The following is a 72,089-nucleotide window of genomic DNA, read 5'->3' as shown; positions in this document are numbered from 1 at the left end:
CCTGCTGGTTTATATTGGTCTTTATGTTGGGAGAAGAGGTCGCCAATTAGGTACAGAATAATTGGGTGTTAATTCTATCCCAATTTCTTTAGGGGATTCCAAAATTAGTGGAGGGTATAGGAAAAATGAGATTGATAATTGGAAATTTGACTAAATAATCATCGGACCATTCACAAGATAAGACCGCAAGGTTAGATACTGACAAGTTAATTGACCACACCTGGTCTAAAGTATGATCTTTGTTATGGGTGGCACACGTGCTGTTCATAATTCAAGCTGCTTAGCATGTCTTTAAAGTCTGTGGAATAATGGCCACCAGAGTTCTCATTAGCCCAATAGTTAAAGTCTCCATCAATATAGGAGTGAGATCAGGCGTGTTAGTGCTCACACTCCTGTGAGACTCTTGCAGGTGTCAGTATTCCACAAAAAGAGGGATTTATACAAGGAAATAATCACATAATATTGCAATCGGGTGGCTCTGACAACAGCTTTTGTGTTTATAGCTCAGTAACACATAAAACTTAATGCATTCCTTGATGTTATTAAAGAAGATCCTGTTCCCTTCTGCAGCAAAGTGCACTCTATTTCGCCTATAGACACCTGGCATACCAAACCAGATGTTATTGTGATATATAGAACCTGTGCTACGGTCATGAAGAAATGCAGAAACTGTTTTATTGACCTGATTCTGGGATTCCTCAGTTTAGGACAAAACTTTTTTGACCATTGCCATTTCTGTCTTTGACTTATCATAGAATACACAAAGGAAGTTTGAGGAAAGAGAGACATCAATTGTCACAATGTTTCCTTCATTTGGATGTGAAGTGAAACACCTGTGATTGTGCCTAGTTCATTTCCACCACAATACACTATCATCAGATCTGAGTGCTCACAATACAAAATGCTCTTAACCATTGGAAACAATTGATCCGTCTTCATTGCTCTATGGCCAATCCAAGTGGTTTCCAAATTAGGAAATTGAGGATTCTTGTCAATGACCTCTATGATGAGAGGTCTGTCTTGCATAACAACTATAGAGACTATGGAATGGATACACACTACCTGTCAGATGAGACATCTCCCCAGAGTAACATATGTGCAAAGTAGACTGTAGTTAGAGACTGCTCTCGCTACACATACCTTTCTTCATCGTGGTGAATGTCCATAGTAGAGTATACAATAGAGTATTCTTCTCTGTTGACAACTGTGCCTTGCACAACTTGCCTTCATAGTTGATTGTGGAAACATACTCACCTCACTTTCAGACATCTCCCAGTGGTGACAGTCATACATATTACAGTGTGCACAGCAGGTGATAGGAGTGCATATTAGAGTATAAAGGTGCACTACTCTCTGTACCAACACCTATCTCTTTTATCAGCAGTCCCTATACTTCAGTGTGGGCATGGACTGATCTCTCTACTAACATCTCACTGTTGCATGGCAAGTCACCATATCTGCATTTCAAAAAAATTGGCTTCTCCATTACCCTGTGTCTCTAGAAATAAATATTTGCATATTACCATAGAGATACATATACATTCTCTACCATATTTACAGGCCCTGAAGATAGAACTGACAGTTTTGATGAATATTGCAATAATATAATGACATTTATATTAAGTATTAAGCTAAGAAATTATAAGTAACTTTAAAACTTTTGTATTACAACAAAATCAATTTAACAACAATACACAACTATGACAACTTGTCACAGTGTCCTTTCATCGGGATCTGCACGTTGCTGAACAAAAGGCCCACCTTCCGGCGTCACCAACTCAGAAAGCTATTATAGCACAGAGTTATGATGAAGCCAGTCGGGGGGAAGGGAATTAGGACAGGGAACAGCAGGGAGAGAGATCTGAAAAAAAAGGTTAGAACAAATATGCATTTTCTCATTCATAGAAATATAACTCATCAATAGACTCTTGACTCAAATGCGTCTCCGATATCTGATGGAGACCCCTTTTGAAATGAGGGCAAAGCCCCTTCTTTGAATCATGGAACAAGAATAAACTATGACCTCAGAACCAAGAGATGGCAAGAGATTTAGACTATGATCATCATGGAACCAGAATAAACTACGACCTGAGAATCAAGAGATGACAAGAGCTTTGAACTATGATTATACTCAGAATATCAATCCTGTAACATCTATTCATTCATAACATAAACCTTTGGTCATGACCTAGAAAATCTCAAAGAATTAAATATGCTTTTGACATATTATGCTTTCCAAAAAACAATGAAAACTATGATTTGCTTATCTCCAGAAATACTTTCACATTCACAACCACAAAGACCGAAAAGTGTTTACTCATTGAACTTGAAGCGCCTTACTTAGAACAACAGAAAGCGCTTTTACTTTTCTTGCCCGAAGCACTACACTCGTTATGCTAAGGGGGCGCTTTACTCATGTGGCCTGAATCACTTTGATTGTTGTACCAAGAGCCTTTTGCTCCTGTGGATTGAATCGCTTTGATTGCCGTGCCAAGAGCGCTTTTCATCGGTGAACTGACGCACTTGAATTGCCGTGCCAAGAGCGCTTTACACCTGTGGACTGAAGCGCTTGAATTGCTGTGCCAAGAGCACTTTACATCTGTGGACTGAAGCACTTGAATTGCCGTGCCAAGAGCGCTTTACATCTGTGGACTGAAGCGCTTGAATTGCCGTGCCAAGAGCGCTTTACATCTGTGGACTGAAGCGCCTGAACTGCCGTGCAAAGAGCGCTTTACACCTGTGGACTGAAGCGCTTGAATTGTCGTGCCAAGATCGCTTTACACTTGTGGACTGAAGCACTTGAAACGCCTTTGATCATCGGCCTAGGCCGCTGTAACCTGGAAACTGAAAACGCTTTGCTCGTTGTACTAAGGGGCGCTTTACTTCTGGAAGTAATGACTTCCTCCAAAATTGAAGTCATCAAGGCCTTACCGCTACGAGTACGACCTACTCATTTTTTAATTCACCATGGAAACAAGGATACTTCGATCGGATGCCACTCTGCCATGCAGGAACGAGGTCTGATTGCATCAAAGTCTTCAAAATAGTGAGCAACGTGCTTGGGTGTGGCTGGGCTTTATAGGCCTGCCACACCCCATGATGGCTGCTGCCTTTATTAACATGGGAATTGTAGTCCCTTCATGGAATAACACTGATAAATGCAACTTGTCCACCAATGTCCTGAACTTGCAGCTCTTTGAGCTTTACCACAGGGCAGACGACGCTGATGGCCACCTTTGGAGCAAGAGGGGATGACAAGTGGTGTGCAGAAAGCGCCACAGAGCCGCGCAGCGGAGTTTCGGGCGGGACCTGGACCGCACATGGTCTTATTCCTGACACAACTATATTAACAAACTGTATCAACAACTATTAAACAAACATAAGAAACAACTATATAAATGTTTTTTGTTTTTTTACACTCATCAGCAGGCGCCAACTGGATGTGTTTGCCTACTGGATTTTGATTCAGTTGAGCAGTTCTTTTCCAGTCTTTTAGTCACCATAGCCTGCCAAAGAGTGCTCAATTTCCTTGTATATATTAGCAGACTAGGTGGCTAGAATTTTTCAGAAAAGCATTATGGGGCACATTTATGGAAAGTGGCACTACACCGAATGTAGCAACACTTTCCCTGTGCCCCTTAGCACTCCACTACCGCCACCATTTGTGCGTAGTATTTAAATACGGTGCACTATGGTGCATGGTCGGTGGCAATAGAGTCAGTTTTCATGACGCTCTTGATGTACTCTGCAGGAGTAGCGCCAAAGTATTGGTGCTATTCCTGCAGAGTACAAAGGGCTCCATTCTAAAGAATGGAGGCCCCCTCTTAATGCCTGCTCCTGAGCAGGCGTTAAAAGTGCCGTACAAATGGTGTAAGTAAATCTCATAGATTTCCTTACTCCATTTTTCCAGCTCTTCTAATGGGGGAATGCCCCCTTTGTATGCATTATGCCCAGCGCAGGCATAATGTAGCGCAAAGGGTTGCAGAGTGGCGCAATGCATGCATTGTGTCACCCTGTAAATAGGGTACGAGGATTTCGGCCTCGTTGGGCCACATTAACGTAAAAAATAATGATGTTAATGTGGTGAAAGGTGGCGCTAGGGCATCATAAATATGCCCCTATGTCTATAAGTTACAGTTACAACAGCCTAGCTCGGACAGAGTTCGCTCGTGCTGCTGAACTAACAACTGTCCAGTCATTGCCACATCCTTCCAATCTCAAAACACTGTGCTTTAAGATATAAGTATTCCTCAACAGCTCAATGATCCTGCTTATCTTAACGAGGCTCTTTTTTGCTGCTTGTGTTAGCAGATAATTCTTTCCTCGGACACAAGTTTCCATTTTCCTCCTAAAAACAGGCAAAGCAATAAAAAAGATTAAAATTACATACTGATCAATAATTCATAAAAGTGATAGATGAGTATATTGTCTAAGCTTTACTATATTTTTCACCCACAATCACATATTTATATCTAGTGCACCAGTAACTTATTTGTTTATCCTGAAAAATACCACACCCTCAACCAGTCTATTTTCAGATTTTTTACATTAAATTATAACAGAATCATCTTAACACATCTTTCCTAACACTCACCATAGTATTTCACTCCATACCAACAGTAGGGCTTCATGATTACATTCTTTATTTTATAATTTCAGGAAACAGTACTTCTTTTTCTGACAAGTTTATACAGTTGAAACACTTCACTTTTTAACACAATCTACAAACCTTGCATGCATCTCTCTATATTATCATGGGTACCTCTCAAAAGCTATCTCAACACATCTACACCTCCCCAAACAGCTTTTCACTCTGTAAATATAGCATGGAATAAGTTTACCAACATTGGTATGCTTACTGACACTTCCCAACAAAGTTCATAAAATAAATTTTTAAGTACCTGAACTTGAAGTTCTTTCCTGAATGCAAATGAAGACACAAGTGTCTTTCAGTTCTACATAAATTTGCTTCTGCTGAGCACAACTCAAATAGACTTCCTTTTCCTCCAAAGCATCAGGGACAAACTGAGCTATCTCTGGTTCCGCATTTAGTCACATCACAGCATTTCTTCAAACATGTAATAATAATGGTAACTATTGGTTGAGCTTTGGCCCCTTTCTTTTTATTTCCCCCCATACAATCTTGTGAGATTCTTACGGGATTGTAGTCACTTCGTGGCAGACTCAGTAGTTTTCCTTGCATGTCTTGCAGGTGTCTCACAGCATCGTAGCATACTTTTAAAAATAAGAAATAACCATCTACTTTTCTCTGTACTTATCTCTTACACACTTTCTCTCAGATAGAAGCATCACAATATCTATTCCTACTAGTAGACTATATTGTGAATTCATCTACTCATTTTTACTATTCCCGATCCAGCAAACATCCTGGCAGATTGTAAAGATTAGTTAAAAACAATATACATTTATAATCTTCACAGCAGTTATCCTTTAGACATCTCCTCTCTAAATCTAGGGGAACAGCATGCGATTCTGCTCCCCCCTTCTATAACATGTTTTCTTCATTGCCACAACACCTTCAATTTTTCCACAGTGAACAGCAATGGCAGCCATTTTATTTCTAACATTCCAACAGCCAGCCAATCAGAGCGCCCTCTCTTGTGGGACTCACTGGAGTCTCTCACTCTTGTGAACATTTATGGGAAAAAGGGGCCTCTCAACCAATTACAGGGCTCGTTTTTAAAATTTGTGCCCTCACAGCAGGCTAGTAAGACTCTTGTGAGCCTAACTGCTAAAATATACAACGTCTGACTCTTAATTACTCCAAAACTATTGAACGGATTTACACCAAATCACAAAAAGCACAATCTGCAGACTAAGATCTAGCTCCCTTCCAAATTTAGGCCCATATTTATACTCTGTTTGCTCTGAATTAGCGTCATTATTTTTTACACTAATTCAGCATATACTTAACTCCATATTTATATTCCGACGCTAGACCCTTCTAGCGTCAAAATATTGGAGTTAATGTCATTTGTTGAATGCGTGAAACTTTGCATCAATGAGATGCAAGGTAGGCGTTCCCGTCCAAAAAATGACTCAAAGCCCCTCGTGCCATATTTATCCACCCGGGCAAAAATTACGCACAGGTGGGAGGTGGACTAAAAAAATTACGTTAACTCTGATTTACATCAAATTTGAATGCCTGGGTCAAACCAGGCTACAAAATGAGGAGCGCACACCACTACTTAAAGAAAACACACAGAAGTAACATTACGAACCCACAGGAGAAGATGGAAGTGCTACTGCTCCAGCTTGCGAAATGACACAGAGGACAGCAACAACAACAGCAGCCACCACCACCACAACGAGGCCCACAAAGGAAACGCAGAAGGCAAGAGAGGGTATTCAGAAACAGGACAACCCTCCATGGCCTCAGGGAACAAGACATCATAAGGGCAGACAGACTCAACCGGCAAGACATACTACACCTGCTGCACCACATTGAGCCACACATCACAGCCAGCCTACAGACCCTACACAATATATCACCTGTGACAAGGCTGCTAGCTGCCCTACATATGCTGGCAAGTGGTGCCCTGGTTGTTGGTGTGTCACAGCCGTCATTCTCTGCGTTCTTGCCAAAGATGTTAGATGCAATAATCTTCCTGACACCCTGCCACATCAGCTTCACCAACACCCAGCAAAAGCAGCAGGAGATAAAACAGGGGTTGTACCAATTTCATGGCTTCCCAAGTGTGCTTGGTGCAATTGACTGCACCCATATTCGACTTGTGCCACCTGCAGCAGCAGAGCACTTGTACTGGAATCGCAAGCACACCCATTCCATTAATGTGCAGGCCATAGTGGACCACCGGGGACTATTCACAATCGTTTTGACTAAGTATCCTGGGAGTGTCCATGAGGCCTTCATATTCCGGCACAGCAGGATCAATTATCACTTCCAGGATGGACAATATGGAAATGGCCTACTTGTGGGTAAGTCAACAAACCTAGCGACATACACACAACACACCAATCCTATAGGACACACAAGACATACACCACTATAAAAACACAGGGCCAGGGTAACACAGACATGCAGCTAACAACACGCATGCACCATGCTGCAGTACAGTACAATCAGTGCACACAACAAACACATACACCCACATGTACGTAACACACTTGACAGGCACACCATGTGAAGGACATGTGCAGCTATGTACCCTTTGCCAACAGAAGAACTACATAAACCACTACAAGTGCCTACAGATTGCCTACTACGTACACTTCACACACAGTCCACCAAACAAAGATTAGCACAGCAATGTCAATGGCATACACCATGCTCATGTTACGCAAGACTCACATAGGCACAGATCCCTCAAATCATGCTGTGCAAGTCATTGACAGAACAAACATCAAAAGCCAGACACCTGGTGCCAATACCAACTATATCTCATCAACACAAACCTAACTTACCTGTAGTGTGCATATACATCTGCCTGACGCATTGGGTCACACACGTAGTAATCCACAATTAATGCAAAATTAATTCTCATCACACACCATGTGCCAGATATGTGAGAAGTGGCACCACACCTACTGTGGTGCCACCTCACCTGCACCACTTACTGACCCACAACAACATCATGTCAGTACCATGAACAATAAATTGCCCACCATGGGGCAGAAACACTGTTAGAATTTAAGACATTAAGGACCTTACATGCACTGTGCCAAGGGACACATTTGCTAAGTAGCTGAGCTCCATACCATAGCCTGCACTGTGCACGTGTTGAGAGTATAAATGCTGAATCATGTTTTGAAAGACAGGAGAGACACTTGTAGTAATGTTGATCATCCTGAAACAATGGAATACATACCCTTGGACACCTGACGGCTGGCACAAACATCAGCTACCATGCAGGATCACTAAGGGGCCTATGTAAGAGCCCCCAGTGACATTGTTATGGCCTGCACTGTATGTACAAGTTGTCAGATGACCACTCTTTTGTGACTTGAAGCCGCATTGTAAATCAGCCATCCTCCCACTCAGCACTTAGCATGGAAGAGGCGTGCAATGTGTGTTGCTGCAGGTCTGTTATTACAAGATACATAGCATGATGATGCTGACTCAGATGTGGTTGTCATTAAAACCTGAGGCAGTGCCAACATCAAACACCATCCATGAGGTGCCATGTGCTGGTTGCAATAAGGAAATGGACTGTTATTTGAACACATATGAATGTGCCATCCAATGCATGCTGCATACTGTTGCACACACAGAAAGAGACAATTGGCCATCAAAACAGCATATGTATAGGGAGGTGTCCCTTCCTGCACAGATACATCCACCTCCACAGGGCAGCTAGCCAAGCGTCGTGTTGCAAGGGTAGTAGTGTCGGTGCACAGATGCATATTAGCCACTGGTGCAGGGGACAACAAAGGATTGCCCAGTAACATGTCACACATGGTGCATTCCTGCATTGTCACTTACTCATTTAAATGGGCCTAAGTGTTGCACATCATCTGTAATGACACATGTCAAAATTGCTGGGATGTCCAGGCTCTGTATTGCTACCATGTTGCTACCACATATGACCCCATTGTATTGTGAGGATGTGGTATGTCCCCTCTAGTGATAGCACACTGACACAAAGGTGCACCACACAACGCATGGTACATACATAATTACCATCAGTTAGGATCCCAAATCATATGTCCCAGGTCCTTGAGCCAATACTCAAGATTGTCATGTCCAACAACACAGTACTAAGAAAACTTTGCACAAGGCCAGGAACTCACATTATACCACAAACACATAGGAGTGACAACCAACTCTAAATACCAACTGCCATGCTACATGACAAACCTGTTCCAAGGCTTGACAACAACTTACTCCTTTCATCTTTTGCAGCATATCAGGGTTATGGCATACAGCGCTGGATTATGACCCCATTTGCAACCCCAAGCATAGCAGCAGAGCATACATACAATGAGGGGCATTGTAAGACAGGGAAAATCGTGGAGAGGACATTTGGTATGCTGAAGTCAAGATTCAGGTGCCTGGACCTCACAGGAGGCAGCCTCCTATATGCCCCTTACATTGTCTGCAAAATCATCCTGACGTGCTATCCTGCACAACATGTGTGTGGATGAACATGCCCATGTATGACCAGGTTGATGACCTGTCTGAGGAGGAGGAGGAGAATGGTGGTGAAGAAATGGAGGAGGAGCAGCACAACACAGCTGCTGGGATACACCTCAGACAGCACATAGTTGAGAACTTTTTCACTTAAGAGGCACTTAAATCACCTTGTCAATTTTGTAATTAAACAATTCACTTATACAACCAATCCTGATTTGATCTCTTCAATCTCCACTACATATCCTATAAGATTGTGACTATAACCTCAGGGACCATGTTACAAATACAATTCTGACAAGTACTGTTGCAACATCATATATTATGTGTAAGATTGTACTGCCACCATCACACACATCATTAATTGCCTCATCACGGGCATGTGACAACTGAAGGACACAATCTATAGACCACAAAATATATTGTACAACCACGTTTCCAGCTCGTTCATCAATAGCTCATCACACACAACTACATCACGTCCAAATAGGAAGTATGCAAGGGGCCCACACATGAGGCAGTAGATGACCAAAATTAGAAAGTTAGTCGTGTTGGAACAGAACACTGTCACAACTTAGTGTGAGAGTTGCAATGGCTGCATGGAACATGTGTCACAAGGAGGGGACATAATTGGTAACAATGCTCATCATAATTTGCCCAGGTATTACAAGCAATGGAAGAAGTTGCGCTTGCGCAATACATCCATGGTAATCTGTCCTGCCACTGCCATGGGGCCGAACCCTGACACGGGATTCACATGATCACACACATTGCACGGACACAAGAACATATGCAGATAGGGCTGCAGGTCCACCACACAAAACCAACAACCATTGGTAAATGCAATGAGTTAAATCAAACTTTTGCGGTCACAACATAATCTGGATTGAATGAAGGCAGAGTGTGTCATACACAGTATGTACCAAAGATGTACACATGTCAGACATATATGTAGGCCACACACAAGTCTCCATAAACTCCAAATCTACATATGGAAACAGTTGTCGGGTAAAATTTCCCAGGTAGCATTGGTTCACACATCATCAACAATGCTTGAGCTGTGTATGTAGTTTTAAATATTATGTCCTGTATGAAAACATCACGCATCACATACAAAAACACAACCACAATCACAAACCAGAAATATTTCATTGTACAGACTGCCAAACATATGTGGATACACTGTTGTCACACATGCATACATATGCACGACGTGCAACTATTTGCATGCTGTTGACTCTGTAACACACACATTGGTGGAACAGACCAATCACACCCTCATCACATTGTTGCATGGAATACCACATGTGGCCATACCAAATATACCACACTGCAGCACAGCACAAGTCATATGTATGTTGATTCAGGGTGCATTTAAGGACAATGAAAAAAACCACACAATCAGGAATTTAGTAAAAAAAATTACACAAATGAGTCTAAAACATACGCAAAGAAAATGACACATGAGCCCTTAGCGTGAACTCCACCTTTGCACTCCTCTCAATGCTGATTTTCAGAGAATTCAACGCATAACGGTAATGCATCAATATTAACGACGCACATGCGTTATGCATCTAAAAAACCCATGCAAATGTCAAATGCATCATATAAATACACGCATAACTGAAAACGTGACACACGGGGACAGGAAGTGATGTAATAGGAAATCCTGTCTACAAGCATGGTACAGTAAGTGTAGTTTCACTTTCTCTTTGCAGTCTGTGCCTTTTTTACTGTGTGGTTGTGTTTCTGAGCTAGTTGTTGTGTCTTGGTCACTTATTGTATCTTGTGGTGTCCCTCCTGTCATGTTGTGTTAAATATTGTCTGCTTTTTGTCCCAGTATTTGTGATTTTTTGTGTTTCTTGTGTACATTTGTATTTGTACTGTGGGGTGTCTGTCCGGGGTAGTTAATCATTTGGGATAGTTGGGAATCGTTAGTGGGTTTAAGTTTCTATTCATTTTTATTTTTTCTGTGTAGTTGGAGTCAACCTTCACCATTAACAACTATTTACTGTTCACAGCTCTTGAATGACAGTAGAAGACGAGTTGGAGTGCTACATGCAATGCATGTGGACAGGTTGCATGCAACCAAAATGAAGTGTATCTGTGCCAGTCTAGACATGGAGTTCACATGTCCAACCATGATACCAATGCAGGTCAGATGTCTGGTGAGTCAAGCACAATCATCACAAAGTCACACATTTCAGGGGCCATGGTGACACCTGTATGAGACGCCAAGGCACCGCAAGCCTAATAGTTTTCCATGGATTGTGTCAACAAAGTTGGGCAATGCATGTGTAGCGCAACTTTGTCATCATTTCACACACATGATCCCTGCCATTATGTCAGCAAAGGGAGCTTACCCGTCGTAGGTGGCAATATAAATGGAGCACTTGATACCATCAGACAACCTTGCCACTTTAGTCATGGATTACTCAACGCATGATCATTGCAGACTTATAATTGAGCCACATGTCCATCACAAACTAGCTCTGGGTGCCTTGAAGGACAAGCTTGAATACCTGAGTCAAATGTCTTGCAAAGCACCAGGGTGGTGTCATGTATTTATTGCACAACTCCCCCTTAAACCCATGTAGTTCCATCTTCTATAGATTGCCAACATATGGTGTAGCAGGGTGTAGCACTACACGAGTCTCTGGCCCAGTGTAAGTGTACAGATGTGTGACTCTCACTCATCTAAGTGTCTGTGTCATCTTGTGATCATAGTGGTGTATTTGTTGCACTGTTTTACACTAGGATAACTAGCTCACTCCTCTCAAATAGTACACACTGAAATATGTTGTCCACTAGTAGTGACTGTGATGTGACATTAAGCATGGTTTACCATTCATGTCTTACAGGTGGATCTGCCCCCTACATGATCGGTGAGGTGGCGTGATTTGAGGACCCAGATGTATCCAGTAAGTGTGATAATGTGTGTTCTGTGAATTAATCCTGGGTTTGGTGTGAGTGAGTCATGTGTGTTGCATACAATGCTAAATGTGATAAGCTGTCCAATGATCAGATATCAAAGTAGGCTTGATGGTGATATTGTGTGCCATTTAAAGGATCCCCATGCACCACCAGAGGGTCTCTTCTTGTGAGGCTCATGGTGCTCAATGGCCAGCATCATATAAACAAGGTGATGACAAGCCACATGTAGGGCCATATGTGACTAAGAATGACAGAGTGCAACACTGTGAGAATATTGGCAGTGGGGCACTACATCATTCTCACAACAGAGGGATGCACCATTTTGAACCCAATTTGGTGCATCCCTATATTGTCATGAAGGAGGAGGACTGGACTGGCAATTGTCCCCCAGCATGGTGCTCCGTATTTTGCACAACATGTATGTAGCACTTATGTAGAATGTAATTGTCGTGAATGCAGGTCAAGGCCAAACGTGTGCCGGCATGGATATGGATGTGTAAGGAATTGTATTGGCAGATCAGGTATTAATGGGTGTCTACACATGGACACATGAATGTAGATGTGATAAACCTATGGATACCAGCTCCCTAGCTGTCAGCCCTTCTAACATATGGTCCACTCCCTGACTCCATGTATGAGTGGACATGCCTTGGTGGATGACCAGGACAGTTGTGATGATGAATTGCATGGCCATCCCCCCTTACGCATCAGGGGGAGAGGAATACCAAATGTTTAGGTAGATGTGATGCCCACAGTGTAGGTGACAGTCATAATGATCAGGCTTGCATGTGTATCTATCAGCCTTGACCCCTTATGGTTACCAACATCATCCCATCCTCCCAATAACATGTTCAAGTTACTGGTGATGTATGGTTAAAAATTGACACAGATAATGAGGAAATTTGGGCCTGATCTATGTGAAGTTTGCGCTGCTTTAGCATCATTACATATTACGCAAAAGCGAATGCACACCTCTTTTTTTTTGGTTAATAGTCTTGTTTTGCGTTGCTTTTGTGTCAATTAAATGATGCTAAGGCAGCATTGTTGTTAGATCTATCAGGGCCATTGTCTTTTCTGGAATGTGAGTTGGAGTGCATGTGTAATTAGATTAGAAGTGTATGCTAATAATCTGTACATACACCACACAATGCTGACACTGATGGTTGCCTGTCTCTATTTAACAGCTGCCAACATGACCAGTGAGGAACTGCATGAATTCCAAAAGAGAGCAGTCCGCTATCATGCTGAGAAATCAAAGGGGAATGACAGGCATTCACATAATGGGGCTCAAAACTGGCATAGGCCACCCAGAAGAGACCCAGCTCCACAGCAGTATAGGGGGCACAGCTGCCACCAAGTCAACACCCACAACTGCAACACCATCGACCTCGGTGCAACAGCCCACACCACCTGCTGTCATGGACCCTAAAATTCGGCAGGATCTGCAGAGGGACGTTTCCCTCATGTTGCAACGGTTGGACAGTTGGAGATGGAGGTAGCTGCTAGTACAAAGAGACTGAAATATATTTAAAAAAACCTCAAGAAGGCCAAACCATGAGTGTCTTCGGAATTGTCTTCTCCCATTCGGGTTAGTTTAGTGTTTAGTTAGTGTAGGCATGTAGATTAGGTAGGATAAATGGTTTTGGGGGTAGCTTTTTACTTTTTACATGTTAATTGGTGGGTTTGTGGGTGGGGGTCATGTTGGGGTATATACGTGTGTAAAGAAAAGAAATACAAAAAAAATATATATTTGTTTAGATTTAGTTAGTATATGTGTAGTATAAGTATATTTTGTCCTGCATTTCTCTCGTACCTTAAAACAGGGGTGGGGGGTCAATGTTTAGAGTGTGGTGCTAAATGTGATAGGTAAGTTTAGCATAGGATACTTAGCTTTAGTTGTTGGTTAAGTATAGTTAGAATAGGTTATTTTAGGTTAGGATATGTTTTCCTGATTTTCTTAGCTTAGTTTCATAATGAATAAACATTTTTGGGTACCCATTTACTTTTTGTGTCATATGTTTGTGTCTCAGGGTCTTCCCATGAGTGCACAGTGCAAATTGGGTGTTGGCCTAGGGATTCTGTCCTGCCTCCAAATGCCTCTCTGGACATGTTCTTCACCTGTTTACAACTGAGCTGTCACACTGGAAGCAACCACACATCTATTTGTTTCTGCATCTGCCATCGAGTCTACCCACCACTCAAGGTGACTATGTTTACTTTGCATTGGACAGGTAGGTGTGGTAATTCATCTGTCAGTGTTAGTGGCCTGTGTAGGAATGCTGGCCACTGCGGCACATCTGAAAACAGCCTAAATTTAAAATCTATCCTGCAAAACTGACCAGTGGCAATTACAGATGAGGTTAAATACCTCTGTTTCACACCAATGTGTTCTACTGGTACTCCCAGCTGACAATATTGCCTGATAACTGTTTTACAGCCATTCCTGTCGTATGTAGTGAATGAAGCATACATGTGTTCTACATTTTTGACATACTCAGTGAATTGCTTGTACGGGATACGACCACCATTGTCGTTTATCATGTAGGATCCTTGTGTGTAGATATGGGCCCCCATATTCCTACACTCTTGTACTGACACTCTGTGACTAATGACATAGTTACATACATCACAATTCCCAAGCATAGTAGATGTGTCACAGTACACAAAGACATGCTATTTGTGTAGGAGGTGTTTATTTACAAGTGTCGTAGTGCAATATTTACATTGTCCAGGTCAGTGACCCCATTGGTGAAATCCACACAACTGTGACACAACACAATTCCAGGGTTGAGAGACATGTCATGGGACATGCTTGGGTGAAGTGTTGTTAAGTACGGAAGAACATGATTTGCCAATTTGTAGGTGAGAGACAATGACAGGTCAACAGTGTGTCTTTGAAGAGTGCACATATCCAACTGTGCTAACACTGGCATGATTTCAAGCACAGGACCAAGGAAAACACTGGCCATGTGGCATGGGCTGGTGCTACCGGGAACTCTTAGGGGTAAAGATGATCTGTTCCACATCTTCATCCTCCGATGTGTGTGGTGTCTCCGCTGCCCTTGATGATGGTGGTAGGGAGGTACAGTCGGCCATACATACTTCAGTGATTGGAGATGTGGACTCCCAATTCCTAGCAGCTGCCATCTGTGGAACAACATTTGGCATCACTGCAGCAAGGAGAAACTGCTGATTTTTGAGGATAGCAGCAACATCCCTGTGGTAGGCAGCCATGTCTGCCCTGAGGGAGGCCACTTCCCGGTGCATGGATTCCAGCTTGTTCTCAATCACGCTGTTGCCAGTTTGGGGGGGGGGGGCAGTTGTTGTGGCCTCTCCCTCATGGCAGCAGCTATGTCCCTCAGACACTGCTGGACTCCATGTATTGGAGAGTTTGTGCCTCGTTTTGCTGCAGTCTGTTCATTGGCCGTAACAAGGCACATGTGCATACCCTCTAGGCTGGCTGCCATAGCCTGCATCCCCACCCACACCTCCTTGGCCAGTTTGCGCTGGACTCCTACCACTGTCCTCTCAAAGCTGGTCCCTGGGTCCTCAGAGTCCTCAGCTGTATCGGTGTTGGGTGGGGCATCATGGATGGCTGCTACATTATTACTCCTCCTTGCAACTGGAGGTGGTGTCTGGAAGGATACGAGGAATTCTTGGAGGGTCTTTTGGCTCTTGGTTGTCAGCTGGTCATCCATGTCATCTGGGTACTCCAGGACAGGCAGATAGCAGGAGAGCCATCATCCTCTGCAATAAAATTTAGTAAAATCAGTCTTTCTGTGTTGTGGCAATTGATATGTCACGTCACTGACGTGCTATTGGAGGCTCATTGTCATCTTGGCTCCCAAACATTGCTCGTGTACATCATGGTTGCAGACAGTCAGCCCTTTGCCCCACCTGAGTGTCACATGAGGGGAAGGTCAGGTGGTGCAATTGGCTTTGTCAAATCTGCCAGGTGTGATGTATATCCTTTTTGTGGTGTGACACTATCTTGTCATGTACGCATCCATTTGCATGGTGGAGCCTTGCAATGTGTGCGGCAGTGCTCAAGCCACAGCACCACACACGCCAATAAGCCCCTGTCCCAGTCTTGCATGTTTGACATACACCCATGCAGTACTGAAACCTTGCACCACCCCAGGGATGGCACTGCCAGGACACTACGCTGTTGTTATCTTTGATAGCTCCTCATGCTGATGTATGTGTATGTGTGCTACATTGCACAGCACACATGGACCTAGCAGAGTTCAATCTCATCTTCTGTCTGTGCAGGTAGATGCGCCTTCCTACATACCTATGATCTTCCCCTCAATGCAGCTATCCTTGCAGTATGATACAAGAGATTCAGCATGGTGGCAGTGCAGCTAATTTGACACAGGCACAGGGGTAGACCCAGGGATGGCCAGTATGGGTATTATTTTTTGCTTTGTGCATCATTATGTATGTGACAGTGCCTGGTGGTAGATGAGTTTATGGACATTGCCAGTTAACGGGAGTTGAACCTAGGTCAGGTCCTCAAGCTAGTTTGATGGTGATTCTGCAGGTAGTCATACTGGTCCTATGACCACCTGACTGCAATTGTCTATATGACCACCCCCAACAGCGCAGGTGGAAGTGGCAACTGTTGTCAATGGGGAATGGCCCAAGGGCCAATGGCCTGGCACTGGCAGGTTTCCAGCAGCTTACAGGCTGGAAATGCCACCTGTCTTGTGACACCAGACCAGTATTACATTCAACGCTACACTCCAGGTCTGTTCCCACTTTTCTACCAGCCTTTGCATGGCAGTGAAACCCCCATGCAAAGGTTGTTGGTGATGTGGTGTGGTGTGCCCCCGCGTGCCCCTGCACAGCCCATGCACCTGGCATGGGCAGTGTAGGGGGGTCCCATGCCCTGCCCCTTTACCCTTTCCACTGCCTGATTTGCAGGGCTAAGTGTAGCGTGTCTTGTCACACTCAATGCACCCTCAGACCTGCACTGACTCTATTTGATCCATCAACAATGGGGTGCTAAGTGGCCCACAGAGCTACCATGAGCAGACAGATTTCCACCTGCCATCCCAACGTGTGATCATAATGCCTACCGCAAAGGGTACACTGCACTGGCAGTCTTACCAACACCAGACTTGCCCATGCACCATCCCCCGCCTGTCAATGTGGAATTATACACCATTATGTTCACAATCATACACCATGTGTTGTATTCGTGCATTTAATTCCTATTACAATGTGTCTCACATGGTTGTGCCAGAGTAGTTGTGGGCTCAGCCTGTAATTGTTGTGACCTATAGTTTGCCATCTATTGTACATATTTTCTGTAGTATCACATTTCTGTTCAGCATCAAGATGTGTAGTTCCACACTACACCTGTTTAGTTGGTGTGGGTAGTGGCATGTTTCCATTGATACAGGACCAGTCTGCTATTCCCCCAGCGCCTGCTCAGATTATTTTTCCCTGCACCCAGGGGGCATCCGCACTGCAGGATGGTGTGGTGGCTGCCTTATGTAGCAGTGTTGTCAATGTGGGGGTGGTGGTGCTACCGGGACTTATCTGGGTACTGTTGGGACGGTTACAATGAATTGTGTGCTGTGAGGTACAGCACACACGTGTTTGGGCACTGAGGCAAGGCAGTTGCAAGGTGTTACTGCAAGGGACACCACCATGACGTAACCCCAGGAATGGTACTGACTGTCTACCTAGTCTCTGAAGTCTTGTTGGTAGGGTTAATATGACTATATGCAAGGGATGTTGTGAATCCATGATCAAAGGCACAGTCATTATACATGCCATCCATCCCATGTGCTGCATGTTTACATGTAGGTATTTAGGCACGGTGATTGACATATGTCCAGGGTGTGAATGTTTTGTGGTGCATGGCACTACCAAGGCCTAGGTACATGTGTAGCTTACGTCAGCATGGTGCAACTTGCTTCATGTGCAATGTGTCCCTCTGAGCTCCTTTGACATGCATTGTGTGAGTCCTATGTGCCCACTCCCGTCTTGCACTTGACAATTTAGCATTAATTTCCTCCAAGCAACTTACCCTGCATTTGTGGTGTTTCCTGGTAGTCTACCCTGTCCTGCAATTCCAGTGACCAGTTCCTCCAGGATGACCGCTGCAAACATCTCCTACATCTCGTCCAAGTCCTTTTGTGGTGCTGGACTACCACCTCCAGTTTGCAGTGCTGCCTTCCTGTTCCTTGCCATTTTTTCCTTTGTCCTTTGCTTACAATCATGCCAGCATTTCTTACACTCTGTTACGGTTCTCCTCACCTCTGCCACACTGTTATTCTTCTCTACTATCTGCTGTCAGATTGCCTCTCTCTTGCCAATTTGCAATTTGGAAGTGATGAAGAGTTGATGTTGATGCTCCATCACCTCTCTCAACAGTATTTTGTGCCCCTCCGCACTGATACAACACTTTTTATTTTTCTTCTCCGTCTCCTGGGTCTTGTCTGTGTCCTCCTGGCTGGTTCCTGGTTGATTGGGGTCACCCTGGGGTCTCTCCTGGCTTTCTGGCTTCATTTTGCCTCTCCTTTGCACTGTTTTATCCGTTAGCGTCTGTATTTGACGCTAATGAGGGTAAAAATTGTGTATTTCCATTTTGCGACATGTTTATGTGTCGTAAAGCAGGTTAGAGTCATTTTTCCGGTGTTAACGTCACTTTGCCATAGGACAAGGCTCAATGGTTAACAGAAAAAAATGGCACGTCAGCGCTAAACTTTCTGACGCAAAACTGCATTAGTGCAGTTTTGCGTCAAAAAGTATAAATCTGGGCCTTGTTGTAATTCCATTCAGTAGTTTTTTCTAAAACCTGTCTTAAATAAGTCTATGGAAAATGCATGACAAATCACTTCGAAAGTTTCTAGGAAAGAGCTGGAAACTTTTGTGAAGATTCATCAAACCGGTCCAAACTTATCAGCAAACCCAAAAATGCTCCATCTATGGAAAAGCACACCTAACTATAACTACCTACTAGCAACCACCGGTAGGATACACACATATATGTATATATCTGGGTTTAATCCATCGTTTTTTTGCTGCCCATGCCATTCCAGTTTGGACCCAGCCATATGCAAATTAGTCTTGACCCTGTTCCCCATGGGAACAGTCCAGCCCGAACTGCCAGGCCAGGTCTTCCCTGGACTGGAAACAAGCATCCTGGGACCGGTTTCAGGTTTTCACCCCTCATCAGCCAGGCTAGCTTGAATCCAGTGGCATATATATATATATATATATATATATATATATATATATATACATATACGCAATGTGAAATACATACAAATATAAATTAAAAGTAAATAATACAAAGGAGAATGTCTGCTATTACTGCCTACAGTTTGTAGTTTTAATTTCAGTAATGATTTTAATTGCCATGTACACATTATTAAGCTTTTGTAGTCACCATTACACTGAAACATATGTATTGCCATTATGCATAAGGAAAGTAAAAACAAGCATTGTAACGGAGTACTTTTCATTATGTTATGCTTTGAAATAATTTAACATTTTAGTAAGTCATGATACTAATTTGCATTTTGTAAAAAAAACTCACTAGGGATGTAGTTTGTGGGTTGGATGTATAGATGTGGGTGAAAACAAAAATACTCACTGGTTGCAAAATAGACTAAAGTAGATTTTTTAAAGATGTTGGTGGTGGCTGTTGTGGGGGTCCTCCACCTGTTCCACATGCCTTTGCAAGATGTTTGATATCCTCCTCTTTTGTCCTTGATTGCAAATCATACCACCTTATATGGATTTCAGGGATGGTGCAATATGTCACTCTTACATCATTTCTTTCTTTCAGTATATCCTTCCAGATTTAATTTTTTGTGACTCTGGAACATTGAAAACGCTTTTCTCAAAAAGCTCATCATTAGGAGCCACACATCCCTCCATAAGCACCTCCAGCTCCTTTTCACTAAACTTAAATTTTCTTTTACTACCATCAACATATTTTTATGATTCTTCTCTGGACATTCTGATAGAAATTCAAATTAGTACTTCAAAAAAACCTCACAGTTGGTTTAGGAATCAATCTGTCTCTTACACTGGGCCTCATTACAATTTTGGCAGTCCGTCGACCGCCATGGTGGCGGTCCGACCGCCGTCGGGGTGGCGGTAGGACCACCGTAATATGAGTCATGCTGGCCTATGGAGCAAAGACCCCTGCAGTTCCTCGGGCACTCCCAGGCAGCACACACTGCCACAGTCATGAGGCAACACAGACAGGCAGGGGGAGCCTGGGTTTCCACTGGACACATCACAAGGTTGCACAAGTGGCGTAATGAAACTAGAGAGGGCCCCCTGCAAAGTACCAGGAGGGGGGCCTGCCTCCTGTTCACAGGGTTCTGTGCTGAGGGGGACCTCTGCGTCGCGGGAGGTGCAGGGGCCTTTGTTACGTCACTCGGTTGCACACAACCAAGGTGACCTAGGCGGACCAACCATCAAGTCTCAGGTGGTGGAAATGGACAGTATAAAGGGAGACACTCCCTGCAGGCAGCATTACACATTCAGAGCTGCTAAGGAACACATCACGTACATCCTGCCGCTGTTGGTGATCATCGATGGAGCACAAAATCAATGCCACCGTGGACGTCACCGACCATAAGTGCACACACCTGCCTATGTCATTACAATCAACAATAGATCATTGCGCTGTCATCCACATGAGATGGGGTTCATGCTAAGTAACCAAGTACAATTTTTTTTTGTGTCCTGCATCAGAATCAGATGCAAAGAAGGACATATTTACAATACGACCCCTTGGGGCACATCACTCACAATGCACAGTAACACTACACAAAAAAAAAAGGCAAGCCCGTCTGCGCCCTTCCGCACCTGGACCGCTCACAGCACCACGGATCCCCGTTCCCGCACCACCGGTCGCTACAAAGCAGACATCCTCCATGCACTGAACACAGGATGCTCCACTACCTGTCATCTCGTGGCCGCCAGAGACACCCATGGACCTTTTTCTGGCCTCAACTGCCACCAAACCCTCACACCAAATGCAAGACCCTCCTGCTACAGGATCTTTTGACAACCACCCTGAGAACCTCAACTGCATCATCCTCAAAATGCGCTCCCTCCACAAACACGGCGTAGAAATCTGGGACCTCCTAGACTCCACATAGCAGCACATTGCCTTTCTCACTGAAAGCTGGACAAACCCAGTGCCAGAACCAGATATCATCATTGCCATCTCTAGTGACTACAAACTGCTCCGCAAAGACCTGCCCTGTGGGCCACCCAGTGGACTGGCCATCGCACCCAAGACCACCCTATGCCTGACAACAAACACATTTGGAGCACATCCACTTTTAGGTTCACAGCACCCTGAAGTCCACAGTGCACGATACCCTGATCTACAGGCCATCCAGCCCCTGCCAAGTCTTCAGCACCTCCATGGTCAACATCATAGCCCCCCACATCCTGGCATCCACGAACTACCTTCTCCTCAGCAACCTCAGCTACCATATTGTCAAATACAACAACCACAACACGGATTCAGTGCTCAAGAACCTCATCACAATTGACTCAAGCAGCTGGTCACCTCACTAACACGCATCACTGGAGACACACTCGGCCTCATCTTTTCCAGCAGCAGCAACATCACCATCGGCTCCACCTTCAGGCTACACTGGACCGACCACCACTGTATTCACTTCTCTATCACCACATTTACAGCCCACCTCAACACCACTCCCTTCACAGGAAATGGAACCGGAACACAGAGGAACAGCTCACTAACACCCTCAGCAAATTCCTACCACCTGACCCCCCCAAACGCAAACATCTCAGAACGAAACTTCCACCAATGGATCTCCAAATGCGCCAACACACTAGCTCCACTCTGAATGACCTCAGGTAAACTCAACACCAAAGAAGGCCAGCTGGTTCTCCCCTGCACTCCAGGACTCCAAGTGTACCTGCAGATGGCTAAAAAAACTTTGGAGAATCAGCAAATCCCCGGAGGACCTCACGGCCCTCAAATATGCCATCAACTCCCACCATCACCTCATCGGATCCTCCAAGAAAACTGGCCTGCAGAACTGTATCATTGCCACCACACACAACAAAAAAAAGCTCTTCTCCGTGGTCAAAGAAGTTGCCAAATTCCAAGTAGAAGCTGCGAACATCTCTCCATCTCAGGACCTCTGCTACAGATTAACCGCCTTCTTCTACCCCAAAATCAAGTACATCTATGTATGATAGCTTTGGAACCCAAGACTCTCCAAACCCACCAACAATCCTCCAGCTCGGATCCACAAACCCTCACAGATCCTGCACTTCGGAATCTCCTTCACCACAGACAAGACCTGCTCCATCATGAGCAGCATCCACTCCGTAGCCCTGACCGATCCCTGCCCCCACTACATCTTCTACAAAGGCAGCACCTCAATCGTATAAGAGCTCCTCCATCTTCCCCAAGGACTGGAAGCACGCTGAGATCTGCCCACTCCTGAAGAAAACCACGGCTGACCCCATGGAGCCCAAGAACTACCACCCCTTCTCACTGCTGCCTTTCCTGGCTAAGGATTTCGAAAAAGCCATCAACGCTCACTTCTGTAAACACATTGAGGACAAAACATCCTGGATATCTCCCAATCAGGATTCAGGATCAACCACAGCACAGAAACTGCCCTCCTCGCCACCATAGATGTCATCCACTCGCTCCTTGACCAATAACCAAAGAGCAGCCTTTTTCCTACTGGACCTATCAGCCGCCTTTGACACAGTCTCCCATCACACCTTCTGCTCCAGACTCCACGCAGCAGGCATCTGCGTCAAGGCCCTACAGTCAATACAATCCTTTCTGACCGGCAGAACACAAAAAGTCAGACTTCCCCCATTCCTATCAGAACCTACGGAGATCAGCTGCGGAGTACCTCAGGGCTCCTCCTTGAGCCCGGCACACTTCAACATCGACATGGCCCCACTCACATCCATCGTCAGAAGCCACTGACTGAACATCTTCTCCTAATCCGAATGCACTCAGCTATCATCTCTCTGACCCAAAACCCTACAACAGCCAATAAGAACTTCTACAAAGGGATGAAAACCATCGCCTCCTAGATGAGGGAGAGCTGACTGCAGGTATGGTGGATGTGGTAGATTTCTGTGTGTCTGTAGTTATGGTATTTATGGGTGTAGTGCCTGTGGTGGGTATCTGGGGGTCTGCTGGGGGGATGTCTGTGAGTGTGATGGGTGTGTTGGGTATGTCACTGACTGCTGGCGTGTTACCTGTGGGTATGCTGGATGTTGTGTGTGTGATGCTGGGGGTGGCGGGGGTGTCAAGGGAAGTTGTGACTGTAGCTGTGTTTGTGGGTGGATGTTGTTTGTGTGAGAGTCAGTGTGTTTTTTGCTGCTTGTGTTTGTGTGCGCTCCTGTTGGGTGCTGAGGTGGATGTGTGTGGATCGGTCTGCGTGCTTTGGTTAGGTAGGGGAAAGGGGATTAGGATTGGGAAAAGCTTTTTGGAGGAGGGACAGAAGGTGGGGGTGACTGGCTGCCGTCATTGAGGAGGCCAGGGCCTAAAACGGTCTCTGTAGGCCAGCCATTGTACTATGCATGCCTTCCAGGAATGCTTTGATTTGCTGGAGTTGGGTTGCCAATACCTGGATGACATTCACAATGGCTGACAGACTCACAGAGATATTTCTCAGGATGTCAAAAGCCTCCTCACTGAGAGCAGCAGGGGTAAAAGGGGCTGGGTGGAGGTGCATGTGGAGAAGGAGACGCCAACCCTTTTGGGTGAGCGGGCTTGGCCAACTAGGTGGGGATCAGCAAGGAGGGTGGTGATAGAATGAGGGTTGCAGACAAGGGTGCTACTGGGGGATTCCCTGATGGGTCCGCCACCACTAGGGAGTGTCTACTGAAGGAGGAATCTGATGATGATGATGATGATGATGCTCGGATCTCCCCCGTGGCACTCCCCTCGCCCTCCAGGCCACTGGGTCCCTCTATGTCAGTCGTGGCTTGACCCAAGATCCCCTGGCCAGATGCTTCCCCACTAGGCTGTGCACTATTCTTCTTCGCTTGCCAGTGCAGACTCTGCAAAGACAAAGAGAAATACGGTCCTCATATGTCTATGATCACACTTGAACAACAGCTCTGGTTAGCATACAGTACCATGATGTCAAGTAGGCCCTAGCAACAAACTCACTTAAGTGGCCCATACATGTGCCATACCATATGCATGTGTGCCATGTGAACTGTCAGCAGTTGCCCACAGAAAAATTCAGATCTCAGACAACTACAATTGCATGGCTGAATTTGTGCAATCACAGTAACCGTTGAACAAGTAGGAGACTTCATCACCCACAAAGCTTATCCCCATGGGGCAGACCTCAGTTACCTGTTGTCACACAATAGTATGCCAATGCCAACTGCATTCCCACAGATCCCACACAAGGGCATACACACATCTATTTGTCACATACATAATGACCCAACAATAAGAAACAATGCTCCAAAATCCTGCCATGTTGCAGACAAAAGTACAATAGCCTGGAAAAGGTGACAGGAAATACTTGTCACACTGGAAGAAGTTCCACAATGCACACTTTACCAAGTGACATCTGTCCCAGTAGATTCAAGGAAGTATCATTTATGTTTTGCAGATAGGCCACATATGTGGCATGGAAATTAACACTGTGGGCAAGCTGACAGGGAGAGATGTCCCCAATATACACAACACAAGGAATCAGCAAGCCCCAGGGTAATCACCACTAATGTCTGGCCTCCCTTACAATAAAATACTCTGAGTGCATCAGTAGGAGCCATTAGTCCTTTGCATGTAGGGGAGACACAGAAGTTGCAAGGACTTGTAGAAGGCCCTCAACATGCTGGCCAATGGAAAGCTACATCACTCGCTCGTGCAAACCCAGATGTCTGTGGATGAATGCCTGTACCCAAACACGTCTGATTTAAACATAACTGCAAGTCATTCCATGATGCATGCCAACAGTCAGGACACAAACCTTAACCATTACACATGTGCAGTGCACTTTTACACATGATGCCACATCAAGGGCATAGATATTCACATTATGGCTCTTAACTCTAGGCCTACCTGTCGTGTCCCTCATTGCTCCTGCAGTTGTGCATGCAAAGCGACATATTATGATGCATAAGGGAATGTGTCAGATAAATAACAATGGTGACACACTCCTGTATGTGCGACCCATGATAAATTCCCCATTGTGAATGTACTATTCCACACATAGGCCCTCATTCTGACCTTGGCGGGCGGCGGAGGCCGCCCGCCAAAGTCCCGCCGTCAGGTTACCATTCCGCGGTCGAAAGACCGCGGCGGTAATTCTGACTTTCCCGCTGGGCTGGCGGGCGGTCGCCTTCAGACCGCCAGCCAGCCCAGCGGGAAAGAGGCTTCCACGATGAAGCCGGCTCGGAATCGAGCCGGCGGAGTGGAAGCTGTGCGACGGGTGCAGTTGCACCCGTCGCGTATTTCACTGTCTGCGCAGCAGACAGTGAAATACATGTAGGGGCCCTCTTACGGGGGCCCCTGCAATGCCCATGCCAGTGGCATGGGCACTGCAGGGGCCCCCAGGGGCCCCGCGACCCCCCCTACCGCCATCCGGATCTCGGCGGTCCGACCGCCGGGATCTGGATGGCGGTAGGGGGGGTCGGAATCCCCGCGGCGGTGCAGCAAGCTGCGCCGCCGCGGAGGATTCAATGGGGCCGCGGTACACTGGCGGGACCCCGCCAGTGGTGCCGGTCCGACCGCGGCTTTACCGCCGCGGTCGGAATCCCCATTGGAGCACCGCCGGCCTGTCGGCGGTGCTCCCGCGGTCCTCCGCCCTGGCGGTCAAAGACCGCCAGGGTCAGAATGACCACCATAGTGTGCCATGCACATATCTGTGAGCGAATACATACATCATCCCAGCAACATTGGTAGACTATGCATGAAACTGCTGCTTACAAATGTATACTGAAGAGAAAGGGACACAACAGTCATGGCACATAAATCATGTAAATGGACAGTCTCCACTTACCAAGAGAAAGTAGTGATCTATAGCTGCACCCAAAGTACAATGTAAGCCCTGTCACATGTACGTTGGACACCTTCACATTACAGACTGCAGTTAGGCACCAGCACCCATCATACGCTGAAGACAAGTGGCCTCTGGGGGGCAGATATCAACATACACATCTACCCAGGAACATGGCAGAGGACAGTGATTCATCAACTGCTTCCCTTTGGTCTATAACACTGAGGAGTAGTGGTCTGCTGCATAAAAATTACACACAATACAACAATAAACAGTACATGATTGATCAATGTACCCATGCATATGTGGTCCCTGCAGAGCAAATGGTTGAGGATTCCACCCAGTTTTGTCCTAGGTCCCTGGTCCAATAGGCAAGTCACATCAGTATATAGCATGTGACATGTCAACACAAACAATCTCTCACATACTGTGTGACACATGACTCATCTCTATTTATTGGGGGAGATATCAGGACCGCACTCAATCACTTGGCAATGGGATAGGCAGGAATATGCCCTGTACTCACCCCACTTGTGGCTGCTGTGCTGCCCTCAAACGCTCATCAAGGTCTGGATAGGCCACAGCCAGAATGCAGGCCATTAGGGGAGTCAAGGTCCGACGGGCACCCCGCCCACAGTGGGAGGAGAGGCCCAGCTGGGCCTCTGCAATCTTCCAGGCCCAGCATCTCAAGTTCTCCCTTCTCTTGCGACAGTGGACGCTCCACCGACTGTGGCCCCCTAGGATCTGCACCTTATTGGCAATGACTCTCCATATCCCCTTCTTTTGATTGGAGTTGACCTACATGGATGCAAAAGACAAATCAAGAGATCATGTTCACAAGTTTCATCTCAAATGGATGAGTCACGTACATGTCGTTAACATCAAGGTAAAACTTACCTATTTGTCACAACTCCCCGAGGTGTGACACATACAAGCCAATAAGTGCAGGGCCATGACTACAAACATACATTTCCCAATCCTGCCAAGGCACTACGATGACTAAGCAAGCTCGCTGACATCATGTGGGACATGCTCTAGAAACCTGACTGATATGTGAGCCACTATGAGTTACATTGCAACTCTTGTGGCTTCTGAAGGGTAAACTCCTTTGACATGAATGAACCAACACATTCACACTCTGTGAGAATGACTCTGCATACTGTCCTAACAGGCTTCTGCCAGGCTACAATCTTCAGCATTACACATGGGTAACAATAAAGGGACTGGAATGGTGGGTACAGAAAGTGTATAGCCTGTCCATGTGTAGACATTTGCAATGACAAATGCAGACTCATCCCACTTCAGGGGGTGGGGTTCTGTGTCATGTACCTAGACCATAGAACACGCATTTGGACATGTGTCCATCCTACAGAGTTAGCATCCAACAAACAAAGGCATGTATTGGCCATTTTCCGCTATGTGACCAAGCTACAGAGTCACATATCATGGATCATGGTCTCCCAGGAATTAACACACTGTCTGAAATGTGGACATGTAATTTATACAATAAGCCACTACAGGACAAATGTGGCCTGTGTGAAGGACTGTGGGAGTAAGGGAACTGGGATGAGTCAAATGCAACATTGACAATGATGCTAAGCACACATGTGCAATAGATCAGTAACGCATCCCTGTGCCAATTTCTAATCTGATCAAAGGAATGAGGCATTGTGGGCAGCATATTACATCAGAGTTTCCTGTTGGCCACATGGCAGGATCTGCCGGGGTACAGGGAGTGGGCACAGTGCCATGTCACATAGCCACAGTGACTCCACCCCATCCTAGACTAGGACCCATACTACGAGATACATGTCACAGGCCATGATCTCTGCAGTCTGAGCAGACAGAACCTACATGGCACTACATTCCCATCACTTCCATGCTTTACAGTACATTATGTAGCCAACAGTTAAATGCCATGTGGTGTGTGTGGCAACACGAAGGGCAGAGAGAGTGACCACATGCCTAAAAAAACACAGTCAAGCAAGGGCAGATGTGAAATGAAACATCTGTAGCAACATACACATATCTCACATTACTCACAAATGACACATACAACATGCATTATCAGCTCATACTGTTATGCACATGCATGTTATCGCAGATATACAACAATCATGAGGAAAGAGATGTCAGTGGATGTCTGTAATGTTATCACACTTAGGGGGTCATTACAACATTGGCGGTAAAAGGCGCTTACCGCCGTGCAGAAGTCCGCCAATACACCGCTGCGGCCACAGAATTCCACCACAGCTATTATGACCCACAGCACGGAATCCGCAGAAATTCAGACACCCACACAAGTCTGCCACAACAAAGGTCAGTGCTAAACTGCCGAAAACAAAACCTCCACCGTCACGCCAACAGAAATACTCCCACACTATCACGACCCACGAATCCACGCGGCGGTCTTTCAACCGCGGTATTCCATTGGCGGTACACACCGCCGCGCTCAAAATACACACACATCTCCAAAACACCGCCACATTGGACAATTCAAAATACACACACCTGATACACATACAAACACCACTCCCACACACCCAACACCATATAAAACACACACCCACATCACCCACAAACCCCTACGACCAAAAACTGAAGACGAAGGCTACAGACAGAGACTACAGCAATAGACAACCCCACCACACAGAGGCACACAACGCCACCACCCATACAACATCCACACTCAAAACACCCCACACAACCACACATCACCACACTCATCAACACATACACCACCCCACACATCACCTACACCACCCCATGTCACGCCAAAGACACCCCAGGTTTTCCGAGGAGGAGCTCAGGGTCATGGTGGAGGTAATCATACGGGTAGAGCCACAGCTATTTGGAGCACAGGTGCAGCACACCTCCATAGCCGGGAAGATGGAGCTATGGCGAAGAATCGTCGACAGGGTCAACGCTTTGGGACAGCACCCAAGAAATCGGGAGGACATCAGGAAGAGGTGGAACGACCTACGGGGGAAGGTGCGTTCAGTGGTCTCCAGGCACAACATCGCGATTCAGCGGACTGGCAGCGGACCCCCACCTCCTCCCCCACAACTAACAACATGGGAGGAGCAGGTCTTGACCATCATGCATCCAGAGGGCCTCTGAGGAGTTGGTGGAGGAATGGACACTGGTGAGTCAAATCTTAACTATCATATCCCCCACCCTACCTGCATGCTATCACACACCCCCCCCCCTCACCCCCCCCCATCACTCAAACTCCTCACTAATATACTAATAACACAAACCACACATCCCAACACCAAGCCCTGCATGACACAACTAAGCATGGACACCCATCACTAAAGCATGCCCACTGCACATACCCATAACAACCCCCCAACCATCATCACACAAGCCCCCACAAAGGAATGCTTGCACTGGGGTACACGCACACCCACCCATTGCACACCATGAAACACACACATGCAATAATCATGCTCTTATACCCCTGCAGGACCACTACGTAACGTCACCACACAGGAGGGTCCAGACATCTCCGCTCCACCCACAGAAGAGGCCCACAGTGACGACAGCTGCTCTGGCCAACTGGATCCAGATAACCAGCCCGGACCATCGTGGGCCTCGGGACAGTCGGTTCCCCATGCAAGGCATAGCCCAACACTGACCTTCCACCCTCTGGTAACACCAGCACACACCCAGCGGGCCTATACCTCCGTCCCCAGGACACGTCTAGCAGCTGTGTGTCCACCACTACAGGGAACCCAGGATAACCCACCACCCCAACAACAACAGGGACCTGGGGGCAGTGGTAGTGGGCACACGGTCCAGGGGACGGAGGCACAGGAACACTGGGGAACTGGGAGGGCTGCTGTGCGACAGGGGGCGGACAGGCCAAGGGAACCCACTCTCCACGAGGCCCTCTCCTCCATCATGGGAGCATACCACCACTCCCAGGAGACGATGGCTACGGTCCTGGCCAAGTTTCAGGAGACCCAGCGCCTGCAGGAGGAACAGTATTTGGCCTTCAGGGAGGAGCTCAGAACCATCAGCTCTGCCCTGGGCACCATCGTAGGGGTGCTGAAGGACATACAAAAGACCATGAGGGACACCGTGGCACTCCAAGGGGCCCCTGACACTAGCCTGGACGATGAACTGCCCACCACCTCCGCCGGCGCTAGTGGACAGGACGGCCCGCCACAGGACCACCACACCAGCACCCCACCCCCTGCAGACTGAGAACCACCCCGCAAGCGGTCCCTGAGATCCAGGAACAGGACAGAGCAAGATGGCAAGTCCCCCGCCAGGAAATGAGACCACCCTGATTGTCATCCCACTGTCTCACTTTGTTATCCTGTCCAGAATGGAACTGCCCCAGCTCTACTTCCTATGCCCATATGGGCAGTGCACCTGTGAGACTAATAGACTGGACTCTGCCATGGACATTCCTCCACCATCACCCATCACCATTTTGCCACCCCCTCCAATAATTAGCACTTCAATAAACACCCTTGAACCACAAAACAATCTGGAGTCAGTCTGTGATTTTGAAAATGTGTATTAGCAATGACAGTGACAAAATGCGTTTTCAAATGTAATGCCAACATACCTATGTCACACATCACAAGTCCATGAAGGATGCAAGCAGATGACACACGTTGGTAACCACACCTGTGAAACCATAATGGAAATGTACAACTCAGTTACCAAATACTGCTTCTAATTGACAGACTGGATAGAGGTAGAAGTGTGAAAGTGAATGTAATAGTAAAAAACAAATTCTCACCTGTGTGTCACTGGAAATATTGCTGTATGACTGACTCCCTGTTGTCTATGTCTTCTTCCTCAGCTTCCTCCTCATCACTGTCCACAGGCTCCACAGCTGCCACAACACCGTCATCTGGACCATCCTCCTGCAGAAAAGGCACCTGGCGTCGCAAAGCAAGATAGATTGTGAAGCATCGAGCAGGCGATGATGATCTGGCACATCTTCCTTGGTGAGTAGAATAGGGAACCACCTGTCATATGGAGGCACCTGAACCTGGCCTTCAGGAGTCCGAAGGTGCGTTCGATCACCCTCCTAGTCCGCCCATGGGCCTCATTGTAGCGTTCCTCTACCCTGGTCCTGGGATTCCTCACTGGGGTCAATAGCCATGACAGGTTGGGGTAACCAGAGTCCCCTAATAGCCACACACAGTGCCTCTGGAGTTGACCCATCACATACGGGATGCTGCTATTCCGCAGGATGTAGGCGTCATGCACTGAGCCAGGGAACATAGCATTTAACTGGGAGATGTACTGGTCGGCCAAACATACCATCTGTACATTCATGGAATGATAACTCTTCCGGTTCCTGTACACCTGTTCACTCCTGTGTGGGGGGACCAGAGCTACATGGGTGCCATCAATGGCACCTATGATGTTGGGGATATGTCCCAGGGCATAGAAGTCACCTTTAACTGTAGCCAAATCTTCCACCTGAGGGAAAACGATGTAGCTCCTCACTTGTTTCAGCAGGGCAGACAACACTCTGGACAACACGTTGGAAAAGACAGGCTGGGACATCCCTGATGCCATGGCCACTGTTGTTTGAAATGATCCACTTGCAAGGAAATGAAGCACTGATAGCACCTGCACTTCAGGGGGTATTCCTGTGGGATGGCGGATTGGTGAGATCAGGTCTGGCTCCAACTGGGTACCCAGTTCCTGGATTGTGGCACGGTCAAACCTGTAGGTGATGATCCAATGTCGCTCCTCCATTGTTAACAGGTCCACCAGCAGTCGGTACACCGGAGGATTCCGCCATCTCCTCAAATGTCCCAGCTGACGGTGCCTAAGAAAGACAACAGCGACCACAGAGTCAACAAATTCTCAGGTATGTACCCACAGCTACACAGAACACGACACCAAATACAAAACTCCTCCTGTATGTGTGTTGAGTGTAGGCCTAGGTATGTGTGACGCAGTAGTAAATAAAGCCATGTGGGCCCCTGAAATGACGGCTGCCTGACCTCTAAACTGGGACAATGGGATGTGAGGTATCTGCGCTGACGTTGTACACCGTCGCGGTAGGCGGTCGTAGACCGCGGCGCAATGCTGCATTGGTTAACATTGGACCCTATGGGTCTCAGGAGCCAATGATGAAGTGCGCCGGCAGTGATGATACGCATCGCTGAGGATGTCACCGCTGCGGACGTGACCGCCATTTTCAATCTGTTCAATCACTCAATACCTGATCTTCGACAGGAGAGGACCTACACTGCAAGTGCTGCTGTGACCTCGGTCTGGAAGAGACAATGGCTGCTGCGTCTGGGGAAAGGGCCCCTGCCTTCACTGCTCAGGAGTTGGAGAAGCTTGTGGACGGGGTCCTCCCCCAGTACACGCTACTCTACGGTCCTCCAGACCAACAGGTAAGTACACAGGGAGCACGTTGTATGGGCTATGCTGGGTGGAGAGGGCTGGATGTCAGTAGGAAGGGGGCAGAGTTCTGCGACCATGAAGGACTGTGAATGCATGTGCCACATGGCAAGGGTAGGGATGGGGGCCACTCACTTCGACGGTGCAGTTGGTAATGACTTCTCTTCTTCCCCTGTACATGTCATGTAGGTCAGCGCCCAACAGAAAAAGGACATTTGGTGTGCCATCGCCAACGACGTACGGACCCTGGGGGTCCACCACAGACGGGGCACCCACTGCTGTAAAAGATGGGAGGACATTCGCCGCTGGAGCAAGAAGACGGCGGAGGCTCAGCTGGAGATGGCCTCCCAATGTGGGAGGGGTGCCCCTCGCACCATGACCCCCCTGAAGTTCCGGATCCTGGCGGTGGCCTACCCTGAGTTGGATGGGCGCTTGAGGGCATCACAGCAGACACAAGGGGGTGAGTACACTCTCATTCTATGGACTTTGCGCGCAGTGGAGGGGTCTGGGTGGGGGAGGAGGGCTATGGGTTTCCCTAGGCCAGGGCGAGTTCAGTAGGCTAGGCCCCTTCGTAAGGCATGGCCCTGTGGCCCTCCACCCCACCTCTGTAGAGTGCTAAGTACAGGTATACATGCCCCTGTGTCATCTATGTGGACAGATGACACTCATAACCATGTAGGCCATATTCCAGGAATTGCATCTGTAGAGGCCAAGAGCACGGCGTAGTGCAGGGGGCTGCTGTGTCTGTATTGTCCGGTAGCGGTAAGCCATGCACTCAACCTGTCTTTCTTCTGTCGTCATCCCCCCTTTTTGTGCTCTCCCTGTTCTTTTGTGCATCAGCATCATCAGGCGGAGGTACAGTGGCACCGGAGCACGAGGGAGCTGCATCCCACATGGCCATGGAGGGCCACAGCACAGACTCTGAATACACCAGTGGGACGGAGGGCGAGGGGATCTTCACATCGGTCACCGGATCAGCAAACAGTGACACGGACTCGTCCGCCGATGAGAGCTCCCTTGTGGTGGCGGCACCATCTGTGCCCCCCACTTCTACAGGTACAGCCGCCACCCTCCCTACCAGCACTGCCCTCCCAGCAGCCCCTCAGCCTTCGCTCCGTGCCCGCTCACCCAGGAGGGTGGGCATCAACTTCGCCCCAGGCACCTCAGCCCCTGCCCCTGTCACCCCTGCTGCCCTCAGTGAGGAGGCCATTGACCTCCTCAGGTCACTCACTGTTGGGCAGTCTACCATTGTGAATGCCATCCAGGTTGTAGAGAGGGAGTTGCAACACACTAATGCATTCCTGGAGGGCATTCATTCTGGTTAGGCTGCCCATCATCGAACCCTGCAATCTCTGGCTTCAGCACTGATGGCAGCCATTGTCCCTGTGTCTAGCCACCCCCCTCCAACTTCCTCCACCCAGACCCAATCCCCTGTACCCCAGCCTATCCCAAGCACACCATCAGACCAGCCTGCACACACCTCAACACACAAAAGTAGCCCAGGCAAACATAGGCACCACACATCCCACAGGCACTCACACAAGCATCACCCACATACAGACACATTAACATCCACTGCCTCCACTGTGTCCCCCTCCTCGTCGTCTCCCTGCTCCCTCCCAGTGTCGTCTACACTCTCACCTGCATGCACTACATCTCAGGCACTAGGACTCGCACCAGAACACGCAGCACCACACCCCGCTCAACTGCACTCACCACCCCCACTACCATTTACACGTCCCCTGTGTCCACTCCCAGTGTGTCTGTGACCCCCCCTCCCAAAGTACACGAACGAGGGCACCCACACACCCAACATCCATCCACCTCACGACAGCCTCCAGTACCTGCACCTGCGCCCAAATCACCTAAAGTTACACCTCCTACAACCACCTCCTCTTCCTCCACTCTCAGACCCCCTCCAGCTACCCATCCCAGTGTTCGTCAGAAACTCTTCCTCAGTAACGTTGACCTCTTTCCCACCACCCCCACCCCTCCAATTCATAGGTCCCGTAGTAGCACCTCAGCCAAAAAAAGTCCGGTACCAGTGGTGCGTGTTAAAGGTGTGTGGAGTGCACCGGCCACCAGGGCAGCCAGTGTGACACAGAGCCAAAGCACTGCCAGTCCACCCCCTGTAAAGCACCTTAAGTTGGAAAGTGCCCGACGGGAGAGGGTGAAGACTCCTGCCGGCAAAACAGCTCACAAGGGTCCCGGGGGGAGTGCCGAGTCAGCTGTGACTCCTCACAAGGTGGTGAAGGGGCAGAAGAAGTCTCCAAAGTCTGGTAAGAGCAGCACAGCGGAGAAGGCCGCCATCCTCCCCGCCGGCCGGGACGCCACCGCCAGCACTGTCGTCACTGGTCCGGAGACCACCGCCAGAGTCAGTGCCCTGGAGGGCAGCAGTATCGTCACTGGTCCGGAGACCACCGCCAGAGTCAGTGCCCTGGAGGGCAGCAGTATGGTCACTGGTCCGGAGACCACCGCAACCGTCAGTGACCTGGAGGGCCCCGGCAGCCACAGCCCCGCTGGGCACTGAGGGACTGTCATGCCACACACCGCTGCACAGGTCAGAGACAGCAAAGGCAAGCACCGCTGAACAGGGCAAAGCACCGCTGAACAGGGCAAAGACCGCCATGGCAAAGCACCGCTGAACAGGTCAGAGACAGCAAAGGCAAGCACCGCTGAACAGGGCAAAGACAGCAAAGGCAAGCACCGCTGAACATGGCAAAGACAGCAAAGGCAAGCACCGCTGAACAGGGCAAAGACCGCCATGGCAAAGCACCGCTGAACAGGTCAGAGACAGCAAAGGCAAGCACCGCTGAACAGGGCAAAGACCGCCATGGTGAAGACCGGTGAACAGGGCAAAGCACCGGTGAACAGGGCAAAGACCGCCATGGCAAAGCACCGCTGAACAGGTCAGAAACAGCAAAGGCAAGCACCGCTGAACAGGGCAAAGACCGCCATGGTGAAGCCCGCTGAACAGGGCAAAGACCGCCAAATCAAGCATCGTTAGCCCATGTGCAGCTGGGACAGTGACGGAACTGGGACTGTCACGGGGAGCACGATGCACTCTGGGCACCATAACCCTTCCAGAACCAGTGGAGACCTGCATCCACTCTGTCTGTCCTTCACAGGATGAATCACTCTGGGCACCAGTCCCCCTCCAGAACCAGTGGAGGCCTGCATCCACTCTGTCTGTCCTTCACAGGATGAAGCACTCTGGGCACCAGTCCCCCTCCAAAGCCAGTGGAGACTGTTATCCACTTGAGAGACTGTGGCTTTGCTCTCCCCAGGATGGTACAGTGGGCAAACCACCCACTGGAGTGACTTGAGAGACTGTGGCTTTGCACTCCCCAGGATAAAGAAGTGGGCAACTCACCCACTGTAGAGACTTGAGAGACTGTGGCTTTGCACTCCCCAGGATAAAGCAGTGGGCAAACCACCCACTGGAGTGACTTGAGAGACTGTGGCTTTGCACTCTCCAGGATGGTACAGTGGGCAAACCACCCACTGGAGTGACTTGAGAGACTGTGGCTTTGCACTCCCCAGGTTGGTACAGTGGGCAAACCACCCACTTGAGAGACTGTGGCTTTGCACTCTCCAGGATAAAGCAGTGGGCAACCCACCCACTGTAGAGACTTGAGAGACTGTGGCTTTGCACTCCCCAGGATAAAGCAGTGGGCAACCCACACACTTGTGAGACTTGAGAGACTGTGGCTTTGCACTCCCCAGGATGGTACAGTGGGCAACCCACGCACTGGAGTGACTTGAGAGACTGTGGCTTTGCACTCCCCAGGATACATCAATGGGCATGTAGCCCCGCCGTGGATCTGGTGTGGTGCTGTAATCCTGCTGAGGTGCACCCCCCTTCCCTTCCCCCTGAGGTGCCTGTTGTATTTCTATCTGATGCCCCTGCAGTGTTCTCTCCGTTTGTGGACAGGTATCTAGTGTGGGCCTCGCCCATGCATTGTGGGCCCAGTGGTCCACGGACATTGATATGTGCATACCTGCAGTACTAATCGTGATGTATGATTTTCGAATGTTTAAATATGTCTGTATATATTTGGTTACTGTATTTTGATACATTACAATGTTTGAACTTATTTCCTTTTGTCTTTGCATTCTTCCGGGGGAGTTGTGTGTTGTTACTGTGCTGTTTGGAAATGCATTGGTGTGTGTGTTGTAGTGGGTGAGGGTTGGGTTGGTGGTGTGGGTGTTGCATGTGTGTCCCCTTGACTTTTGCCTCCCCCCTCCCCTATGTCGTATGTGCAGGTCTCACCATTGTCTTCGGCGCCTACGTTGCTGGTGGTCGTAGAGGAGCAGGAAGACAAGCGCAGGGAGTATTTGTAGTTCCAGCTCCATGGTGGCCTCCTTCCTCGTGGAGTGTGTTGAGGTGAGCGTTTTCCCATTGTAAGAGCTGTTTCCGCCGTGTTTTTATCCACGGTGAATCCGCCCCAGAAAAGGTGGCGGATTGGCGGGTTGTGATAATGTGGGCGGTACATTGTCTTCCGCCTGTCTGTTGGCGGTGACCGCCGCGCTGCTTGCCTGTACCGCTGTGGCGGTCGGAGTGTTAAAGTGGCTGTATATGTTGGCGGTTTCCGCCACGGTCATAATTCCCTTTTTTTGTCCGCCGGCCTGTTTGCGGTATTACCGCAGCTTTAACACCACCCGCCAGGGTTGTAATGACCCCCTTAGTTATGTGCTCGCAGCTCAAGGAGGATCTACTTACACAAAAAACACACAAACTGCGACAAGAATTAACTCAGCACATGCCACTGACCAACAATACTGCATAGTGACCCTCCGATTGAAGCCACAGAAACTGCACCTACAGGCACATGAGTAGTCAATCTGGCACACATGAACACTATCTAGCCTGTGAGGAGAGAAGGAATGATGAAGTACAGAGAAAACTGTGCACATGAGGCACTTAACTGCTCATCTGGTGCACCATAGAGCTACCCAAACAGGGGTAGGGCATCATCGACTAGCCTCTCCAGCACTTCTGGAGAAAAGGCTGTGGCCCTATCACCTGCTGAACACGGCATAAGTGCTGCGAGAGGGCGGTACATCGTAGCTCTGTAGTGAAGGTCTTACTGGCAGTAGTGTCAGGAGTCACATGAGGGAATCTGCAGAACATGGCAGTCATGTCCACCATGTACACGCTCATCACCACTGGCGGACACAGCCATTGACTCGCAACCGCCACTAGCAACAACCTTAGCCTATGGCTGTGTCCTCCGTGGTTGCAACCGCCTACCGCCACGATGACTTGTGGTCGCAGACGGTTCATAATGTCCAGTGGAGTAGGTCAGGCAGGCACCCTTTTAGAGGCCTGAAATATGGTATTGGGCTTCAAAAACTGCTTTACACCTCCAAAAAAGTTGTTTTGATCACACAAATATGCTTATCCTGTCTTGCCATGTAAGTCTGATTGCTCAAACACCATTGTAGTATGTTGCAGGGCACAGATTGCAATTTACAGTGGGGTACAGTCTACCTCTCTAGGTCATTTTGGCGCTCGGGACATTGAGGCACATTCCGAGTGGCATTTGTGATGCACATATTTGTTTTAGGTCCAGATACATGATGTGTACAAATGTATGACAAACCTACACGGTAACATGAGACCCTTGTGTCGTTAACAGCTGTGATGTGTACTGTTTGCCATATGCATCCCTTCTAAATTGTCTTGCCTTATGTTATCCTTGACATGCATCATGTATGTTGCTGTTGACACATGACTAATGTCAGAAGTAATTTCTTGTCATATATAGGTACCAAGGGAGAGGGAAGATGCAACAACCACCTGACTACGGTCCACTACCAGAACTTTAGACCGTGGAAGAAAGACACAACATCCTCCTGTATCATCTGAATCGCCAAGCAATAGTGGACTTTTGTCGACATTTGAAGCCAGATCTGATGTCAGCTATAAATAACCCAACCACCATACCACCCATTGTGCAAGTCATGTCAGTGCTGCACTTCCTAGCTACAGGGTCCTCACAACATAGAGTGGCCCAAACTGGTGGTATGTCCCAACCTATGTTCAGTCTATTGTTGAACAATGTCCTCTCAACAATGTTGAACCACCTGGACAGCTATATCCAGTTTCCGTGACGTGAGGATTTAGCCCTTGTGAAGGCTGACTTTTATGGCTTTACACGCATCCCACATGTTGTAGGGGCTATTGATGGCATACATGTTGGCTTCGTCCCACAGCATGCCAAGGAACAAGTATACCGCAACCGAAAGACCTTCCATTCCATCACCGTCCAAGTTGTATTTTTAGTGGACCTATATATTTCACAGGTCTGTGCCCATTATACGGGTTCAGTCCATGATGCCTTCATTAGGTGGAACAGCATGATCCCCCAGATGATGTCATGACTGTACCCAGAGAGGGCCTGGCTGGTTGGTAAGTCACATCTGTCCTGGCTGTGTGTGTGCAATGTCTGTTGCAAAAAGTCTGAAAAGAGGGGCTCATTGTTGCACATATGTCCCATTCCTAAACAGGAGACTCCACATATCCAAACCATCCTTGGTTGTTGACACCAATATGGAATCCAACTACGCCAGGGGAAGTCCTCTTCAATGAGGCCCATGTAAGAACAAGGCGGGTAATGGAGCGGGCTTTTGGGGTCCTGAAGGCCAGATTTATGTGTCTGGACTGGACAGGTGGAACCCTCCTCTACTCACCCGGGAAAGTGTGTAAGATAATTGTGGCCTGCTGCCCACTTCACAACATTGCCCTGAGGAGGAATATGCCATACATCCCAGAGGAAGGGCAGCCTGCACTGCCACTGGGTGAGCCTCCTGAAATGCCAAGTGAGGATGACAGTAGTGAAGAGGAAGGAGGTGACTTGCGAGAAGATCTCATCAATAACTACTTTTCTTGAGTGTAATTATGTCATGTAATGTAACATGCGGAGTAGTGTGTTTTGGCATAACACTGGGGAGCTAATGCTCAGCAATATTCAGCCAAAGGGTGCTTGCAATTGGTTTGTGTGCTGTGGTGGGCCAATTGCATCATATGTGTGAACGTGTGGGCACAAAATATGTCATCATCAAGTGCAAGCCAGGCATTCACTCGTCACATAGGCTAAACACAGGCTATACTGTATGTAGCTGTAGATGTGTTTCATCATGCCAGGACACAGTGCCTGTGCCACAACACTGGCATATGTTTGTGTCATACCACCGGATGCTTGGTCATTGGATTTTGATGGACCTGTGATCTGGGACTGTTGTACTGCCCTCTGTCTGTATCTTGGTTTATGTGATGTTGGATTATTTGGTTTGGGTATGTGATAAGGCTCAAGCTGGTGACACCATTTACTTCTCTGTTTGCCTATTCAGCAGGGCAATGTCTGACAATGCCCTTCCTTCTGTGGTCTGGGGGACTGTACCTCCATATATCCACCTTGACACAATATGAGTCAGCCATTCTTGGCTCAGACAGTCCAGGCATGTGGACAGCCTATGTGCTGTACAGTGGAATAAAATGTTTGGTGTGACCAGACACTAGTAGCAATGTGTTTGTGTGTGATGGTTGTAATCCTTAGCAGGATACTGTACATGTAACACATCCCTCCTTGCACTAGTATCTTGTGTCTTCATCAATTCCTTCACATGGTTTTACATCTCTACATAGCAACATATGAAACAGAAACAAGCAGACACAAACTTTGTGGTAGATGGTGCTTATTGTGAAAGTATGCATAGAATAGAAATAAGGGATATGATGGAACTAGAAAGTGAAGAGTTCAGTCATGGTGGAAGAAATCATTGTAGTCGATGCCACAGCATTAAAAGTCCATAGTCCAGTGTACTCCTCCCATAGGAAATGGAAGATGGTTGTAGGACAGTCAATGTAGTGAATATGTGGCACACAAAGGAGTTCCTTCAGAAAGAGGTCAGTTGCTGGCAGTGGTCAGTGTCTGGCCATCTGCACCTCCTGAATTCTTAGCTTGACGTCCCTGCTTGCATGGGGCAGGGGCTGCTGTTACAGAGGCTGGGGTGTCTAGGGTGGGTTCTTCTCCTAATAGGGCCTCCCTTCCAGTGGCTGGCACTGATGAAGAAGGGCCTGGTGTTGCTGTACCAAAGGAAGGGGAAGATTATTGCTGACTATCCCTGTTCCGGGTACTGCTAATGTCCCTCAACACCCCTGTTATGGAGGCCAGGTTGGTATTGGTGGCCTCCCATTATTGAAGCATATCCCTATATAGGCCGACCTAGGAGTTTGTTGTATATGTGTTAGGGGTCATCATCTGGTCAGTGCATTGTGAATGTGTCTGCAGGCAATTCCATTCTGGTGATGCATCTTGAGGCCTTGTTGATCATTTATGTTGCACACTGGGTGAGCTGTCCTTCCTGCCCTCAATAGTTTAATCTTGGCTTAGCAGTTTAAGATAGAGCTAGATGGCCAGCCACATCTCTGAGTTGAGCATTATCTGTATCTTGGGCCCTCCCATGTGAGGAAGCATTTATTGAGAGTGATCAGGTAAGAGGTTTTGGACAAGTGACCACTATTCTGCTATTTGGAGTCACTTGACCAGTGCCTCCTAGGAGTTGCATTCAGTTCACAGCCCTAGTTCCCAGCACTAGGCAAGTTGTATCCTTCCAGGTGAATACACTTCAATAGAGAGCTGAGACACAGGGATCTTTTGAGTGGAGAACACTGGTCTGGTGTTTGGAGTTGGAGGAACAGTGCCGGCTGTGAGTTTCAGTCCTGTCACTCTCACTCCTTACCAATACTTGACAAATGTTACCCCCCACAGGTGAGTAAACTTAATTTTGTAATTGCCAAACATTAGTCTTTGGAGAAGAGATCACTGTGCTGGTGTTTGTAGTTACAGATACAGGGCCTGCTGTGAGTTGCAGTCATGTCACTCACTCTAGTACACACACTTGACCAATGTTCTTCCCTAGTGAGCACACTTCAATTAAGAGTTCAGTAGCAGATGTATTTGAGCAAGTGTTCACTGGTCTGGTGCTTGGAGAAATAGTAACAGTGCCTCTTGGGAGTTGTAGTCATGCCAGTCCCTGTACTAGACACAGTATAAAAAAGTTATTGTCCCAGATAGATACACTTCAATTGGGAGCTGACAAGCATGGGTCTTCGTAGCAGGGGACAGTGGGCTGGCTTAGTGGAGTAACAGTAACAGTGTCTCCTGGCCTTCAGCAGTCATGTCAGTCCCTATACTACACACAGTACACAAATGTTATCCTCCCAGGGGAGTACACTTCAATTGGGAGTTGACAAACAGTGGTCTACGTACCAGAGGACACTGGGCCGGTTGAGTAGAGTAAAAGTAACAGAGCCTCCTGGCCTTAGCAGTCATTTCAGTCCCTGGGCTACACACGGTACACAAATGGTATCCTCCCAGGTAAGTACACTTCAATTGGGAGTTGACAAAAAGGAGTCTAAGTAGCAGAGGACACTGGGCTGGCTGAGCAGAGCAACAGTAACAATGCCTCCTGGCCTTAGCAGTCATGTCAGCCCCTGTACTACACACAGTCTGCAAACGTTATCCTCCCAGGTGAGCACTCTTCAGCTGGGAGTTGATAAACAAGGGTCTTTGGCGAATGAAACACTGGTCTTGTTTTTGGAGTTCTAGAACAGTGCCAGCTGGGAGTTGTACTACACACACTATACACAGCTGTTGTTCCCCCAGGTGAGTCTATTGCAATTGTGAGATGCCAGACAGGGGTCTTTTGACAGGTGGACACTGGGCTGGTGAGCAGAGTGACAGTGAAGGTGGCAAATTATGCACAGTGAGCATGCATGACATTGCAATTTGGTGACATTTTTCTTATTGTAACTTATAAGACTCTACACCCCCAGGTATTCCTATCAAGCCCTCAGCATGCAGGATGGCCAATACTTTCTCCTCCCAGGAATAGAGTTATAATGGAAGAGTGGCAATGCCATCACCAGTGTTCTTGACTTGCAGATGGTGCCCGGAGACCAGGGAACGGACCTTGCGCCTAAGGTCGTTCCACCTCTTCCTGATGTCCTCCCCTGTGCGCAGGGTTGTCTCTACAGCATTCACTCTGTCGACTATCCTGCCCTACATTTCCATTTTCCTACTGAGAGGAGTGTGCCAGAACTGGGCTTCGAACAAATGTGTCTCTACTCATGATTTCATCCATCATGACTCTTAACTCTTCATCAGTGAAACGGGGCTTTTTTAAATGTGCTATGGTGGAAAACAAAATATTATTACGGGTGATGCTAACTTACTTAAGTGAGATGGTGCAAAGTGGTGCAATTGGACAAAAGTGTGTGAGGGTGTGGTATGAAATGTTTGGTAATAATTGGAGGGGTGCCTATTCTGTGGAGTTACATTTGTTATGTGTTCTGTCTTTGTGGATCTTGCTGTGAAAATACAGAGGGCTGTGGTGTGTGGAGGGATGTGTTTTATAGTGTCCTTTGCAGGTATGCTGTGTCAGCTGTGTTATTTTCAAATCCATCCAATGTGCTGTTGTGTACTACTTTCGTTACCGCAGACTGCTGTGGTTCGGACCGCCATTGGCTGACTGCCATGGGTACCAGCCACTGCAATTTAGACTTGTAATACAGTCATTTTCTGGCCGTGGGCTGCAGTTTGAATCACCTAGTTCCGGGTCCTCCAAGCCACTGCCAGACTGCATTTTTTCATTGGTGGTCAGCAGTCCTACCAGTGTAACAAGTGATTGGGCAGTCTCTAAGACTGCCAACTTGGCGGTTTTTCGGGACCGCCAACGTGGCAGTCTGGCAGTCCGACCGCCAAACTTGTAATGATGCCCTGTGTGTTTCAGAGCCCTGAAATGAAAATGTATTGAAGCACTTTCTCAATGTGATGTCATCCAGCTCTTTCCAATGCAACCTTTGCAATTTGGAATTCCTAAATACTCATTCACACTTTACCAGATATGTATTAGAAAATTATCAAATTTTGAATGGGAATCAAACGGATTTGCAAATTGTGGAAGTGCCACTTTGATACATTAAGAATACTGGTTCCCATATTGCAATTCAGTCAATATCGCAATTTGTGATTTGGTAATTTCAATGTTTGTACATTTGGCCCACAGTTATTCTGAGTGCCGTTCCCAGTTACATCAACTTTCATTGTATTTAGGAAAAAGAAAAATGTTAAGCTGTATTCTCAAATAGAGATTGGGAAATACAAAGTGTGTCAATAGGTATATCATATACAATCTTAGAAGGTAGATATCAAAGTTATTATAAAAGCCACAATAAAAGTCTTCTTTTGTTTTTAGATGTCAAGACTCCTGCCGCTGAGCCCAACAGTGCAGCCAATCATTGTAATTAAATTCAGTGCCTGTTTCTCTCTCTTGGCCCATTCCCCTTTCCAACGGTCTACTACAAATCTGCATTTTGTTAATATAAGGATTGTTATAGGTTTGGAGAAGTTTGAAAGCTCACATTGCTCCGGTTGGATCTGGATTGCAAGGTTAGTGCATCCTGATAAATTGCTCAGCCCACATTGTCATTCCAACTTGAGCAATGGAGTCTGATACCACACTGTCTCAAATCAAAGTAGTAACCCAGCCTCATAAAAAGGAGGGACATAAGTGATTCTATACCTGTACCCTAGGACAGAAACAAGCATTGAACTTACATGCATGAGACAAGTTCATATGGGTCCAGCTGGAGATGCAATGGAGATTCCTAAGAAAATTTAAATGTTACACTGTCACAATTAAGGCATTTAGGCTACATGTAATGCACGCCAAAGTATGGGCTAGGAATTATCTCCTGAAAACCAGGAGCCAATCTCTCTACAATGAACAGTTCAAGGCAGCAGCAATCTGTGGATGGAGTCATACGATTGAGCTGCACAAGAGTAGTAACAGGTGTGTACAGTTACCATCTCTCACAAGTCCTGGAAGAGAGAATCCTCTGCTGAGGAACAGCAGAGCTACTGAAGTTGAAAGCACTGCACAGTGGATGTGAGGTCTCTGTGAAAACTTGGCAGTGCATTCTGATACCAGTAGTCCATAAAAGCGAACAAACATTTTCCAATGTGTCCAGGAATTAAATAGGAAGCAGGAAGAAATCATACAGGAACTTTGGAAGAGTCTTAGTGGTAAGGTCCAGGCTGCAGTTTGCCCATGTACTGCACCCCCAGAAAAAAAAACAATTGAAGTGTAAGAGTGTGCCACCCCAGAAACCTGGTTCTAGGTGCCCTTGTCAATATTTTCACTGAAGTAGGTTAAAAAAAAGGCATAGCAAGGAATTCCAGCACCAATCTAGGTTGACACGTCTACAATCCTCCCATCTGTGAATCATTTAAAGAGCAAAACAAATATTAATACTTGTATGCACCCTTATTTTTTATGATAATGACTAACATTTAAAGAAGAGACAGAGGGCATGAATCACAAAGGTGAACTTACACTTTTCTGTAAGTTTGCGATTGTTTGCTAAAAAGACCTATTTTTTATGTGCTGAGACTCCGCACTCCTAAAGATACTACTTGTAAATCCCTTTGTGAATTGCAAACAATTGTAAACGTACATGAAAATGTAAGTTTACCTTTGGGAATCGGGCCCAGTGGTTTTAACTTCTGATGTTGTGGCTTCAGTAAGTAGATCTGGAGTGGTGTTAATGGCTGACCATATACAAGAGTACTTTTCCTTTGTGAAAACAATTGGCACATCGGTGACAGCAAGTTTTGTACTTCTTTCATATAGGCAGATCAGTCCTGTTTCCCCCTCAGCATTTACACTGATTGTAGTCTGAGGTTCATTGGGAAAAGAGACTTCTGATGGCTTGTTAACTAGTATTCCTGAAGTAAACATGAAAATCTCAGATTTTTCTTCAAATTTGGGTGAACTCAGTGTGTCAGTAACAGCGTTTGGAAATGAATTCAATTCTGTTAGACCTGGATAGAAGCCTGAAACACAGAAGTCCCACAAGCTAAATCTTTAAGGTTGTTTTTATACAGGACTGGGAATTCTTCCATGCAGGTACTCTGTGGTGTAGTTATAGCATCATTAATACTTCCTTTGTACAGATGCTGCTCAACCACATGTGGCTAAACAGCACCTTCTTCATCACTTGACGACTATTATTCAGTAAGGAACAGAACTGGAGTCCCTTCAGAAACTGTTTTCCTTCTTGGCTAAAATCTCAGCTCCAGTTTTCAAACTGAGGAAGACCTCTTGGAACAAAGCTTAGATTACAGTACTTTTTATAAGATCTTCAAACACACATTTTGAGGACAAGACTTCTACTTTTGGTTAGAGACATGCCATTCCTTTTTACATGTTCTTCTATTGCAAAGTGTTGGTTTTCAGGAGTGTTTGGTTTCAGATAGACAGAAGGTACCATTGTTGCGGCAAGATTTAACCTTGAGTGGCCCTGTATGGCTTGGTTAATATGGAGTAACGCAAGGCAGTTCAATTTGCTACCTTGCGTTACTCTGCCCCAGTGGGGTGTTCCATGGGGGGAGGAAGTGTGTTACCATGCATCCACGCATTGTTTTTGTGCATTCCAAGATTTTCCATGAGTGGTAGACCTGGGAATGTGCCAAATGCTATTCCTTGCCAGGGAGATGTAACAAGGAGAAATAGGTTTATTTCTCTTAATTAGTTCCCATTCCTACGTGTGCTGCATTGTGCAGCACACAGAGAAAAAGTAAAAAGGCTCAGTGGCCTGTTTGTTTGTGCAGCAAGGTTTCCCTTCCTGTACAAAAACAATCCTACCTACAATACAGGCACGCTTGCACCTGCATTGGCACTAGGCAGCACGTAGAGTGCAAGCGCAAAAAGTGGGCAGGAATGAGACATATAATTTCAAATATCTTGCATTCCAGCCCTCTCTCTGACACACAACACAGCACAGCAAGGGGTCTTGCTGCAGTGCGTTGCATGCTATTTTGATGATTCTGCCCATCAGAGTCTGGGATAGGAACGCAGTGGAAGTAAGAAGTAAGTCAGGATCAGTGGTTTGAGCTTGGACTATATACCGCTCTAAGAGAAGATTACTGTCCTGTATGATATGCTCATCAGTCTCAGATTGGTGGTGCTCAAGAGTGCTGGGTTTCATGCAGACAGAAGCTGCCACTGGTTAACCAGTTTCAAATCAGAACCAGTGACTGGTAAGTCAGGAAGATGTATTTTGACAAACTCAGTGCTGGAAATAGGAAATACTGTTGAAACCAGAATTAAGACTCTGTCCCTGTAACTGTTCAACTCTAAGAGGAGAATGATTTCCAAGCAGTGAAAGAGTCTGAGAGTATGAATAGTATATTAGATACTGAAGGAGCTATTGGACCCTTATTGATAGGAGGGGAATCGATTGTAGTCTTTGAAATGACATTACTAGTTACATATGAATAAGCAATATTTTCTTTGAGCAAAAACCGGGTGAACATATTCTCAATTCAAGTTTGCCATTTGCTGTGCAGCAGTTTCTACCAGATTCTTTGTTACTGCCCCTGCCCTCCTATCTTTATTATAGATGAACAGAAGATCTGGTTCTGAAAATAAGGGAATAAAGGTTGGCAAAAGAGCCCACATGTAAGGTTTCTGGAGAATTTCCAAACCTAATAATTATAAAGGTCCACCTGCCTTTTAGTCTACCAAAACTGCCATTTTTGTGTGTGTATATCTCCACGTTGTTTTCACACCCATGCAGGCGATGAAGGTGGTTAACATGGAATAAGTTGCAGAGGTTGGAGTATTGTCTTTCAACTTAGGAAGAGCACCAGCCATTTCAGTTGAACTAATGAGCCCTACTGTATGTATCGCCCTCCAAAACACAGGAACTGTCATGCTGACAAAAGGGCACTTTATGACTTGTTAGGGTTTAGAATGACAGGCTAGGTGCACTGAGCAGTTTAACTGGCTGGTCCAGAGCACACAATAATAAACAAAGGGATCCCTGTTATGTAATCTTGTGAAGTGTCTTCTTGTGTATGAAACGTTTTTTTTTAGCTGTGTCTTAAAACTCAACAAGGGGTGCACTAATAAAAGTATTGAGGAAGAAAGGTTGGGCAGTCCATTATGCATAGTGCTGAAGACATAAGTAAGTAATTAATGTATGATGTTCCAATATTGATATATGAGTCAGGGAGAACACAAACCCCAGGGAAAAGTCCCTTATTGTAGTACATCCCTTGGTAGGATACACGGAACCTCACCCACTGAGGTGGCATGGTTTATCATCGGGTCCTTCGCCTCATTGGGTGAGAGGGGTGCCATAAACAATGGATCTACATTTAATGGAGATCTTTTATACTTCGTTCAATAAGTACCAAATGGTCCACGGATCTACCTCCAGATGAGATGTCCTCTGGATGTGGAGGGCTTTGAGATAAAGACTGGGTTGACGTATCAGAAAAGCTATTGTAATTTAAGGCACTATAGCACACCAAGCTTCTGTTATTAATATTCAAAAAGATAGTCCATATATTTTATCTTTCCTGTATTTTCACCTCTTATAGTATCATAAATGATCTTGATTGGGCAGTATGATTCACATGTGTACACTCAACAGTTTACATATGTTTCATATCACACTAGACTTTTTCAAGGCTGTAATCCTGAGAAAATATAACAAGAATTCCTAAGCAACAACTTGGGTATTTATCTAATCATATTCTATAGCCGTCAAAGACAGTGACAAGTATGTAGTGTTTCTAGAAAATAGATATTAATCCACCACCTACAGTAGACTGCCATTTGTGTAAAACAGATATGTGTTACAACCATGTATCAATAAAATCATTGTCTATATTGTACCACCACCACTTAATATCAGGAACAAATAATCCAATATGACATTGTGAAAGCACAATCAAAGATACCTCGAGAAACCAAAATGTCTATATACCATAATGTAGAATAAAAGTGGTTGTATTCTCCGATAGACTATCTACAAAAAAAGTACCTTAAAGAAATTCAAATGTAAGTCCAAGTGTGAAATGTTTACAAATAAAGTACAAACTTGATATTATTTAAAAAACAGAAATAAAAATGGAAGGAAAAAATCCTAATTTGATTGCCCCCTTACTTATCATATGTTTAGAGGCTCCAAAGTCAGTCAAGCCACATATTTTTCCTCAATTGGAAGCCAAGTTTAACCTCCTTCATAGATACAAGAAGCATGCAGGACCTAGAATTTCTTCCTTATAGAACATCAAAAAAGTTGTGCCCTCCAATCCAGCACACATTTAAAGGTATCCAGCCTTGATAAACTTCAAAAGAAACCATATCAATATGACCCAATAATATAAATGCTAACTTTCCCTCATATGAACACTATCCTCAAAATTCCATTTTGCAAGGCAATCATTCAGTGTCCGCATGAAACAGTACAAAGACTCTAAAAAGCATGGTCTAAAAAAATAAGGCGTACCAATGTAAAACACACTTTCACCATTGGTAAAACCACCACCATCTCAGAGTGGCCTACCAATATATGAAGATGATTCTGTAAGGCATGTAATGTATACCCAGTTCATAATAGTATGCAATTACGGAAAATGAAGTCCTCTAGATATCATTCATTCACTTAAGAAATCCATAATAAAGTGAAAAGGGGGACCCCACAATAACTGCTATACTGAACTAGATCTGTGAAAAATAATGATCTCTATCTGAAAGATATATCACCACGTCTTGAAGTCAACCACCCGCACAAATTGAAAGACGGGGTTTGGGGAAAACAGCATTTATATACATTCTCCAGCAATATGACAACATAGGAAACTTTCAGGGAACTGTAAGTAGAATGCGCTGTACAATAAAAGAAAACCAAAGCATACAAAACAATGACAGGCTTTCCCAGCATTAGTCCTCATATGGTGTACAATAGACTTTGATTTGCTACAATAACACACTCCTAAAAGTAGCAACTGTGTCCAAATGTAAAGCAAGCAAATAGATGTGCAAGTAGGAGCCAAAGGTCAGACACTACAGGTGCAAAAAGCAAAATATAGGCACCAACTGCAGGTGTACAAGGAAGTACAGTAAGGCATAGAAAATCAACTAGAACCAAGTGATTCCTGTGAGAACACAGTCCCCAGATAGTAAAGTACAATAGGAAAAGAGTCAATAATGGACAGTAGTACTCTTACCGTACCCTAACAGGTCAAGAGGAGTACCAGTCAAACTGCAGAGAACAAACTGTTGTACATTAACAGCCAAAGTTAGCATAATAAATTGCAATGTAAGCATATGAGTAACAAGACAAAAAGCCAATAATAAGGCAAGAAATCAAGGAACAAAAGGAGAACAAACAGGATAAGACAGGCCCGAGGATACTATGAACTGCATCAAGCAAGAGATTGGAACTGCAAGGGAACTAGAGACTGCAAGAAAAACTAAAAGAAAGGGCACATAAACCAGGAGAAACTATGCAACCATGACAGATGCAGAATCTAAGGGTACTGATTTATAGGCCAGGCCACCTCATATAAAAAACCTTAACCCCAAGGTGAAGTCATATTCTCAAGTTCCTCCCATAGCACCCTTAGCACTGCCTGAAGAATTTAATGAAGAACGCAAGTTACATTTCCTATGTAAACCAATGACATCTGCTGATCATCAAACCAAAGTAGCTTTTGTCTTACCATACATGTATGGGAATTTTGCCAATTGGAGTGGGAGGGCATTTTTAAATTGTCACAAAAAAGGCAAAATAATGCTGAAATAATGTGCAAAGCTAAAAATGCTTACAACGTGAATGAGGGTAAACAGTGTAGTAGGCTATCATACTTAAACGTGGTAGGCCATAAATATTTCAACACTACATATTAGAGTTCACTAAGCTCAATTGTTGAGAAGGCATAAGGCCTGATCTTGACCTTTTGAAAGACTCAGTTTTCATAATGAATAGTTGTTGTGCAACAATGTTTTCTTTTCATTTATATATATGTTTCAACTTCTTAAAAAGCGCACTGTTTGCTAATAAATAGACTTGTTATTTAGAAGTAATGTTTGCTAATTAAAGCTGTTGTTCAAGTGTGACCATGGACACGTGATGACCCTATTTCTCTTTGTATTTGCTGCATCAGCACATGGAAGCGAAGGAGACAGGCAAGAGCCAATTGGGGAAGCATCTAGCCACGGGATCTTGGGTCAAAACACCACTGACACAGAGGGACCCAGTGACCTGGAGGGTGAGGGGGTGCGATGGAAGAGAGCGGATAGACATCCTCATCATCGGATTCTCCCTCCAGTAGCCACTCCCTAGTGGTGGCAGCCCCATCAGGACCAACTCCAGTACCATCCTTGTTGCCTACTTCCAGTTCTATCTCCACCCTCTCTATTGCTCCCCACCCAGTTGCCCGTGCCCACTCACTCAAGAGGGTAGGCATCTCCTTTGCTGCAGGCACCTCCACCCTAGCCCTTGTTAACCCTGCTGCTTTGAGTGAGGAGGTTATTCACCTCCTGAGGAGTATCTCTGTGGGGCATACTGCCATTGTGAATACCGTCCACGGGTTAGCCTGCTAACTTCCACAGACCAATGTTTTCCTAGCAGGCAATCATAGTGCCATGTCTGGCCTGCAGAGATCTTTTCAGGCTCTTGTTTCCTCAATGACGGCAGCTTCTGCCCTCCCTCCACCTCCTCCTTTACAATACAAATTCCCCATTCCTCTACCTATCCCAAGCACACAGACGGATCCCCACACACCCACCTCAACACACAACAGCGGCACACATAAACACAAACACCACAAAACACATTGGCACGCAAGCACTTGACATACACATGAGCCACTGTTTCCCCAGACACCCCTGCTGCCCCACTGGACCACATCCAGCATACCCACAGGCAACACCACAACAGGTAGTGACACACCCACATACCCATAGACACCACCCCAACAGACACACAGACATCCACCACATCCACCATACCTGCATTCTCTACCCCGTCCGACCCCCACACATGCACTACTATAAGCATACCTGCAGACACTACCCCAACAGACACACACACATCCACCACTCCCACATCACCCAGCACCTCCACCTCCCGGCCCCCAAGACACGCAACTGCTCATATTCACACACACAACAGACACCACCCAAACATAAGCACACCTCACACATGCATACACCCAGGACATCCACAGAGAGACACCAGACAACCACTCCCTCAACCTCCAAATACCCACCCCCTTCTGATGACCTTTCCCATGTTCTGAAGGAAAGTTCCCTCTACCCCATCCAAACCCAAGAGTCCCAGACCAACATCCCAACCCATTCCTTCCACCTCCAAGTCCTCCCCTGCCACACCTGCCCCTTGCAAGCACCCATACCCCTACCTCCAAGAAAAAGCCCATCCCTCCAAAGAAAAGGTCCACCCCTCCCAAACCTTAACCCACCCATCCTAAATCCACCCCCCAAAACCGGATGATTCCTGAGGTATTTGCCTGCTCACTTGATGCCTTGTCTTGTGGAGGTTCCCTGGCAGTAATAGGAGTCACTTGTGGAAACAGTACTCTGCACTGAAAGACTGATGGACTGGCCAATGGCCTTGGACATTTCAGATTTGCTATGAAATAAAAACCCAAACAGTTTGTTTGGGTATACAATTGTCCTGTAATTCCTTTTCTAATGTTATGTTGTTGCTTAGTAAATGGTGTTGTCTGCTTATAGTTGTGTGTGTTTCTCCCTGGTTGCTGATCCATTTTCTGTTGTTTGCAACATCTGATGTTGTGGGCAGTGCTGGTATCACCCAAGGCAAAGGTAGATGTTGACTGTATGGCTATGTGTTTGTCAATGCAATCGGAGTGTCTGTGCAATTCAGCATGTATGGAATTAGATGTGTCCCCCTGATATGGACTGTAGATTAATCTCTTGTGTGGCAGCTTGAGTTTTGTTTGTACAGACATGGAGGGTGTTCAATTGTGCTACTTTTGTTTGCATGTGACTATGCATGTATTCATTTAGCTATATGTACCTTGCAGCTACTTCATCTGGATGTATGTCCGATGCAGTTGCAAGTTGTATTTGCTTTCTTGACTTGCACTTCCACATTCTGTAGATAGTCAGGTCACTTGGCTCTACTATTGTTTGTCCCAGTGATACATGTAGGGCCAGTTCCTGTGCAAATGTTGTTTTAGGGGTGTTGTGCAAAGCATGATGTGTCCCAGTGTGACATCCTTCCCTGAGTGCTCCTGATGCCCCCATCCCTATTGTTCCGGTACTGTTTGTAAAATGAGCTTTGTATATTTGTTTCTCTGTCAATTGTCCATCCCATTGTCCTTCCATTGTGTTGCACTATTGGTGATGTGTGTGTACATTGCAGGGCTGGTTCATTGTAGAGGTGTTTGTGTTCCATGACACATCCATACATATATATGTTGTAGCTGATGACAGTCGATAGCATGTGAGCAATGTGAGGGTTTCAGTTGTATTGGTAGATGTGATGTTGCTGTGTGGTTTGTGTTGTGTGACACAAAAATGTGCAGAAGTGTGTTTTTGTGTAGTGTTGCGGTACAGTGGGAGTGACCTGCCCAAAGGGGGTATTTTGTGGCTCTGAATGTGTCCTTCTTTGTGAATGACTCAGACTCTGTACACAATGACAAGTGCACTTGGCCCACGTAGCATGACTCCCATCTCATGTGGATGCCAACGCAAAGATCTATTGTTGAGTGTAATACAGTTAGGTGCATGTACTTATGGTCAGTTGTGTCTACGGCAGTGTGGATTTTGGGCTCAATCGATGGCCAGTGGCAGGACCTGTGTGATGGGCTTCATGGCAGCACAGTGTAACGCTGTCTGCAGGTGTGTTGCACCCTACTCTCCGTTTCTACCTGCTGAGACATTGTGGTTGGATTGCCATGGTCATACTGGCAGAGTGCAACCTCATATGAGTCCTGCAGTAACACAGGCTCCGCCGGCCGGTTTGTACTGCCTTGAGACTGCAGCAGTCTGCACTGCCTGGTGGTGCTGGCGGGACTGCGGTGGTCTTTTCTCCATCCGCCCACATGACTCATTATGCTGTGGTCTGACCACCAAGACGATGATGGTGGGACCGCCACCAACGCTATGGCGGTGCACTGACTGCCAAACTGGTAATGAGGCCCTAAGTAGTTGTATGCAAAGTTCATGTACGAAATTCTACCAATTAAAAAAATGTGTTCAAAATGGTCCAAAGATAGTAATGATAATGACATTTGTCCAAGATGATAAAATTAGTTTGAAACTGAGGCACACTTGTTATTTTTTGTACTGCATACACTAGTTATAGGAAAAATTGGATCTTCAATCAATCAATCTACTTGCAGAGCATGACTTGTCACCCATGAGGGCATCCAGGTGCTAGCAGGATCCAGAGTCTTAGTCGATGAGCCAGTTTTACAGCATCCTAAGGAACTCCTGTAGAATAGGGGCGGTCCTGAGGTGCAGGGGGAGGCCATTCCAGGCTTTGGCTGGGAGGTAGAAGAAGGAGCGTTCTCCTGCTCTGCAGCGTTATATGTGGGGGGTATGGTACAGAGTGTGGGAGGCAGAGTGGAGGTGTCTGAAGTGTTGTAGTTTAGCAGCGATTAGATTAAGCATTAGCAGAAGACATCGTGTATTTAGTAACTATTGTGAACATTTCGCGGAATCAATTTTGTATTCATGGCAGCCATTTTCTCTGCCACATGCTGCCATGTGCTCACCATGTGCTCTGTCCTACCTTTCTGTTAACTACTCTTGAAAATCTACCTAGTGACAAGTTATATTTAGCATCTCCCACTTTCGCACATGCCCAGTAAGGTCTGCAGCTGTTAGTCCTTGAAAACTGTTAGCCCCTCCTACCTGTCAACTGTGCATTTCCACATGACCTTACATGTATGCAAGTCTTGGTTCTATAATTGTACCACCTCCTTTTAGCCCCTGTGTAGGTATAAAAGGACCATGCTCTCTCAGTTCAGTGTGCTACTTCAAACATTACCTCATGAGGTTTAATAAACTTTGTCTTTTATTTCAGTTTCTGTGCCAACTTCTTCCTATATGGTCTGAGGACTTTGTGCAGAGAAGGGTGAACCCCTTGCACTAGTAGGCCTTGCTGAGGCTTACTTCAACAAATTGGCACCCGAACAGGGACTCATCGGCGACTCGGACGCCCAACGGATTGGTCGCGACGAAGGATTGGGATCTCGCTGCGGACGATCAATGCCTGAGGAGACCCGAGTCTTGGCAACCACAGCGTTTTTCCCTTCTTTCTGATTTGACCATCCAAATGGCGCTGGTCCTCGACTGAGATCCTTTTTGTTCATTCCTCATGCAGTGACGATTTGGTCAATTTTAGAATTTGGCAGTTGGAACCTGGACACCCTGTGATTGGTAAGAGCTGTTTTACGGCACTTGCTGTGGGTTTTGATGCCTTTGTTTGGTAATGAAGTTTAGCACTACTTACTGTGGCTCTCGTGTTTTGGGTTACTAGTCAATTTGTGTCCTATGAATTAATATATAAATTGCAATTTATATAGGCAGGTAATGAGGAGAATTTTCTCCAATTTAATTTTGATTTGAACAGCACCTTAAGTACTACTTTGATTATAATATTGCATATTCTGCACTGTTTTTGGCATGCCTGTTTTTAGCGCACTTCGTAGGATGGGTTGCTTTTGTAATGGTACCAATTTGAGACTGGAAGAATCGCAACCGGCACCCCCAGAGGGGACGCCCAATAGAGATATGTATGTTAAACATAGTCTTTCTTCTATAATGTACAGCACATTATGGAATAAATACACTCATGCGGATCCTGAGTTACATTGGCCTATGCATGGGTCATTTGATTTGCAAAAGATTGAGTATGTGGAACAATGTATGTGTAAGCGAAAGTCTAGGCCAGATATGTTTGACTGTGTACGAATGTGGGAGAAAGAAGTGCGTGGACGAGTGAAGCGTGAGCAAGCTTTGCTTGAGAAAGAGCAGCGGTAGAATGTATATGTGAAAGCATTGGAAATGAGAAATAAATAAATAAATGACTTAAAGGAGCTAGAAGAGAAAGAACGTAAATTACAGGTAACTGGCCAATACACCGTTAGGCAACCTCTCTATCCTATCCTTAATAAACCACATGATGATTTTTTGTTACTAGATCGCCCTCCACCTCCGTATGTTGTTCCTTCTGCCCCTCATGAGTTAGCTAAGGTCTCCAGTTCAGAGCAACAGAAGATGCTAGACAGTCACTCTATGTTGCCTGCTGACCGTGCGTCTGAGCTTAGATCTATTGCTCGTAAAACAATTCGTAGCGTTGTCTCTGCTTCTGAACTTTTAGACAACATGAAAGGGTGGACGGAAAAGGAGCAGCTATATTTTACAGAGGCATTTGGCTCAGAAGTTATTGAACTATATCGGAAATATTCTGATGAGTTATAGCCCGATGATGTAGCAGCTGATCATAAGCAAATGTGTGATGGTCTTTTTGTTTTCTCCCAGGTGGCTGATGCAATCAGGCGTTTGGTGAAATTATGTGTTGTGGCAGTCCGTTTGCAAGAGGAGAAAAGGGCGGTGGATGTAGTTGCACGGACATCTCAGACCGGCGGGGTGCAAGTTTCCATCTTCGGAACAGATAAGACTATGATAGTTCACGCGAAACCAATGCGGGAGGCCGCGCCTTTGTATGTTCCTCCTAAAGGATTTGTTACAAGTGATGATAAAACTTCTGTTGATGCTGAGGGTTATTTTATTTATAATTGGGTGGAATAGGGCAGATGTAATGGCACTTAAAACAGCATTACCTGACCCGCGGAAAAATCCAGCCGCCTTTTATGAGAAAGTTGAGGGAGCAATTAGTTGTTGTACTATGACTTTGTCTGACATTGATTTGTTTTTCGGATTGATATTACTGCCATATATGTGGAGAACTGTTCGTAAAATTGATGATCGTGTAGTTTTTGGGGCGTCATGGAAAGAATTAGAACAGATGGACGGGGATAGGGAACCTGCGAAAAAGCCATATCAGTTGATTCTAGATCTTCCTGCAGCCATATTAGTTAAGTTAAAAACGATTATTCCCCATAAAAAGATAGATTGGACTGTTTTAGCGTCTTGTAAGCAAAAGGCAGATGAATCGGTCCCTGATTTCTTTACACGCTTTGAAGAAGCATTTCATGATTTTAGCGGCCAGTTATTGTCAGATGGTACGGGCAGACATTTGTTTGTCGATAAATATGTCGCAAATCTGTTACCAGGAATAGCTAGTCATCTAAAAGCTAGTGAAAGTTTATGGACTACCTCTACTCCGGTTTCTCTTTTGACTATGGCTCAGTATTATGAACGTCAGGAATTAGAAGCAAAAGGTAGCGAGGATAAAAAGATTAAAGAATTAAAGACGAAGGTTATGTTGGCTCAAGCTTATGGTCTGCCTTTTAGAGGTAGTGATAGAGGTGGACATGGATCTTATGGTTCTTCTTACACTCGTTCGAATTTATCTGTTGATCAGTGTGCGTATTGTAAGAAATTTGGGCATTGGGCTGCCGATTGTCCAGCACTACGTGTTCAGCAGTGTTTACGTGGTCGGGGACAAATGAGAAATTGCTCAGGATATTCAGGACCTAGAAGAAGCACGAATGATCATGCTAGGGTTGATGCTAATGTACGAGAGCAGGATGGGTTTAACACTTTTGATAGACGGAACCAATACCAGATGTCTAACCATGTGCAGCATGATTTCCAAGATTCTGCTTATGTATAGGATTGCCTAGGATGGGGTAAGGAATCAGTTGAAGTTCCAGTAGATCAGAGGGGTCCCTATGTTACAGCACATGATTTGGGTTCTACTGATCAGTTTCTGGTTGATACAGGAGCTACTCGTAGCGCCTTGTCTAAACAATTGATTCCAAGGCCTCCCCTGTCTGGCTTAACCATTACATCACTAGGTTTCGATGGAACACCTTCCCCTAGCCCATTGTCACAACCACTTGTATTCCATGTTGATAAATTTACTGCTCCATGTCCATTTTTGCTTTCTCCAAATACACCAGACAATATTGTGGGTCTTGATATGCTCAAGTATTTCAGGGCTACAATACGATGCTCTCCTGAAGGGGTGCGTTTTATTTTAAATGATAATCATCCTGTGATGGAAAGAGTTTGTCTTGTTAAAGAGGATATTGCATTAGCTTCACTCCCTAGTACTTTGTGGGCTACTTCAGATACTGATGTGGGACAAATGATTATTCCACCGTTACATATTAGTGTCAAGGAGGGAGCTGTATTGCCACGTTTGCCTCAATACAAAATTTCACAGGAGGGCGAAGAAGCACTCACACGAATTGTGCATGATCTTATTGCAGTTGGAGTTGTTGAGGAAGTTCTGTATAATGTTTGTAACAGTCCGATTCTTCCTATTCTGAAAAAGGATACTGATACCAGGATTTACCGATTCATTATTGATTTACGAGAAGTCAATAAGATTGTGATACCACAATATCCTGTGGTATCTGACATCACGACACTTCTTACTTTGGTTCCTCCGACAGCAACTACGTTCTCTGTGATAGACTTGAAGAATGCTTTCTTTTCGATCCCTATTCATCCTGACAGCCGATATTTGTTTGGTTTTACTTTGAATAAACAATCATATAGATTTTGCAGAGTTCCTCAAGGCTATACTGAGAGTCCAAGTATTTATAGTCAAGCTTTAAAATGACAAATTGATTCTTTTGTTTTGCCTGAAGGTGTGGCTCTCATACAATATGTCGATGATATTTTGTTGGCGGCTGATACCCCTGAGCAATGTGAAAAGTGCACTTTGTCCTTACTTTCTTTTTTTGCTTCACACCCTCATAAAGTGTCACGAAAGAAATTGCAATATTGTAGACCAAAGGTAACCTATTTAGGTCTCCTTTTGTCTAAGGAGGGTCGTGCATTTACATCAGATCGTATTCAAGCAATTTTAGACACACCAGCACCCTCTACTCTGAAAGATATTCGTGCATTCCTTGGTCTTACTTCTTTTTGTAGGCAATGGATATTAGGGTTTTCACACATTGTCAAACCTTTGCTAGCACTTTTGACTAAAGATACTCCAATGCCCCTCCCATGGACAGATGAATGTGAGACTGCTTTCCGGCAGCTACGACAAGCCCTTTGTTCAGCACCAGTGTTAGGTACTCCAGATTACATGAAGTCTTTTGCACTTTACGTACATGAGAAAGATGGATGTGCATTGTCAGTTTTAGTACAGACACATGGCGATAAGCAGCGTCCCTGTGCATATTTTTCAGCAGTACTTGACCCTGTCACTCGAGCGTTGTCTGGGTGTTTTCGTTCAGTTGCCGCAACAGCTGTGTCAATACGTCAGAGTGAAGGGATAGTTTTGTCACATAAGCTGTTGGCGTTAGTACCCCATGCGGTTGATGCTCTTTTAAATCAAACAAAGACACAACATTTACCTAGCGCTCGCATGACAGGATATGAATTGACATTGCTGGCTCCTCACATTACACTGAAGAGATGTGCAACACTAAATCCAGCCACTTTGTTGCCATATCTGGTGACTTAGCCTCAGTCACAAGAAACACATGATTGTATATTCCTTACCGAAGAACAGACAAAGGGTCGTATTGATTTACAAGATACACCCCTTCCAGATGTAGACGGGGAACTGTGGGTCTTGTTTGAAGTTGCCAGACGGTACGACCTCAGCTGCATATGCAATCACCACAATACACACGGTAGTGGAGACAGCTCGTATACCACAGATGTCAGCTCAAGCAGCTGAACTAATAGCTTTGACACGAGCATGTGAGCTTAGTACTGACTTATGTGTGAACATTTATACAGACAGCCGCTATGCTTTTGGAGTGGCTCATGATTTTGGTTTGCTTTGGAAGGAGAGAGGCTTTCTCACATCCCACGGGATACAGATAATGCACGGAGAATTAGTGCATAACCTCTTGACTGCATTGCAATATCCAAAGAAACTAGCTATTGTGAAATGTAGTGCACACAAGAAAGTGACCGATAAGATAGGGCAAGGTAATGCTCTTGCGGACCGCGTAGCACGTGAGACTGCGATGCAGCGAAGTACTACTTCTATGTATGTAGTGAAGTCACAAGCTGAACGTTGGCATAATGCTAGACAAGACGTATTAGATATACAGAAATCTGCTTCTGTGAAAGAACGTGAGCAATGGTCTGAAGAAGGAGAATTGGATGATGAGGGTTGTTGGCGGAATAAGCAGATGGATAAATGGAAATTGCCTATAGCTTTTGTACAACCTATGGTTCAGATGGCAAATGGGCTGGCACATGTTGGAGCTTCAACAATAACAAAGTTGCTTACGCAAGTTTGGGAGCATCCAGAAATTTCCAGTACAGCTAAGAGAGTAGTACAGTCTTGTTTGATCTGTTTACAATACAATCCTGGAAAAGGGACATGTACTCCTGCCGGAGGGTTTGCTACACCAACTGCACCTTTTGAAGTTCTACAAATGGATTATATTCAGCTTGAACACTGCAACAATTTAAAGTATGTCTTGGTGGTGGTATGTGCCTTCAGTAAATGGATAGAGGCGTACCCCACAAAGGATAATACTGCCATCACCACAGCGAAGGTGCTTTTGAAATCATTTTTCCCTAGGTTTGGTGTTTGCAGACTTTTATGGAATGATAACGGACCTCATTTTGTTGGGGAAGTTATTAAGTATGTCCTGAAAGGATTAGGGATCAAAAAGAAGTTCCATGCAGTTTTCCACCCACAATCAGCAGGGTTGGTGGAAAGGTATAATGCTACTTTGAAGCTGAAGTTAGCGAAGATAGAGGCTTCCACATCCTTAACTTGGCCGGATGCATTACCATTGGCATTATTGTCTATTAGGTCAGTGCCACACTCTCGAATCGGCCTTAGTCCTTATGAAGTGGTTTTTGGGAGGCCAATGAACATTTGGGGAGTTCCTAATCCAAATTCTGTATATGATGTACCTTGTGTCCTGATGAATGATTATTTGGCACAGTTAACCGACAATTTGGTTTCTATTCATCAACAGGTTCGAGAAGCACTTCCTGACAAATCTACAGGTGAAGGCCATGAACTCCGACCTGGTGACCAGGTGATGATTAAGTCCTTTGAAAGATCAAGCAGCTTGGAACCAAGGTGGTGAGGCCCAGAACAGGTGCTCCTTGCGACAAGGACAGCAGTTCAAGTGACGAACCGAAAGAATTGGGTCCATAGTACTCACTGCAAGAGAGTGCTACCTGCCTTGGTGGAACCTGCTGTGATGACCGATCATCGAGAGATTTTGACTACGGAGAAAGGCCGTGCTATATCACCTGACGAATCTGCAGAGGTCTACCCGGACCATACGACTTCTGGAGTGTCGCAATATAATTTGAGACCGAGGAAAGAATCTGATTTTATTTTTTTTTAAACTGGTTGAGCTACCGCCCTGGGTTAGTGAAACGGAGAGCCAATGTGGCAAGGTGGGGGGATCACCCATGCATTAGAGTAGTGACACCCGTCTTGGCCCGTGGTGAAGAAAACAGCGGCTGCCCAGGGATAAGAGCTCCAGCGATTGTTTTTAATTCATTTCTGAAAGGGTTGATTATCACTGTTGCTAAAATCAATAACAAACTGATGATTAGTACTATGGGGTTTGTTGTTGTTTTGGTGATTATAGCAATAATCACTTGGTTTGTTGAAAAGAAGGCTCCTGCTAGTGAGTTTTTTGTTGCCACTACTTCAGTACCAGAGGATCACTATTACTTTACGCTTCCCTATCAGGAGCAGAAGCACCGTCAATCGTACTTCAATAATACTTTCATTCAGATGTTGCATCATACTCATAATGCTACAAATACTACTAACTGTTGGGTATGTGGAATGATGCCTGCGCATCAAAAGATAGGAGGAACACCTTTCATTCCTCTTCCTTTTTCACACAATAGTTCTTGTCAAGCTTGGTATACGCTTTTGTTTGCATCTGGAAAACGTACAGACGGCGGACTTCTTTTTCGCCTTAATAAGGTATGCTACCAAGACAAAGATGGGTATCCCCAAGCCCCAAAGGAACTGAATGGGAATGGGAAGAGTATCAACCGGACAATGTTTCAATACCATATGTCTTCACAAATATAAGAGACTCTGACAAGAAAGAACAATTTGTGATTTCTGTTACAAAAACTAAAGCAGATTTATGTATACATAGCATTGGGCGAATTCCAGTAGGGATAAGCGATTGTACCTTGATTTTAACTATTGAGGGTGTAAATAATAGTAGTTTTACAGCTTCACATAATACATAATTTGTTTGTGGTAACTATGGATATTACCAACTACCTGTTTGGTGGTCAGGTGTGTGTTATGTATCTTTTCTATTACCCCCTGTGTTTTTGGCCCTTGCATCATATCACCGAGATTTTAAACTGTTCAATGTCATCATTAAAAAGAGATATAAAAGGGCAATAAGTACAAATGAGGTAAACCAAACGGATACTAGCCTGCAACAATATGTTGATTTTAATTTAGGGTTGTTCTCCTTTGTGGGTGCTGCGTTAAACAGTAGGAAAGTGAGACGATTGACTAGGGTTGTGGAAGCTGTTACCAATCAGGCAGCTCTGGCACTTGGGAATATTACTGAGGCGCTCCAAATTGCGAGGATTGTAACGCTCCAAAATTGTATGGTACTAGATGTGATATTAGCTGACCGAGGTGGTGCATGTCGCATCATCAGTAGTAGTTGCTGTGTTTTTATTCCAGATCACTCACCTTCAGTATATGATGCAATATCTAAATTGCATAAAATTGCTGCAGAAATCCACACAGAGACTGGTACTTGGACTTTTTCTGGATGGTTTTAGGCTCTTGTTTCCGCCTGGGGCTGGAAACTACTGACTATCCTGTGTGTAATGATTGCAATATTTTTCACATGCTGTATCTGTATTCAGTGTGGTCCAATGTTCTGCTCCACGTGTATTACTGCTTGTATGCCTACCAAAAGAAATATTACAGAAATGAAAGCACAACACATGTTAGATAAGGAAATAGCTGAAATGATTAGCATAAATATACAAGATGAATATTTAGATTATCCCAGAAAGACGAATGTCTTCAGCTAATGCTGAAAGGGTTGTCTGTTGTAGTTTAGCAGCGATTAGATTCAGCATTAGCAGAAGACATCTTGTATTTAGTAACTATTGTGAACATTTGCTCACCATGTGCTCTGTCCTACCTTTCTGTTAACTACTCTTGAAAATCTGCCTAGAGACAAGTTATATTTAGCATCTCCCACTTTCGCACATGCCCAGTAAGGTCTGCAGCTGTTAGTCCTTGAAAACTGTTAGCCCCTCCTACCTGTCGACTGTGCATTTCCACATGACCTTACATGTATGCAAGTCTTGCTTCTATAATTGTACCACCTCCTTTTAGCCCCTGCGCGGGTATAAAAGGACCATGCTCTCTCAGTTCAGTGTGCTACTTCAAACATTACCGAAGGGTGCTGTTTGAACTGTAGTACCACCTCATGAGGTTTATTAAACTTTGTCTTTTATTTCAGTTTCTGTGCCAACTTCTTCCTATATTTGCTGAGGACTTTGTGAAGAGAAGGGTGAACCCCTTGCACTAGTAGGCCTTGCTGAGGCTTACTTCAACAGAAGGGTTTGCGAAATCTCAGGCAGTGGTTGATGTAGGTGGGTCTGGAGTTGTGTAGGGCCTTGAACGCGTGGATGAGGCGCTTGAACTGGCATCTCTTCTGAACTGAGAGCCAGTGAAGTTTTTTTCGATGGTGGGTGATGTTGGTGCGATGAGGGAGATCCAAGATGAGTCTTGCTGTGGGGTTCTGGAGGGTCTGTAGTTTTTGAACTAGGTGGGCCTCGATTCTATGTTTGGGGTGTTTCCATATTTCAGTCGACTGGTGACGAGGGCTTGGTTCAATGTGCATCTCCTGTTTGGGAAAGCCACTTGAAAATTTTACATAACATGAGCAGGATGAAGAAGCAGGAGGATGACACTGCGTTGACTTGGGACTTCATGGTGAGTTTGCTGCCCAGGAGGATACCATGGTTCCTGGCATGCCCAGTTGGGGTTGGAGTGTGCCCCAGTTCTATGGGTCACTAGGAGGTGTCCCAGTGGGAGTTCTCGCTGCTGAAGTTCAAGACTTCCAGTTGAACTTGAGACAGTTATTCTTCATCCAATTGGCGACACAGGTGATGCATTGGTGGAAGGTGGTTCTGGCAGTGGTGAAGTTTTTGTAGATGAAGAGGAGGAGTTGAATGTTGTCAGAGTAGGATATAATGTTGAGTCTATTGGGGTCTGACTATGCTGGCAAGGAGGGACATATAGATGTTGAAAAGGGTGAATCTCAGTGAGGAGCATTGAGGGACTCTGCAGATGGTTGGTTTAGGTTCAGAGGAGAAAGGTGGAAGGTGGACTCATTGTGTTCTGTCAGTGAGGAAGAAGGTGATCCATCTGAGGGCAGAGCTTACCAATATGTCAGCTAACTTTGTGTAAGACAGTATTTAGAAGCTATCCTATAAGGTCAAGGTGAGACTATAGCGTAAAATGTGGCCAGATAACTTAACGTTGTATGGACTAAACAAATGAATTTTTGCACCAGAGACTCTAAGGGACTAATTATGAGTCCAACGGTCTTGGGACCACCATACCATTGTTGGTGGTTTGACCACTGAGTCTCTGGCAGTCCAACCGCCTGATTAAGATATTGGTGGTAGGACCACCACAAGACCGCCACAACCACAGACATCTGAGCTACCGCAGCAGTAGGGACAGTGGTGGTTAATGGTGGCGGTGCCAGCATTGGCACCGCCGTGTGAATTCTGACCTACCTTTTCATGGAGGGGACACCTGGTAAACTGCCACAAGATGGGCCCCTGGGCGAATATGCCCAAGTTGTGTGTGGCCTGGGCCCATGTTGTGCCCCCCCATGCCAGCAATGTTGATGCTCGCACTGTTTTCCATGCACGACATGGTGCAAGGAAACTGTGCCTGATTTGCTGGATGTGCAGAAGTGTAGCTGGCTTTGGCTCCAGGCTCTCTCTTAGAGCCGAAGCATGCTGCCCCACTCACCGAGCCACTGACAAACCGCCAGCCCTGTGGGAATGTCATGATGCAGCAGTCAGGATGCCACCGGCTTGGTTTCATTTTCCCGACCACCCCTACTGTGTACTCATAATCAGGCCCTTCATCCCCAAGAATGCTGTCATTTCCACACATCAATTTTACCTATCCACACTGCTGTTTTAAACTTTTTCAAAGCTTTTGGGCCCCATAACAAGTTGGGCGGTCCTCGGACCAACAAACCCACGGTGGGGGTTGGATCACAGCACTCCTGGCAGTCCAACTGCCAGATTACGACACTGGCGGTCGGACCACCAGGGCACCGCTACAACTGCCAGGATCATGGATCTCGGTGGGATGGCAGCAGTTTGAGTGCTGCCATGCTGATTACGAGTCCTCTTTCCGCCAGCCTTTTTATGGTGGAGCCCCGCCATGAAAAGGCTGGCAGAAAGCCAGTGCTAGGCGCCACAGGGGGAGCCTCTGCACCGCCTATGTCCATTGCATGGGCAATGCACGGGCCACCCCTGCCAGCACTCTTGGAATCGCACTGTCTGCACTCAGATAGTGTGCAATATGAAGGTGCTGTGGTGCCACAGTATTGGCCACCACTCCCTTAATGAAGCCGAGGCCAATGCAGTGGCACTGTTTCCACCGGTCTGAGTTTTTAGGACAGGGCAGTGAATGTTTTAGGGTTCAGGGCGGGGGGTTGAGGTAGTTTTTAGGACAGGGTGGGGTAGGTTTTAGGGTTCAGGGCAGGGGTCGTGGTAGTTTTTAGGACAGGGCTAGGTAGGTTTTAGGGTTCAGGGGAGGGGATTGGGGTAGTTTTTAGGACAGGGCAAGATAGGTTTAAGGGTTCAGGGTAGGGGCGGGGTCAGGGTGGTTTTTAGGACAGGGAAGGATAGGTTTCAGGGTTCAGGAAAGGGGTTTGAGGACATTTTTAGGACAGGGCGGCTTAGGTTTTAGAGTTCAGGGCGTGGTCAGGGTAGTTTTTCGGACAGATCAGGGTAGGTTTTAGGGTTCTGGGCGGGGGTTGAGGTAGTTTTTAAGACAGGGCAGGGTTAATGTTAGGGCTTAGGGCTTAGGGCAAGAGCGGGGAGTCAGGGTAGTTTTTAGGACAGGGTGGGGTAGGTTATAGGGAGGGAGGTGGCAGGGGTCAGGGTAGTTTTAGGACAGGGCAGGGTAGGTTTTAGGGTTCAGGGTAGGGGTGGGGGTAGGGGTAGTTTTTAGGACTGGGTTGGGTAGGTTTAGGGTTCATGGTGGGATCAGAGGTCGGGGTAGTTTCTAGGACAGGGCAGAGTAGGTTTTTGGGTTCAGGGTGAGGGTGGGGGTCATGGTAGGTTTTAGGACATAATGGGGTAGGTTTTAGGGTTCAGGGTGGGGCGAGGGGTTCAGGGTAGTTTTAGGACAGGGCGGATACATTTTAGGGTTCAGGGTGGGGGGTTTGGGATAGTTTTTATGGCAGGGCAATGTGGGTTTTAGGGTTCTCAGTGGGGGGTCTGGGTAGTTTTAGGAACGGGTGGGGTAGGTTTTAAGGTTCAGGGAGAGGTCAGGGTAGTTTTTAGGACAGGACAGTGTAGGTTTTAGGGTTCAGGGAGTGGCGGGAGTTGGGGTATGTTTTAGGACAAGGTGGGGTAAGTTTTAGGGTTCAGGGAGGGGGCAGGGGGTTGGGGCACTTTTTAGGACAGGGTGGGGTACGTTTTAGGGTTCAGGGGTGGGGGTGGGGTAATTTTTAGGATAGGGATGGGCAGTTTTAAGGGCTGCGGCAGGGTGGATTGCAGAGTATGTTATTAGGTGTAAGGGGGAAAGGCGGAGGGCAATTTACCACGCATGTTCATTTACCACACATGTTCATTTACCACACATGCTTTTACAACAAAATTTGTGTAAAGGTATGTGTGGTAAAGTCATGCGTGGTAAAGACGCGGTCATTGTTGAGACCACATTCTTAAGGAATGCGTGATTCAGGCATGCGTGATTCCATCATACAACCTGATTATTAATTCAAGTGGGCAGCCACCCACCCCACGTAACAATCCACTTTCTTATATTGTGATGCTTTGATATCGGTTGATACTGCATCAATCGCTCAAATGTAATATATTCAACAGGGTGATTTATAAAGTATAATAGGTGTTTCGTAAGTGTAAAAAAGATTCAGGATCAATGGCATATTATCAAAGATAACAATATTGAGTCACAAAAATACCGGAAAATATGGTACTCAAAATATCGCCGTCCTATACTTAACTAATAAAAACACAAATATTGTTAATCAAAATATTGCTGTTAAAAATATATTTTTTTACTTCTATCGATAACACAAGCATCCAATATTAGCTATAGTAAAATCACAAAAAAATAAGACATTTAATTCGAAAGCAATATAAGAACAGCATTTTAAGTTAACCAAGAAATAAAAATAAACTCTAATACATATGTAAATAATCTAACAACATTATAACAATTTTCTATTACTCAAATAAACTTAAAGCACCCACAAAATGAAGCACTTCAATGCATCGAATTAAGATCAAACTAAAAAAATATAAACAAATAAAAAAAATATATATATAAACATTAAACATTAAACAAAACTAAATTAATATTCATACATAAACAATACACCCAAAATAACACAAATAAACACAAATATATATGTAACTTTATAAAATAACTGTCCACCATAAAAGTTCAAAACTGATAAATTCAAACTAAACGAGCACTAACCAATAAAAGCAACTGTCAAGCAAACCAATAAAAATATATAACCAATTAAACTAACAATATCAATGGAATACAAAAGTTAATTACTCACTACACCAAGAACTATGAAAGGTGCAAGATGACAATACTTTGCTAGATTTGCTAGAGAAAATTAGAAAAAAGTAGTGGAAGACCTCTAAAGTAAGAACATTAAATTAAGCAAATTTACCAATAACTGAATTAAAGAATGTCAAATTATGAATAACTAACGCAATATTTTAGGTCATAAACTTTAGTAACTACAGACAAATGACTACACCATCCGCAAACAACAAACCCACAAAGAAACTCCAGCAATCAAATATCTTGAAAATGGCACATAAAAAGTAGGCAAATTAAAAACAGTTCTAAATGTTAAGTCATCCTTAAATTCTAAAAATAAAATCCCCCAGCCCCTACTGGCTACCAACAAACAGCCATATAAAATAAAACTAAAACAATATTTTTCTCGCCACCTGATGAACATAATAACATCACCAAAGAAAATAGAAAAAAAGAACTGCAATTACCAACAAGAACACACATGTAAATATAAAATAGAAAAAGGCTGCCATAATTTTGTATTTAAATTATAAATGTGAGATAAAATCATTAAAATGTTATTTGTTATATTTATGTCTATTTTCAGACATAATGATAGAAAGTGCAAGATAAATCACAGAAAGAAACACTCTTTCACATGGGCTACACTTAGAGCCAAGGAAGTACCACCAGTGTCGGACTTGGCTATTGGGCACTCAGGCAGTACCTGATGGGCTGGTCTGGTAGGTCACTGTGTTGGCTGGTTTATTGGCTTTTTTTAGACCTATTTTATGGTCAACTGGGCAGGTTTCTACTGTTGATTTCCCCGATATTAAAACAAATGTTGCCTGCAGCACGCACAAATGCAGGCAATCTCACATGCATGGCAAAATAATTATACAGAATGTCTTTACAAGTTTAAAATTACCTCAATTTGCAAATATGGGCCACTTTTCTAGCTATCTAATTCACTAATGAGGGACACTTTTCATTTGGTGCTGGCCTATTTCTCTCCTAGTCTGACCCTTAGGTCAAGCACCAAAAATGTTAATTGAAAATGTTCAAAATATTACTCCACTGCCTGTTATTTATGGGCTACTACAAAAGATGATGTTGTCATTAACGTGAGTGAACACAACCACCTCCTAAATGTCGCCAAATTCAAAGTAAGGCATATACAACTAGATTTAAGAGAGACAAGCCCTAACTCCCAATAGCCCACAACTAAAATAGTAGTAAATGCTAAATATATAGGGGTCATTACGACCTTGGCGGTATAAGGCGCTTACCGCCGTGCAGAAGACCGCCAATACACCGCCGCGACCGCGGTAGACCAACACAGCTATTATGACACACATCTCGGAATCCGCCGAAATTCAGACACCCACACAACACCGCCACACCAAAGGTCAGCGATAAACATGCAGAAACAAATCCTCCACCTCCACGCCAACAGAAACACGCCCATGCTATTACGACCCACGAATCCACGCGGCGGTCTTTCAAACGCGGTATTCCATTGGCGGTACACACCGCCGCGCTCAAAATACACACACATCTACAAAACACCGCCACATTGGACAATTACAAATAGACACACCTGATACACATACACACACCACTCCCACACACCCAACACAATATAAAACACACACCCACATCACACACAAACCCCTACGACCACAATTTCTGAGAGAAGGCCAGAGAGAGACAGCACAGAATAGAGAACCCCATCACACAGAGGCACACTACACCATCACCCACACAACACCCACGCACAAAACACCACATACCACAACACTCACCACACTCATCAACACATACACCACCCCACACATCACACACACCACCCCATGGCACGCCAAAGACACCCCAGCTTCTCCGAGGAGGAGCTCAGGGTCATGGTCGAGGAAATCCTATGGGTAGACCCACAGCTATTTGGATCACAGGTACAGCACACATCAATAGCCAGGAAGATCGAGCTATGGCAAAGAATAGTGGACAGGGTCAACACTGTGGGACAGCATCCAAGAAATAGGGAGGACATCAGGAAGAGGTGGAAAGACCTACGGGGGAAGGTGCGTTCCACTGTATCCAGGCACCACATCGCGGTACAGTGGACTGGCGGCGGTCCCCCGCGAAGGAACGTCACCACACCAGAGGGTCCAGACAACACCACTCCACCCCCAGAAGAGGCCCACAGTGACGACAGCAGCTCCGCCCCACTGGATCTTGATGACCAGCCCGGACCATCGTGGGCCTCAGGACATTCGGTTCCCCTTGACCAGCCACAGCCCAACACCGAACTTCCACCCTCTGGGAACACCAGCACAGCACCCACCCAGCGGGCCCAAACCTCCCTACCCAGGACAGGTCAATCAGCGGTGTGTCCACCACTACAGGGCACCCAGGGTAACCCAACACCCCAACAACAACAGGGACCTGGGGGCAGTGGTAGTGGGCACACGGTCCAGGGGACGGAGGCACAGGAACATAGGGGAACTGGGAGGGCTGCGGTGCAACAGAGGGAGGACAGGCCAAGGGAACCTACTCTCAACGAGGCCCTCTCCTCCATCATGGGAGCATACCACCACTCCCAGGAGACGATGGCAACGGTACTGGACAAGTTGCAGGAGACCCTGCGTCTGCAGGAGGAGCAGTATTTGGGGTTCAGGGAGAAGCTCAGGACCATCGGCTCCGCCCTGGGCACTTTTGTAGGGGTGCTGACGGACATTCAAAAGACCTGGAGGGACACTGTGGCACTCCAAGGGGCCCCTGACACTAGCCAGGACGATGAAATGCCCACCACCTCCGCTGGCGCTAGTGGACAGGAGGCACCGCCACAGGACCAACACACCAGCACCCCATCCCCTGCAGGCGAACAACCACCACGAAAGCGGGCCCTGAGATCCAGGAACAGGACAGAGCAAGATGGCAAGACCCCCGCCAGGAAATAAGACCAGCCTGATCGTCCTCCCACTGTCCCACTTTGTTACCCTGTCCAAATCGGAACTGCCCCAGCTCCACTTCCAATGGCCAGATGTGCAATGTACCTGTGAGACTAATAGACTGGACTCTGCCATGGACATTCCTCCACCATCACCCATCCCCATTTCACAACCCCCATTCATTGTTATGCACTTAAATAAACACCCTTGAAACACTAATAAAACTGGAGTCAGTCAATGATTGTGAACTTTGTATTGTCAATTACAGTGTTCAAAAAGGTTACCCATTGGAAGGCCAACATACCAATGTCACACATCACAAGCCTTTCAAGGGTGCAAGCTGTTGACACGTAGGTTACCACATTAGTGAAACTGAAATGGAAGGGGACAACTCAGTTAACAAATAGGGAGTGAAATGTAGGTACAGGATAGAGATAGACGTGTGAAAGTTAATATTATGTGAAACATGAAAATTTACTCACCTGTGTCTCACTGAAAATATTGCTGTATGACTGACTCCCTGTCGTTTTCATCTTCAGCAGCTTCATCCTCATCACTGTCCATAGGCTCCACAGGCTCCCCCGCTGCAACAACACCGTCATCTGGATCATCCTCCTGCAGAAAAGGCACCTGGCGTCGCAATGCCAAGTTATGGAGCATGGAGCAGGCGATGATGATGTCGCACACCTTCTTCGGTGAGTAGAATAGGGATCCACCAGTCATATGGAGGCGCCTGAACCTGGCCTTCAGGAGGCCGAAGGTCCGCTCGATCACCCTCCTAGTCCGCCCATGGGCCTCATTGTACCGTTCCCCTGCCCTGGTCCTGGGATTCCTCACTGGGGTCAATAGCCATGACAGGTTGGGGTAACCAGAGTCCCCCAATAGCCATACACGGTGCCTCTGGAGTTCACCCATCATATCAGGGATGCTGCTATTCCGCAGGATGTAGGCGTCATGCACTGAGCCAGGGAACATAGCATTTACCTGCGAGATGTACTGGTCTGCCAAACAGACCATCTGGACATTCATAGAATGATAACTCTTCCTGTTCCTGTACACTTGTTCATTCCTGCGGGGGGGACCAGAGCTACATGGGTCCCATCAATGGCACCTATGACGTTGGGGATATGTCCAAGGGCATAGAAGTCACCTTTCAATGTAGGCAAATCCTCTACCTAAGGGAAAATGATGTATCTCCTTACGTGTTTCAGCAGTGCAGACAACACTCTGGACAAGACGTTGGAAAACATAGGCTGGGACATCCCTGATGCCATGGCCACTGTTGTCTGAAAAGACCCACTTGCAAGGAAATGGTGCACTGACAGCACCTGCACGTCAGGGGGGATTCCAGTCGGATGGCGGATTGGTGACATCAGGTCTGGCTCCAACTGGGTACATAGTTCCTGGATAGTGGCACGGTCAAACCGGTAGGTCACGATGACATGTCGCTCTTCCATTGTCAACAGGTCCACCGGCGGTCGGTACACTGGCGGATTCCGCCATCTTTCAATATGTCCCAACTGACGGTGCCTAAGAAGGACAACAGCGAAGAAACTGTCAGCATTCCTCCAGGTATGTACCCACAGTCACACAAAAGACTACAACAGATTATTAACCCATCCGGGAAATGTTTTGAGTGTAGGCCTCGGTATGTGTGACGCAGAAGTAAATGAAGCCATGTGAGCCCCTGAAATGGCGGCTGCCTGACCTCTAAACTGGGACAATGGAATTGTGGGGTAACTGCGCTGGCGTTGGACACCGTCGCGGTAGGCGGTCGTAGAGCGCGGCGCAATGCTGCATTGGTTAACATTGGACCCTATGGGTCCCAGGAGCCAATGAACAGGTGCGCTGGCGGTGAAGATGCGGCTCGCCGCGGACGTCACCGCCGCGGACGTCACCACCATTTTCTATCTCTTCAATCACTA

Source organism: Pleurodeles waltl, chromosome 3_1 (assembly GCF_031143425.1).
Source record: "Pleurodeles waltl isolate 20211129_DDA chromosome 3_1, aPleWal1.hap1.20221129, whole genome shotgun sequence".
Classification (NCBI taxonomy): domain Eukaryota; kingdom Metazoa; phylum Chordata; class Amphibia; order Caudata; family Salamandridae; genus Pleurodeles; species Pleurodeles waltl.
This window is presented reverse-complemented; position numbering follows the sequence as displayed.